At 33.5% G+C, this 72,089-nt stretch overlaps 2 protein-coding genes across 2 annotated transcripts; one reads left to right on the forward strand and one right to left on the reverse strand.

The window, feature by feature from the left end:
• Positions 1-24,903: 24,903 nt before the first annotated feature.
• Positions 24,904-28,943, forward strand: LOC127138284 (nudix hydrolase 2). Its single transcript, XM_051064699.1, has 9 exons — positions 24,904-24,985; positions 25,074-25,282; positions 27,035-27,100; positions 27,237-27,374; positions 27,701-27,778; positions 27,864-27,914; positions 28,053-28,087; positions 28,197-28,305; positions 28,426-28,943. The coding sequence occupies exons 2-9, from the start codon at positions 25,103-25,105 to the stop codon at positions 28,627-28,629; spliced, it is 861 nt and encodes a 286-aa protein (XP_050920656.1). The 5' UTR covers positions 24,904-24,985; positions 25,074-25,102; the 3' UTR covers positions 28,630-28,943.
• Positions 28,944-29,634: 691 nt separating this feature from the next.
• On the reverse strand, positions 29,635-30,287 carry LOC127138285 (nuclear transcription factor Y subunit B-3). The gene has a single exon (XM_051064700.1). The coding sequence runs from the start codon at positions 30,237-30,239 to the stop codon at positions 29,826-29,828; it is 414 nt and encodes a 137-aa protein (XP_050920657.1). The 5' UTR covers positions 30,240-30,287; the 3' UTR covers positions 29,635-29,825.
• Positions 30,288-72,089: the final 41,802 nt, after the last annotated feature.

Consider the following 72,089-nt stretch of genomic DNA (forward strand, 5'->3'; position numbering starts at 1 on the left):
TCGAAAATAAAAAAAATTGAAAATAAAATAGTAATTTATATTCTGAAATTATAAAAAATTTAAAAAAAAAAAAAATTCTGAAAATAAAAGTTTTTTTTATTCTGAAAATTTGAAAAAATAACCTTTTTGAAAATTAAAAAAATTATCAAAAAAAATTATTTAAAAAAATCTAATTTTTTTACTAGAAAAAATACAAAATATTTTTGATAAAAAATATCTTTTTTATTTAGAAGAAAATAAAGATTTTATTTGAAAAAATATCAAATATAATTTTTTTGAAAAAAAACATCCAAATATAATATTTTTCATGAAAAGAAAAAAAATTCTGAATTTTATTTTTAAAATAATTTTTTATGAAATTTAAAATATAAAATTGATTTATAATGTGATAAAACATAAAAACAGACAAATATAAAAATTTAACGCATCGTAAAATTTGGATACCAATAACAAAACCAAATTTTTATAATGGGTAACGGTTTATATTTGGATAATAAAATGGATACCCACATTTTTATTTTAGCATTTGATTTGGGTTTTTAAAAGTAGAACCATTTGGATACCAATTTGGTGATGGATAACCGGTTTTTTTGCACACCCCTAGCGACAGCTGATGATCGTGTTTTTCGGTCGAAATCATTTTGACCATAACTTTTGATCCGTAAGTCCAAATCGAGTGTTGTTCGAAGCGTTGGAAAGTTAACGTGAATTATTATCTGATGGAATTGTTGTTAGGGGCTGAATGGGTTATGATAATCTGAGTATTTAATTACATGGGCTATTGTATTATGATGAACTGTTTACATGATTTTGTTAAATGATTGATTAAGCATGATTATGGTTGTGGTTTTGTGCAAATGATGTTACTTGTTTTTATGTATATGATGTTGTTATGTTGATGATACTATGATAATGGTGTTAAGGTATTGATGACTTGTTGTTGTTTGTTGATATTATTGATGTAGTAAAATGAATTGATTGTTGCATGATGAATGATGTGATGCATAAATGATGATATGTGTGTGGAGATCCTTTTGGTGAACTTTGTTGTGTTAATGCATGTTATTTGAGAGTCATGCATCATGGTGTAATGACTTCGGTCCAGTTTTGGTGAGCCTCGATCCTATCATGATGGATCGGGTGCGAGTAGCTACTTCTTATTATGAGGGATTAATGAAGTGTTACCTATAGTGATGGTAACGCGTTTTGGTGAGTCTCGGTCCCATGGTGATGGATCGGGTGTGAGTAGCTAATTCCTATTATGATGGATTAGTGAAGTGTTACCTATGATGATGGTAACGAGTTTTGGTGAGCCTCGATCCCATGGTGATGGATCAGGTGCGAGTAGCTAATTCCTATTATGGGGGATTAGTGAAACGTTACCTATGGTGTTGGTAACGAGTTTTGGTAAGCCTTGATCTCATGGTGATGGATTGGGTGTGAGTAGCTAATTCCTACTATAGGGGATTAGTTAAGTGTTACCTATGGTGTTGGTAAAGAGTTTTGGTGAGCCTCGATCCCATGGTAATGGATCGAGTGCGAGTAGCTAATTCCTATTATAAGGGATTAGTGAAGCGTTACCTATTGTGATGGTAGAAATTTGGTATGCTTCGGTTCCAAGAGGGAACCTGATCCTATGGTGGGGATCGGGGAGCGAAATGAACTTGAGTGTTCATATTTGGTACCGCCTGCATGTTGAGTCGGTGTTGAGTACATTGCATAAGTGTTGCATTTTTATTGATTGTTGTTGATGTGTTGTTGGATGAGATGTTGTTACATATGGTGTTAGTTATAAACGAAAAGTTGTTGCATATGATGTTAATGATAATTGAGACGTTGTTGCATATGATGTTAATGATAATTGAGACGTTGTTGCATATGATGTTAATGATAATTGAGATGTGGTAGCGTATGATGTTAATGATAATTAAGATGTGGTTGCGTATGATATTGATGATAATTGAGATGTTGTCGTGTATGATATTGAAGATGAATTTAGTGTGAGAATGTGATATGTTTTTGTGCATGATTGTGTAAATGTTGTACTCTATTCTTCGTGTTATACCGTTTATTATTGAAATGAATTATCACCCCTTTTGTTTGAATCTTGCTTTTACATGGGCATTATGCAGATACTTAGGAGTAGTTTTGTTGCAGTAAGTGGCAAGTAGCTCTTGGAGTGGCTTCACATAGTTTGTAGTTTTATTTAGTAGGGTCTTGCTCTAGTTAATGTAACATCGGGCTGTGAATGTTTACTTTCACTTCTTTTGTTTTGTTGAAGTTGTAATTTATGTTTTATGAGATTTCAAAATTATGATGAGTTGAATTTATAACTCTTTTGTGTCGTTATTAAAGTTGGGGTTTTTGAGACTATACACCTTGAGTTCCAATTGTTATGTTAAATTGATTTGATAATAGTTATGTTGTGATGATACCCTAAGTGAAGGTGATCATGTGATGACGGGTTTATATGATATTTTGTAACCCGTGTTATAGAGCAGGATATGTTTTATGTGAGTGACACCCTTGTGGTTGTAAATTTATTTCAATTATGCTTTAAAGTTTTATGTGGGGTTTAGGGAGTTACAATACACGTCGAGGTACCATTGCATTCAAGCATCACCACTTAAGTCATTTCATAACCTAATTTATCTTACTAAGTCATTAATAGATTTCCTCCTAAGGTTTCCGCACTCATCATCTTAGGTTTTTAATCAGGTTATGCATACATGCACAAACATCACAACCACCAACATATAGCATGTATCATAATATGGTTCATAACATAAATGAGTAAAGGAAAGTACAATCATTTTTCAAAAGAGAAGACATGCAACCAAGTATCATTATCATATAAAGCTTTAAACAAGATTTTTAATGCATTTGACAACGTCTTATTCCGAGTTATAGAACTCAAGCTACGCCACTTTAACCAAAACAAGATTTTAGGTTAGGACCCTCTCAATCTCGTGTAATTCAGTCGATTAATATTAATCTAATGCACACATATCATGGCACAAGTTATAAGACTCATAGTATGCATTAGAACCACTAAACAAAGGTTTTTGTTTGCATAAAACAGGGGTGACAATCGATAAATTCTCAGGTGCAATCGATTGCACCAAGGCTCACAAACATTCTGTCAAGCGAAAAACAACATTTTTGGGCATGACAATCGATTGTCACAGGGGTGCAATCCATTTTCACTGCAACTTTTCTCAAAAATCACACATCTAAACATGCCTTCTTCCATCCTTAACAACACCAACCCATTCCTCTTCACACTCCAACACCAAAACGTGGTTTCAACATCAAGAACCAACAACAACAACCTCACACAATATCATGAGCCATGACTTTATGAACAAGAACATAATATCATCAAACATCATGGATTAACAACAACAACAATAACATAGAAGGAACATCATCATGTTATGATCAAACAACAACAACACAAAACATGATCATAATCATATACCAACCATTAATGTCACCATCAAACAAAAGATCATTAAACCCTAATTCCCTTTTTTCATGAATTTCTTCCCCCAAAGATAAGCTATCTAGAAACTCACCTTATTTGGAGAATATGATTTAGAAGATGAGATGAAGGTGATAATGATGATGATGAAGAAGACATGGTGATGAGCCTTCGTGGTCCTTCTTCTTCTTCTTCCCTTCTTTCTTCTTTCTCTCTTTTCCTTTCTCTTTTCCTCTTTTCCTTTCTTATCTTTCTCTTTCTTGCATTGAGTTAACCCAAAACCAATAATTCCTTACCTACAACCAATACTAATAACTTTTCTCTTATAAATCCTTCAACAATTGCAACAAGTACTATATGCTGCAAGGGTCTACACCTGATGCTTCTCTTCTCTTATCTATATATTGATATCCTTATCAACTTCACTTGAACTGGTAATATATGCTATAAGCATTTACACCTGATGCTTTACTTCTCTCGTATTACTCCAATAATATACTCACTTTGCACGAAGTTGTCTCACTTTTACTTCTTATTGACATAATCCATTCTAAGTTCTTCACAGGGTTCTGACTCACTCACGGGTTCTGCTGACACATGGTTTCTAACTAACTTGAGAAAATAGGACCGACAAGGGATTTTAAGTCATCGGCAAGATAATGCTTCCAAGGAACTCTATCCAACCTAGGATGTAACTGTGAGTTTCCATATTATCCATAAAGTCATACAACTCATTCACACATATGGAGATAATATTGCATTTCTTATCCAAAATCATTAATCTCAATTCTCTTGCTCAATATGTTGCAGTCTTAGCTCATGTTCATACTCCTATACAATCCGAGTTAAATGCTTAACTTTAGGAATATCTCATTCCCACTTTCTTCTGAAAGCATAACTCATGAATCTTGCAAATAAGGTAGAGTATCATTGTATACATCAAGTACCATTCTCATAGGGGTCTACATCCTAGGCCATTTATCTGAGCAAAATATACAATGTCATACAATGACTAACCATTTACGCCATACTAACACATGTGCAAGATACTGAATCGGCCTCCTCAAGATCACCACTCAAAATGTGTCTTCCATCTTCACTCCTTATTATAAGAATAAGTTTTGGTTCTGCATATGGTCTTTATTTTTCATGATAACAATCTATTGTTTCTTAGAGAACAATTTTCTACACTAATGGTTTTTATCTAGTGTGTAGATTTTGCTAACAGGTTCTGACTCTGAAGCATTAACATGTGACATCATCAGATTCTGGGATCAACACACTCTGACTCTGAAGAGATATAATTATTTTACAACATGCTTTCAAGTTCTAGAAAGCTCTTAGACAACTATTCTGATAAACGTTTATGCTAAATCTTCTGACTGTGACTCTGATTGAAGAGCCTCTGAAGGATTGTCAGCCTTCAAGATTTTGCGCTCAAGTTCTAAAGATTCTGAAGAAAAAGATCTGAAGACTCTAAAGACCAAGTTCTGAGGAACTGTGTCAAGACTCTAAAGACCAGGGTTCTGAAGATTTTGTTAACTAGTCTCTTTATCCTTTTAAGCACGTTTCAATATCATTTAATCAGAAGCCTCTAAAGATTAGAAGATAAGATCAAAAGGTTTTTCCCTCAGGAAAATAGTACACAGTACAAGATCATCCTTTCCTTCACTACCCTGATTTTATGGGGTAAGGACAATACTATTATACCATTTTGTCTTCTCTATACAAATAGTTACACAAAGAGATAACTTCAATTTTATATTCCAATTCTACCCTCCAACAGATTTTTTAACTTCCTATATAAAGAAGACTTGGGAGAATGGAAGAAGTTGCTAACGCTTATGCTATTGAACATACACACGCTCTCTACAAAATCATATTATTTATGTGTATAGTTTTTATAAACACACAAGAGTTGTTGCTCGTTATTGTTTGAAGATATTCATTGTATTTAACTTGTGTTAATCTGCTTTCTAAGAAGCATTCCTTGTAAACACACACTTGTAAATCTCAAAGTTTTTTGTGTGGTTTCCTTGAGTGAATATGTTTTAGTTTGATAGACTCAAGAAGACAAAGATGGTTTGTTTTTATGGTGTCTGTAATCAGTTATGATTGTAGTGAATTAAGTCTTTGCTGAGAAGGAAAAATCACCTTGGTTGTGTGGACTGAAGGTAGCTTCGTTAGCAGCGAATTAGTATAAAAATAACTTTGTTATTCATCTTGTTCATGTTATTGTTTTATTGAGCTGGTTTTGAAAAAACTTTTGTTTTTAGAAATCCCCTTTCTTGTGTTTCTTGCCACCTTCACTTATGGTTCTCATCAGCCAGAATAGTGATACACCCAAGACTTACTCACACTGAGTATGGTTCACTATATTGGTTCCCCAACATCTAACTCCCTTGATATCTCTACAGATGATCAACTATGCAATACGCCTTCAGAATTTCCAATTCCAAAACTATCAACTTTGCTTTTCATAAATTGCAACTCCTTTCTTAACTCACACATCTACCATGACATGCAAAACTAAAAGTCCACACTCACTTAGTTCCAACAAGGTGTGAACATCATATTTTATGATCAACCAATCCAAACACTACTTAATAAGATAAAAAATAACTCGACTTCCAATAATTCACTCTTACTCTTGCCAACCATATTATATGCATTCAATGTGAACCTTGACACTACCACATACTTATTGACTTGGATTCTCTTCCAAACTAACATCCATTAAACACTTCACCACACATAAGCCACTTATTTGAATGACTCGTAACCAATAACTCTTATCAACTATCTATAAGACCACCTGGTATAGTCCATTCCATGATTCACTTAGTCTTGTACTCAATCTTAGTTTGTCTTTCATTGGTTACCAGGGGCTCAAACTTCTCAAGACACAAGACTCACTACTTTAAATAATGAATGTGATACTCCACAACCATCCCAAAGAAAGATAGTTAATTTCATATACCTATGACCATAATGCTACTATCACATACTTCATAATACCAAGGTATAATTTTCTCCACTCCACTTCATACTGTATAAATCTTCGTATGTGAACAATCATCAACTACATGCCTTATCTTATCCTTAATGAATCTTGATGATCCCGTTGTGCTTTATCTAAAATGTACCCCATTACAACAGTTATTGCAACATTTACACTGCTTCCAAACTCCGCGTTCACTTCTCTTCTTAAGGTAATTCTCTCAACTCCAATTACAAAACCATTCTACTAGAATTCCTTGAATCCAAATTACTTTCTCTTTTCCTCAAGACATATCTCCTTCAACTAATCCCTCTAGGGCTTTTGTTGTTATATAATGCTTGTTCTATGTCTCTCTCTCATCCAAAATTCTTTCAGCTGATCCTTAAGCCACTCGACATTTCCATAATGTCTCCTTACTAACACTGAATCTCTAACGAACTATCCTGAACCCGATCTCCCTTCTAAGACTAGATATACTTGGTTTATCTTCTAACCTTCATTTGGTGGATACCTATTTCACTTGGAATAGGAAGTCATGTCCTCGAGTCTCTTCTTAGACTTCACCACTACCTTAGACCCTCAACAAAGTTGAATGTCCCTATCTATAGACCCCTCAACCACTTGGAAGGCACCCTTTTGAATATACTCCCTGAAGTACTATTATTCTTCCAAGATGCTCTAGTGACCTTAGAAGTTGAAACATCGATGCACTACCTCACTTCCGTACCTTATGGCATATATGCAACAAAACCGTCCTTTCTACTTCACTGTATGGAATTACTTACAATACTTATTCCATATCAGTGGGTAAATCTTGTTATAATAGTAGATTCACATATTTCTCAAAACTCTGACAATTTCATCCAATACAAATTCTCACTTCCCAACTCCTTTAGCATTACAGGATTGCTTGAACCATGCATGTCCCTATTCTACATTACCAGAATCACAACCCCTACTGAAACTTCAACTGAGCTAACTGGTTCTCCTTATTTTCTAACTCTTGGCTTAAGCCTACTCCCAAAGTACAAGCTCTATAAAACCTTCGGAGTCCTTGTGGACGCTCAACCATGATCCTACCTACCACACATGTGGAATTAGGTTGATCAGGCCCAATACAACATACAGAGATATTAAGAATCATGTTGGCTAGACACACATATGAGGAAAAAATAGATTGACTTATGATATTTCAAGGATAGGTCGAGAATCGACCTGCTCTGATACCAATTGTAATACCCCGTATAATATATATCTAGAATAAAATCATACAAGTGTTAATTCTTAGTACTGATCTAACATAAGTTCCCAATGGCAACATTATATACACATGTCCAAACTAAATATAAAACTATGGCCCATGTTATACAATAAAGCCTAAAATAAAATCTAATATCCATGAGCAATATCTTGATTACACATATTCCACAGCGGAAGATCACAATCTCCAAAATCCTTTGAAACATCAATGTACAACTCCTCTTGTATATAAAACCTCCAAACAACACCTGAAAAGTAATAACAATATTTGGGTGAGATAATAATCTCAGTGAGTTCCCCTATCTTATGGATCCTCTCATCTCTACAGGGTTTTCTAATCGATTCCTAACTCAAGTCTTCATCTTCGTTACTTATGTATCACTCATGTAACATAATCGAGACTTAAGCATCTAAGGGAGATTCGCAATGTATGGAAATATGTCACCCGAGTTCTCATAACTCAGTCAATCACTATTTGGAAGCCGCGAAACCTCAATCCCCGAATGGACCTACGTCTAGGACAGACTCGGTTCACACATGCTCGTATGATTCGAATTTCATGGTGGATATCGGTCCCTCTTTGAGACTCAAACCCAGTTCAAGCGACCGTTACTCGTAAGAGACTCTAACCCACTTGGAGTATCTTTCACCATATGAGACTCTAACCCACTTAGGTGTCCACCTTTCCCTTATATCTTCCATGGTTTGGACTCAAGCCCAATTGAGGCATAAATCATTAGTGTCACATTGTAAGACCCCAATTTTGACCCTAAGATCCCTCATGCAATTCCATCATAAGCATTAGCATTAAGATCATGTCTTGGCATCCTCCTTACCCCTCTTTCATTGGGTTTATTTTGGGAGAGATCACCAAGCACTTTGTGATTATACCATACTTATATTTTATCATTTCACTAACAAAATACCAAAAATATGTCTTTGCATTTATCTAACTCTTTTGTAGAAAGGACATGATTCCATTGATTCATCAAGTTCACATCTAGGGTTTGAGACCCTCATGAACAAGGATCACAACCAAGAATTGATTCAAGAATGGTTATGAACATCATATATGAGTCCCAATGTCCTCTACATATTATATTGATCAAGTTTTCTTCAAGAGTTTGAGGGTGATTTGCCTTGGAAACCCTAATTTGACTGGGTATCTTAAGTAACTTCTCCAACAAGCTATCTCACTAATTGATAAATTTTCTCAAGGAACACTTAAAAATTCATCATCTCATGCATATATTATCTACCATGAGCCAATAAAGTCAAGAGAATTGAAAGTTAGCAAGTTGGTTGATGGTGGTTGGCCAGATGGATTCATCTAATCAAAACTGGGTCTCCCTAGACCCTATCTCCTACAATTTTCACCATATTAAAATGATTCCAAGAGAAAACTTACTCTAAATGACATTTCAAATAACTTTCATGTTGATACCTAGAGCTAGTTTTTCTTGGAAAATCATTTTCTATGTTGAAACATTATAGGTCATTTTGTCTAAACCCTAATTTGAAAGTCAACTTCCCAAGGCCATAACTTGCTCAATTTTTATGAGAAGAAATATTTCCAAGTTGCACAATAAAATTCAGTGTTCCTACTTCAACTTTTATGTTTTGAATGGGGGCTAATTCAACTTTTTTGAGCATGTGATATGAGGTTACATTATAGGTCACTTTTGACCTATACCATTGAACAAGTAATTTTTCCAAACTTCAAAAATGCATAACTCTATCATTTCAAATCCAAATGACATGAAATTGGTGACCATTTTGAAGGTATGTGAAAGATCTAAAACTTTGATAAAGACACTTTTCTCATTTGAAGCTCATATAAAAAGTTAAGCAATGTGGAATATTGAGACATATGGCTTGACACTTAGAAATATTTTGATATGTCAAAAATTTCCAAACTTCCACCTCAAATTTCTCCAAGTTACAAACTCCAAATGGAAAAGTGTTGAACATGAAAGTTGTTCCTCTTAATCTCACCTTTCCAAAGAGCTCAAATTCATCCATTTTGGACAAGGAATGCATGGGCTGCGCATGGCATGAATATGGTCTCATCACTTGGCAAGGATCAAACTTCAAATCAAAATGCACACTTGCCTTGCAATCCAAACTAAATTCAGACTATCTAACATTCATTTGTGGACTTATGGCAATGATCTTATGAGCATATGCGTGCCCATGCACCCTTGCATCACCATTTTCCAAAATTGGAAAGTGATTTGAAGTGTGCAATTATCAACTGTTTTGGCTATAAATAGAGCTTCAATTGCTTAGAAATGAAAAACACATTCGTGCCAGTTTTGATCCCCCATTTCAAACCCTTACTTTGCAAAGGATAAGCCTGAGAAATTCTTTTGAATTTGAGGTTGAATTTCCACTGTTTTTGAAATTTAAATCTCCAAGAATCCATAGCCTTTCAAGCATCTAATCCTTCTTCTGCAAGCAAGTGGAGTGAGACCAAGCACAAGCAAGATCAAGATCAGTTGAATCCAGACCTCCATTGAAGGTATTTTCCAGAAATTTTGAACTCTTCGATTCTCTCAAATTCTTGCTCAATTCTATTGATTCTTTGGTTGTCTGAAGTCCTACCAATGTAGGCAAGACGATTGAGTTGCTTTAGGCCAAATCGAAGCAACTCAGTTCATGTACCTCAAATTTCAACTCCATGTATCTCTCAATATACTTGGAGTTAGAGTGAATTGAGGCCAGATTCGAGCTCAGTGTTATTTTTTCTTTAAAATCATGTCCTTGTTTTTAATTTTGGTGATGGTTGATGGTAGACCAGTCCGGTGAGGTCCACCGGAGAAGGTGACCGGAGCCCTGGCTCCGGCGATGCGTTGGCAAGACTCTGAACCACATGATCCATTCATTTTGTTTTAATCCTAGGCGTTGGTTTTGATTACCAAAGTTGCCACGCGCTGACTAAGGACTATGGTAGATAGCACGCTCCTGGCCACTTGATCTGCCACCTCAATTAATGAGGGAGATCAAGTGGTCCACGTATTTTTGATTTTCTGAATTTTCATTTTAATTGCATTATTTTCAACAATTCATATTAAATTCAATATTGATCCAAAAATATGGGACTTTCACCAAAAAATTTCAAATATTTTTCTCTTTCATATTCTGAATTAAAATTATTTTTTGGATCATTATTAATATTTTTCATGAATTAATTGATTTTGCATTTGTTTTTAATTGTTTAAAAATATTTTTAAATGTCCAAAAATTATGAAATTTTTTCTCCAAGGTCCTTTGATCTTGTTAGACCTATGATAAATCTCATGGCCATTTCTTTGGTGTTTTGATGAGATTTTAGGAATTGGACAAACCATATTTAATTTAAATGCACTATTTTAGTATTTTTAAATTGAATAAATGCCAAATGAATTTGTTGACCAATTGTGATGACTTTGTTTATGTTTGACTCTTATTGTTGGGCCTTGGTCAAGGTTGATTTGACTTTGTCAAATTAATATCATTGGATTTAGGGGATTGATGGAATGTACATTCCATCTCCCAAAATGAATGAATGATATTAATGTGGTAAAAGTCCTCCTTTGACCAATTTGTGATTTCATTCATCCCCCTCCCACTTCATCTTATTCCTCTTCTTCATTCATTCATTCCATTTGGCATATGACATCTCAAAGTCCTAATGCTAGTTGATTGAAAAATTGACATGAGTATGGATGAGATTAGGCCACACCTTTTGCATATTCTTTTTGTGTGTGGTATGTTTCATGAGCATAGTCCATTATACTATGTCTCTAACATGCATTAACACCAAAATTCTATTGCCCGACCTCAAATAGTTGTGACTTCTACATAAGTCCAATTACGATTGCTTAACATAGCGCTAAATTTGTGACGTAAAAAGCATAAGCATTCTAGTTAGTGAGATTGTAAGTCTCCCCTCTTTCATGGTGTTGTATGGAAACTTGGACTTCTTTCCTTCCTTTGGAAGATGTTTTGGTTCAAGGATCCAGGCTTGTGATAAGTGGGTTGAGTGTTCTCCAAAGAATGTCTTGAAATGAAAAGCAAAAGCAAAACAATACCTACTCTTAACCTACTAACTACTAACTTTTAATTTCAAGCCTTTACTTTAATGCAATTTACTTTTAGCACTTTATTTCATTTGCCATTGTTCATATCATTCTAATTGTTTATGATAATGCAATTTTCACTTTGTCCATTTGGACCATATTGTGTGATATATTTTGTTTGTGTATACTTTGCTTGTTTGTGTGGTCTTTGACCATTAATGTACATAATAATAACAAAAACCCTAAAAAACTTTTGAGTGGACTGTTGGCTTGATATTGGACAAATGGACTTAGAATCTAGGCAACCTTCCTATGCTATTGGACTTGGCCAATGCCAACTTATTGAAGAACCAAGTGCTTGCAATTTGAAATTCATCTGATACATCTTTGAAGACTTCTCTGAGTTCATCTGCAACATGATCATTGTGTAGCTGTTATTTTGAATCTGTGACTTGTGGAATTCATCTGTTGCATGGGTTATTTTGGAAGAAGATCATGGAATGGATAAGCTTGGATGAGGCAATCTTTATTTGATGCCTAGCTCTTCAAGATAATATAATTGTGCACTTATATGTTGCTTGATTCTAAAAGTCCAAGGGAATTCTGGGTTTCTATTGACATTCTTGTCTATTGGATTGCTACCCATTTGGTCAGATCTTTTCAACTCTAAACTTTTAATTTTGTACATAGGATAGTCTCTTCATCTTCTCCCCATTTCTTTAATTTCAAAATCTCTCCCTCCATTTTTCAAAATCTTCTTTGTGTGAACTACTTTTATTTTAAACTTTGACCACTTTTGCAAAAAGACAGAAACTTTGGCCTTATGCCATTGCATTTTCAAACTTCTTTTCTTAAAATAAAACTTGTGAATAAACTTAACTATACTTGACCTAAACTTTCAAAAAGCCAAAAAGAACTAACTCATTCAAACCATCTTTAGGCCTTTGTGCCTTTCAAACTTAATTTTTGTTAAAAGCAATGCATCCATTTTGAAATTTGTATCACAAACTACGAGGTTTTGATCCCTCATTTTTATGTTGGTACGTAGGCACAAGACCGAAGGTCTTGTCAAACACAAAAATATAATTAATGAATTCTTTTCTCACCCCCTACTCTATTTGTTTCTAAACATCACTTTGTACAAAATACATATGCACACAAAAAGGGCTCCCTAGGAGTACCTAGGATACTTTGGATGCTAACACCTTCCCTCTGTGTAACCAACCCACTTACCTGTGATCTCTGACTTTTATTAGTTTTTATTTGAAAACTTCTTACTCTTTGGGTTTTGTTCGTACTTTTTCCCTTTTCCCTTGGAAACAATAAAAGCGCGGTGGCAACTCTTGTTATTTGATCTCTAGCTTGTCAATAGCTTGATGATCATGAATTTTCCACTACAGAAATTAAGTGGCGACTCTGCTGGGGAGTAGTCTCCAGTGGGTTTAGCCTACTTTTTGTGTGAATATATTTGTATCTATGTGATGTTTGTATATATGTATGTGTGATATAATCTGCTTGTTGTGCTTGGTGATCTCTGAGTGGTGAGATAAGTTCTATCCCGAACTTGAGTGCAATTAAGATATGAGGATGGTATAGTCATGTTAGACTTGTGTGGAGTAGCCCTTAACAAGTTGGCTTGAGATCCATCCGCTTAGTGGAGACTCCTTTAGATTTGGAAATGTCACACAAGTATTTGTGGTTAGGTGTTACTATCTCTAATTGGGTCTGAGAAGTTGAGGACCTTAGAGCATTTAACCCATCTTGGCCTATTTAGGACGTAGTGCGGAAACTGTTCAAGTGTAGACTTGATAACAGTTGTTACGCGATACTACACTCAGACGAGTTTCTCTTGAGAATATTATGGGTCGATGAGTCAGTCATCTTAACCTGTAATATTCGATAGATGGAATTAAGACTCTAGGAACTTTTTAGAACATGATCTACATGTTTTTATCCTTATCTCACTCCTTTGGGATGAATCTTACCCAGACTCCATGCTCGTGACTTGCAACAAACCCTTGATTCTTGGTTGATCCAATCAAGTCTTGTCAATATCAATGGAACTTGGGTGTTGATAAGGTGTAAACCATAATCCACCAAAATGGATGATTGATCTTGACAATGACTTGATTCATCCCTTGACCTTTGTTTGCCTTGTGTGTGATCCCTTATTTGTGATTGTTGCATTCATGCATTCATGCGCATCATAACATTCATCACACAAAAATTTCAAGGAACTAAGGTATCATTTGCAAATATTTTTAGACCATGGATTATGGACGAAGGAACACTAAGAAGTACAGTTTCAGATGTCCCAAATTGAAAGAGTTAAGGAAGCTAGCATCTTTTGTATTAGATCCCTTGGACTTCAAACAACGTCATGGGAAACTTCTGTCCATCTTATCTGCTGATGTGGTTGAAGGAATCTTGAGTGTGCTAGTGCAGTTCTATGATCCTCTCTACCATTGTTTCACTTTCCCAAATTTTCAGCTTATGCCTACCTTGGAGGAGTATTCTCATCCTTTGGGGATACCTGTTTCTAGTAGAGTTCCTTTTAGTGGATTGGAGGAGATCCCTCGATCTAGTATTATTGCTGAAGCTCTTCACTTGAAGAAGTCTAAGATCGAGGCTCTTTGGGTGAATAAATGAGGGTTATTTGGGTTGCCATCTATTTTCCTCATCAAGGAAGCTACTACTTTTGCTCAAGCTGGTAGCATGGATGCTTTTGAAGCTATCTTTATGTTGCTCATCTATGGGTTAGCTTTGTTCCCTAACATTGACGGTTTTGTTGATGTTAACGCCGTTAGACTTTTCTTGATTGGGAATCCTGTGCCTACTTTGTTGGGTGATATATATTTCTCTTTGCATCTAAGAAATTCTAAGGATGGTGGAACTATTGCCTGTTGCATTCCTCTTCTGTACAAGTGGTTTATTTTGCACTTGCCTCAGATGCCTGCTTTTGTGGAGAACAAACAATGTCTAAGGTGGTCTCAGAGACTTATGTCTCTCACTAATGATGATATAGTTTGGTATGATCCGTCTTTAAGCAGTTTGGGGATTATTGATAGTTGTGGTGAATTCTCTAATGTGCCTCTCATTGGTACACAAGGAGGAATTAACTACAACCCTGCTTTGGCTCGTCGTCAACTTGGGTTCCCCTTGAGAGACAAACCTAATAACACTTTGTTAGAAGGTCTTTTCTATCAAGAGGGTAAAGATTCCCAACATTTGAAGCAGAAGATTGTGCATGCTTGGCATAATGTGCATAGGAAAGGAAGATCCAAGCTTGGTCCGTGCAATTGTGTAGCTTTGGAAGCATACACTCTTTGGTTGAATAAGAGAGCTTTGGAATTGAAGATGCCTTATCCTTGTGAAAGACCTATGTCTATGGTTGTGGTTGAGCCATTAACTCTCCCTAACCAAGATGTAGAGGAGTTGGAAGACGCGTTCGTCAAGATGAAGCAAGAGAAGGATATGTGGGAAGAGCATTTCCGTGCTTTGAGCAAGAAGCATGAAGAGTTGTAGTTGGAGTCTAAGGACAAATATGTACTTATCGAGCTACTTGAAGACCGAGTGACGAAGAGACAGAGAGAGCCAAAGGTTTCATCTTCTAGCATACCTCAGCCTTCTGTTTCTTGGAAGAAGATTATTGACCAACTTGTCCTCGAGAAGACTCAGATGAAGGCTTCTTTTGAGACCGAGATTCGTCGCATTCGAAGGAAGTACGCACCTTCAACCAGATCTTCTGACATTGTTGTTAGGGATCCTTAGGATGACTAGTCTCCTTTTCTCTTGTATCTTTTTATTTTGGTTTCTGAAATTGTACTCAGTGTAATCCTTCCAATTTATATAAATAAAAAGAGATTTTTGGTCATATCAAATTGTTGCAATTGCCATTTAAATATTATATATTTGCAAATGATATAGTAAGGTCCTTGAAAAATAAAAATAATCAGGCATTGCATTTCATGTATCATTTGCATAAGCAGGTTTTCGCCAGATGTCTGATTGGTGTTTCTTCTGTGCTGAAGCCAAGATAACTCACCGGTACAATACCCAAGCCAATCATCTAAAAATTATGGAACATTTGGAGCAAGAGAACAGAGAGCTAAAGGACAAGATCGCCCGCCTGACTGCCATGATGGAGTCAGTTCTTGCTGCTCAGAGTCAAGCTTCTCCAACACCTGCAACTCCTCCCGCGAGGACTGTTACTTCAGAGGTGACTACCTCTACCATGCCTATTGCTATCGCCCACTTCGCACCAAATATGCCTTCCGGATTCCCGTGAGGAATGCCGCCCAACTTTGTGCCAGAAGGCTTTGCGCCTACATTTGCTTCCATGCTGGCATCTAGCCCGGTCATGTCCGTGCCACCTCCCGTTGTGCACACTTTTCCTCGCGTAGAGGATACCATCTATCATTCCGAGCACTCTGAGGGTCCGGATGTGTATGAGAAGATGGATGAAATGAAAGATCAGTTTCTTGAGCTGCGCAAGGAATTGAAAATGCTGAGAGGTAAAGATCTGTTTGGGAAGAGTGCTGCCGAGTTGTGTTTGGTGCCCAATGTTAAAATCCCGGTGAAGTTCAAAGTGCATGAATTTGAAAAATATAAAGGGAACTCTTGTCCGCTCAGTCATCTTGTGATGTATGATCGCAAGATGTCAACTCAGACATATAATGATCAATTGCTTATTCACTACTTCCAAGATAGCCTGACTGGTGCTACACTCCGTTGGTACATGGGGTTGGATAGTGCAAGCATTCGCGCTTTCAACGACTTGGGAGAGGCTTTTGTGAAGCAATACAAGTACAATATGGTCATGGCACCGGATAGAGACCAGTTGAGGTTTATGTCTCAGAAGGACAAGGAGACATTCAAAGAGTACGCACAAAGATGGAGGGAGTTGGCCACCCAGATTACTCCTCCTTTGGAGGAGAAAGAGATGACAAAGATCTTCTTGAAAACCCTGAATTCATTTTATTATGATTACATGATCGCTAGTGCCCCCAGTGATTTTACCTAAATGGCAAACATGGGGATGAAACTTGAGGAAGGAGTCCGTGAAGGACGTTTGTCAAGAGATGAGGCGTCAACGAGCAAGAGATATGGTAGCAACTTCGGTAAGAAGAAGGATAGTGAAACTAATGTATTAATCAGTGGGAGGCAGAGGAGGCCTCAGATCAGAAGAAATCCACCACCCCATCAACATCATCATCATCAAGTGTCATCAGTAATTTCGGTATTTTCTAATCAGCAAGAAACACCAATTCAACAACAACAACGACATCAACGTCAACAACAACCGCAACAAAGAATGAACACCTTGCTCCAAGGACCGTTTCACCATACCCAACCACTATCGAATGAGTGCATCTCGCCAGCTTAACAATATGGTGCAATTTAAGTCACTGGTCTTTACCATATAATCGATGCAAAGCCGAATAGGAAGGAGGTAATATTTTTGAACCTCTATAAGCATTGCACATCAGTTCTATCCTTGAAACACTCCGCTATTTTTTTTCCCAATTTTCTCTTGAAACGTTAAACAACCTTCTACAATATCTCTTCCTCCTCAGGAGTCCATTGCCCCTTTTGTAGAACGCCTTGTAGGACGAGTAATCCTCCCATGCAACGCTGCTATAAGTGTTTGAGCACCATGAATTGTGGTGTGTTCAACTCATACTTTTCACGGTTCAATTTCAAATTTTTGTGTGTTTGGTGTACGGTTCAGCATCAATTTGATACAATAAGTTTTGCTCGGTTCATGTTTGATTCAATTTTCAGTTCAGATTCCTATTCTCTCTACTGTGATGTTGTCTTGTTGTTATTTGTCATTTTAGTTAATGTTCTATTTTGAATTGGTTAACATGCATGTCGTTCCATAACTCGCATACCAAGTGTTCGATGAATTGCTTCAACCAAGTTTTTCTTAATTTTTGACTTGTTTCAGTTTCGTTACAGATTCTTTTCACTCACTATTTTTGGATTTTGGACCAATTGTCTAGTTTGGTAATGATGTTTTGAATGATTCTAGTTTTGGTATTTTTGTAGCTTCAAGATGATTTTGGTCTGAGAAATTGGTTTAGGAATATTGTTTAGTAATGATTTTTTTGTCGGTTTCAGAGTCTAAGTGCGCATGACTTTTCTTGTTACGATTTTGAGGTCAAGTATTGGTATTGGCAAAATGCTGAATTTTCTATGGTTTATGTTTATGGCAAGGTTTGATTCTCACGGTAATCGTCCATTCAAGATGAAAAGAAAGGAAAATACATAAAGAAAACATACAAGAAGAAGGCAAGCGATCAATCAAGGATATAATGAAACAAGCAAGCAAGCATATAAGACACAAGCAAGCAAGCATTCATGGAATGATAAACAAAGTTTGAGGCTTACCGATCGGAGACCCTCTAATGGTTCTTCAACGGTGACGCAAATTCAATTACGGTAAGCAATTATTTGCGTTCACTTGTTAATTCTTAAGTTTCTTTTTTTTATATGATTCAATTCCTCTTCATCTCTTGTTCATCCCCTTTCTTTTCTTCCATTTGTTTTCTTGTTGTTGTTGATTATTTTGATGCTTGAATCATGAAAAACTATGATGTGAAGTGTGGCGAAGGTTTATTCTCAAGTTGATTGAAGCTTCAATGAGAAGCTTCAACAACCATGGATTTGAGCTCTAGTGAGGGAAGGTTGGAGAATGGAGAGTGAGGACTTGAGAGAAAGTGAATAATGAGTAGAATCAAGTGAAATAAAAAAGTGGAAAAAAAATCAAATGATGAGTGATTATATAACATTGGGTGAGAGATGTTTAGAGGTTGCGAATGAGTTAGAAGTTAGTTGGGGCTGTTTTGGGCACTTTGGACAACTTCCCAAAGTGGTTAGAAGTTAGTTTGTGGAATTTTAAGGTAGTTAGGATGGTTAAAGCATGAATGTATGTGACTTTTTATGTATGTTCATATGTTGAACTTTTAATGAATGTGAGGGAAATTGAATGAATTTACATAACATCACTTGAATACATGTTTGGATACTTACATGGTATGAATGAATGGCTTATAGAGGCATTTCAATTGATGTTTACGAATAGAATGATGTATTATATGAATGCTGTATTTTTTAATGCATATGATTTATGGGGTTTTACTTATTATAATAGAAATGAAATGAGAGTGATACATAATATGAAATTTGTATTTATGGTATATGCATAACATGCTGAATTTTTTACAAAGAATGCATACTAACTTATTTTTCCTTGTGTTTTTTTTGCAACATGGTACATGGTAATGGAACCTGAACAAGCATGATCAAGAATGGATTATGAATGAAGACTATTGAAGAGCTTGAAATTATTTTTATTCTTTTGTGTATGAAAATTACATAACATACTTGTAATACTATGAAGTGATGTAAAGTGAAGTCATGAAATGTAAAGACAAATTTTAGTGACTTTTGAACTTATGTATATGGATTGAAAGACCATGGATAAAAATGAAACTATGACTCAAAGTATATGTATGAAAATGAATTCCAATTATAGGGAATTTACCCATGAAGTCAAAAGTGACTTAGTGAATCACTTAGAAATTGAAAATGTATCGAAAAATCGAAAATGCAAGTTAGGTTGAATGACTTACAATACAGGTTATGCAAAAAATGCAAAATGCATGCTTGATGATTTAATTTAAGCATTCTGCTTCAAATATACAAAGTGATTTAAAACAAACCCATGCGGATGTTTGATTGAGATAGTCGATGACCCGATGCAACGATTATAATGCAAATGATGCGAATATCCGATGAATGAGCCAAATGCTATAAGTCAACCCCTTTGATTTATGTCTTACTTCAATGCAGATGAATGACAATGATGCAGATGATATTAATGATATATTTTCCTAAATTAACAGTTAATAGGAAAACCATGCATGTAGATGAAATTTATGCAGATGAACTTAACCACAAGCCAGATAACTTAAAAAATGTAGGGCAAATTTGAGGTAGTACACATGACGGTTTTTGAAACATCTTAAAATATTTGTTTCACAGTTTTGAAAATCAGCCACATAAGAAATTATTGGGTCGAGTCGCGGACTAGGTCGTTCTCTTTAAAACGTTTCACGACACTGTTCAAAATTATGCAAAACAATCGAATTACCGCACTTCTATGATTGATTTTCAAAATCGTGAAACAACAATTTCCTTATATAATGAAGTGATGTAACTAAGATATCTCACCCTAACAATGTAAGACTAAAGAATTTTTTTAACTAACACATAATGTGAAACTTAAGAAACATTTTCAAATTGATCTCCTTTTATTGAAATATTGGCATAATTTTCCAATAGATATTGTTAGATCAATTCCAACAAATTGTTCATGATATTTATTGTTATTGTTATGTTGTTTTGTTTGATTTTATTTTGAGATTAATTAATATGCACTGTCAGTGTAAAAAGTCTTACACTATCGATTCATCACCATCACCCGTTTGCATTACTTTATAGATTTTAAAAATAAAAGTCAAACTTGTCCCAATATCCAAAGGTAATTTACTGAACGTGTAAAAATTAAATTCTTTTATTTTTACGTTTTCTTTTAATTCTATTAAATTTGTCAAAGATGATTTACACTTATCTCCTTCATGGTTAACTATAAACGTAACATAATTAATATTTTTTAATTCTCATGATAAGGTGTGACAATATAAATAATATAAATAAAATAATGTAAAATTGTGTATAGTACATTGTGAATTGTATCTCTATTGAACTTTTAAAGGAATTTTTTTTAGAGGTAGTTTCACAAAAAATATTATTTTAATTATAAAAAGTGTTTAATTGGTATGCACCACTCTCATCCGGAATTCATCCATATTATGTTATTAATTTAAAAATTAAAGTGACGAAATATATTGATTGATAATATAAAATTATTTTATATTAATAATACATATTTTATTTTCTCATATAAAAAACACTAAAATATTATTTAAATATATTTAATGGGTTTCGGGCTTGATATATTTAACGAATTTGCATATTTAAAAGAATTATAAAAAAATCATAACATTAAATCTTATTTATTTTTATATTTCAAATGGTAAAAGTGAAAGAGAATGTTTTACAATTTATTAAAAATATTTAATAGAAACTATTATAATCATTTTATTTTTTCATCGTTTTTTATTTAGTTTCTTCTTTATTTCAGAGGATTAATTTTTGTTACACATTTTTACAAGTATTTGAATATGGAAAAAAAGTGTAAGGCTCTTAAAATTTATTTTTTCTAAATAGAAAATACGAAAATAGATGAAAAACAATAAAAAAGAAAATAATAGTCCCATTTAAATGCATTTAATTAATTATTTAATATTTTATTATTATTTTTTATTTATTAATATTATTAATTTAAAATTATTTACTTATAATACATAAATAGGTAAAATTTAAAATTTCTTTAATTATATATTTAATTTAATTTAAATAAAATAATATTTAATAAAGTTTTGCTAGATTCATGTTTGATTCGATTTTAAGTTTTGATTCCTCTCCCTCTCTACTGTGATGTTGTGTTGTTGTTATTTGTCATTTTAGTTGATATTCTGTTTTGAATTGGTTAACATGTATTTCGTTCAGTAACTCGCATACCAAGTGTTTGATAAATTACTTCAACCAAGTTTTGCTTTATTTTTGACTTGTTTCAGTTTCGTTACAAATTCTTTTCACTTACTATTTTTGGATTTTGGACCGGTTGTCTAGTTTGGTAATGCTTTCTTGAATGGTTCTAGTTTCGGTATTTTTGTAGCTTCAAGATGATTTTGGTTTGGGAATTTGGTTTAAGAATATTGTTTAGTAATGAATTTTTTTGTCGATTTCGAGTCTAAGTGCGAATTACTTTTCTTGTTATGATTTTGAGGTCAAGTTTTGGTATTGACAAGATGTTGAATTATCTATGGGTTATGTTCATGAAAAAGTTTAGATTCTCACGGTAATCATCCACTCAAAATGAAAAGCAAGAAAAATACATAAAACAAACATACAAGGAGAAAACAAGCGAACAATCAAGGATATAATCAAACAAGTAAGCAAGCAAACATTCATGGAATGATAAATAAAGTTTGAGGCTTACTGACCGGAGACCCTCCGGTTGTTCTTCAACGGTGACACAAATTCAATTACGGTAAGCGATTCTTTGCGTTCACTTGTTAATTCTTCCATTTCTTCTTTTTTGATACGATTCAATTCCTCTTCATCTCTTCTTCATCCTCTTTCTTTTCTTTCATTTGTTTTCTTGTTGTTGTTGAATCTTTTGATGCTTGAATCATGAAAAATTATGATGTGAAGTATGGCGAAGGTTTATGCTCAAGTTAATTGAAGCTTCAATGAGAAGCTTCAACAACCATGAATTTGAGCTCTAGTGAGGGAAGGTTGGAGAATGGAGAGCAAGAACTTGAGAGAAAGTGAAGAATTAGTAGAATCAAGTGGAATCAAAAAGTGAAAAAAATCAAATCCTTTAATGGATGAATGATGAGTGATTATATAGAGTTGGATGAAAGATGATTAGAGGTTGAGAATGTGTTAGAAATTAGTTGGGGCTGATTTGGGCACTATTGTCCAAAGTGGTTAGAAGTTAGTTTGTGGAAGTTTAAGGTAGTTAGGGTGGTTAAAACATGAATGTATGTTACTTTACATGTATGTTCATATGCTGAATTTTTAATGAATGTGAGGGAAATTGAATGAATTTACATGGCATCACTTGAATACATGTTTGGATACTTACATGATATGAATGAATGGCTTATGGAGGCATTTGAATTGATGTTTCTGAATGGAATGGTGTATTAAATGAATGCTGTATTTTTTAATGCATATGATTTATGGGGTTTTACTTATTATAATAGAAATGAAATGAGAGTGATACATAGTATGAAATTTGTATTTATGGTATATGCATAACATGCTGATTTTTTTTATAAAGAAGCATACTAACTTTTTTTTTTTTGTTTTTTTTTTTTTGCAACATGGTACATGGTAATTGAGTCTGAACAAACATGGTCAAAAATAAATTATTAATGAAGACTATTGAAGAATTTGAAATTATTTTTATTCTTTTGTGTATGAAAATTATGTAACATGCTTGTAATATTATAAAGTGATGTAAAGTAAAGTCATGTAAAGTAAAGTCATGTAAATGTAAAGACACTTTTTTAGTGACTTTTGAACTTTATGTATATGGATTGAAAGATCAGGGATAAAATGACTCAAAGTGTATGTATGGAAATGAATTCCAATTAATGTTTAGGAAATTTATCCATGAAGTTAAAAGTGACTTAGCGAATCACTTAGAAATTGAAAATGTATCGAAAAATAAAAATTGCATGTTAGGTTGAATGACTTACAATACAGGTTATGCAAAAAATGCGAAATGTGTGTTTGATGATTTAATGTAAACATTCTGATTCAAATACACAAAGTGATTCAAAATAAACCCATGCAAATGTTTGATTAAAAAGTCAATGACTCGATGCAACGATTATAATGCAAATGATGCAAATATATGATGAATGAGCCAAATGCTAGCAGTCAAACCCTTTGACTTCTGTCTTGCTTTAATGTAGATGAATGACAATGATGCATATGATATTAATGATAGATTTTCATAAATGAACAATTAATAGGAGAATCATGCATAGATGAAATTTATGCATTTGAACTTAACCACAAGTCAGGTAACTTAAAAAATGTAGGGCAAATTTGGGGTATTACAAATGATAGTTTTTGAAATGTCTCAAAATATTTATTTCACGGTTTTGAAAATCAACCACAAAAGAAATTATCGGATCGACTTGCAAACTATGTCGCTCTCTTTCAGATGTTTTATGACACTGTTCAAAATTATGCAAAGTATTCGAACTACCGTGCTTCTGATTTTCAAAACCGTGAAACAACAATTTCCTTATATAATAAAGTGAAATAGCTAAGAAATCTCACATAACTAATGTGAGACTAATGAATTTTATTAACTAACACACAATGCAAAACTTAAGGGACATTTTTAAATTTATTCTCTTTATATTAAAATATTAATATAATATTCCAATAGATATTATTAGATCAATTACTTCATATTGTTTCTAATATTTATTGTTATTATTATATTGTTTTTTCTGATTTTGTTTTTATGTTTTCTTTTAATTCTATTGATTTTGCCGAAGATGATATACACTTATGTCTTCCATGGTAAACTATAAACTTAACCTAATTAATCATTTTTTAATTCTCATGATAAGACGTAAAATTGTGTATAGTACATTGTGAATTGTATCTATTGAACTTTTAATGGAATTTTTTTAGAGGTAGTTTTACAAAAAAGATATTATTTTAGTTATAAAAAGAGTTTAATTGGTATGCAAAGTTGGATAGGAATTTATCAATCTATCATATTTTATTATTAATTTAAAAATTATAATATAATGTAATAAAATACATGATAGTTATTGATTAATAGTGTATAATTTTTATACTGTCATTATATATTTTGTTTTCTCTTATAAAAAATAATAAAATATTATTTAAATATAGGTAATGTGGTTTTGAGTTTGATACATTTAATCAAATTTACCTATTAAAGAAATTTAAAAAAAAATCATAGCATTAAATATTATTTCTTTTTATATTTTAAATGATAAAAATGAAAGAGAATGTTTTTTTTGAATGAAGGGTAGTATTTATAATTTATTAAAAATATTTAATAAAAACTACTATAATCATTTTATTTTTTCATCGGCTTTTTATTTAAATTCTTGTTTATTTCAGAGGATTAATTTTTGTTACACATTTTTACAAGTATTTGAATATGGAAAAAAAAGTGTAAGGCTCTTAAAATTTATTTATTTTAAATAGAAAATACGAAAATAGATGACAAACAATCAAAAAGAAAATAATAGTCCGTATTTAATTAATTATTTATTTTATTTAATAAAATAATATTTAAAATTATTTAAATTAAATTTTTCCTTTGTTAAGAAATATATTTTTATTTCATTTTATTATTTTTATTTTTTATATAGAATTAGTTTTGATTGATGATAAGGATGAGGGTAATTGTTATCCTTCCATTCCCAGAAAGTTTTCTGAGGACTTTATTTAGTCAACTCTTGCACACCGAAATTCCAAGTAAGAATTATTAATTAATACTATTATATTATTACTTTTATTTTTAGATTTTAATGTTAATTTGTTTTTTGTTTTCTGTGAATATTAGAGTTGTTGTGATTATCTCAATTTCCCTCAATGTCAGCGTCAACAGATTCATCTCTTACTGCACAACAAGATCAGCCTCAACAAATTCAACTGCTAGCATCAACAGATGATGATTACGATGGTGTTATCGTTGAAATCAGTGACCTTGTTATGGATTCTACAACCTTTTTATCCATTCTTCGACCTTCAATTTCAAACTGGAAACAGCAGGTTCTACTTCCTTTCATTCCTTGTTTCTTTTCAATTTCTTCATATTCATGGATGCAAGGTTAGGTTTTATATGTGTTGTGATCCAAATTATAGCTGCATAGGGTTGTAGAACAAGAACAGTGATTAGGTCATTTTGGTGATCATATTTTGATGCTTATCTTGTCTTGTAGTCAGTTCTGTTATCCTTAATCATTTTAACCGATACTTAACTGTAAAACTTAAGATTTTACGCACTGTAATATGGCATATGGATAAGTGGTTAGGTTGGGTTCAAGTTTGAATGTTTAATGAATGAGCTAAATACCGGCTATATAAGTGGATTGACTGAATGAAGCGGAATGGAATGGTATGAATTAAGGTTTCATTGTTTGGATTAATTAAAATCGGATGGAGCAGAGTGAAATGGGGTGGTATGGATTTCATTCCATTCCATCACTTACCATCATATTTCTTCCCCTCTGATTTGGGTGGAATGGAGAATTTGCCTTGCTCCATTCTAAAATACCCAAACAATGGAATGAAGATTCCACCCTGCTATACTCCGCCCATTTCCATTCCGCTCCGTTTATTTCTTGTGGTCCGACTTGGTGGGGGAGTGGAACTGGAAGCGGGATGCTACTATAGGTCTAGTTATATGATGTGGGAGAGATTGTTAGGTTTAAGGCAGGTTTTGGGTAAAGATGTGACGTCTTTGTCTCTTGTGGTCCGGCTTGGTGGAATCCTACTATGGATCATGTTATATGATGCATAAGAGATTGTTAGGTTTAAGTGAGTGGTTAAGATTCACATCGACTACGAATGAGCAAGACTTGTATTTGTGGGAGGAATTGTTGGGTTCAAGTGTGAGTGGTTAAGTCTCGCTCACACTTGATCCATACTAGATGTGATGTCTTCCTCTCTCGTGGTCTTGAAACATTGATCTATTGTTGGTCCCGGCGCTCCCCTGGACTCCCAAACAAGTTCATGTAATCCGTTAGACAATATTAGGCATTGTTTTTGCTATATTTTACAGCTGTCAAAGCAAGATAATTTGAGCTAATATATTGATTCTTTAAGTGATTTTACTGTCCTTTTTATAGCTTTTCTCTTTCCTTTTCATGGTAATATAATGTGATGCTCCTATTTTCTTAATTGTTGTATGCATGCATAAATGTAGTTTTAATAACTCAGGTTTCTTCTTTATTATTGATTCTACCACAATTTTTTTATGCATTCTCATTTGGTTTGGATGATAATTGAACAGTAATAGTATTGACTTTACATTAAGATTTCTGGTCTAACTTACATATAAACGATTCAATTTCCTGTTTATTTAGTTTCAGAAAAAGTAAAAACCAATTGTATTTGAGTTATTTAGAAAATTAAATGCATTTTTTAAAAGCTAACAAGCTTATAAGCTATAGCGACAAAATTTTGGGTCTTAAAAATGGATTGTTTATGGAATGAATGATTTTGATGCTTTATTCAGCTCAGTGTTATCAAATATCCGCAATGGCGGCGCTACGGCGGATATACATGGTGGTTATTGGACTTGCCGCAATGCTAAATATCAGCCGATATTGCTGGTTTTTCTGCCGTAATCCGCTATAACGGCGCTGCAAAGCATCCGGTATGGCGGGATTCTGACTCTCCGCCGTGGACAACACTGAGTCAGCTAGAATGTTTGTATTGTTCCTCATTACCTGTGTTGGAGATCTGGAAACTGTCACTATCTTTGTTTAGTTGAGTTATTGAATCAACATTGTCTTGTAGGGCAAGAAGGGCGTTTGGATAAAATTACCTATTCATCTGGCCAACCTTGTTGAAACTTTAATCAAGGTGAATTTATGGCTTACGCTTATTGATTCTTGAGAATTTTTGTAAGAGTTGAGGAAAAAAATGAATTTAAATCATGTCCTTGTGTACTAACTTTTTATTTTAATCATTATTACTTCTGTGTTACAATTGTATGCAGGAAGGTTTTTGGTATCACCATGCAGAACCAAAATATTTGATGCTTGTACATTGGATTGCAGACAGTGCCAACACAATTCCGGCGAATGCCACACACCGAGTTGGTGTTGGAGCGCTTGTGGTGAATGAAAAACGAGAGGTATTTACTCATTAATAATCATAACGCAGAGCAGTTACTTGATCAGGCTTCTGCACATATGGTTAGAAGCCTGTCACCAATATTGTTATAGAAACCATTCCTTTATCATGGGAATAGAATTTGCATATTTGACACTTAATTCTTATGCGCACTATATTTCGATTTTTCAAAAAGTTAAAAGGAAGGTTTATGGTTTAGGGAGGTGTGTGATCTGTTTTCAGTATTTTCTGTGATAATGAATAATGTGTCTCTCACCAAACATAATTCTTCAGGATTCAGATTTTCTGGTACTGTTGTCTCATTTCCTAGTTATTGTGGGATGTTAGGTTCTAGTGGTTCAAGAAAAAACTGGACATTTTCGGGGAACTGGATCCTGGAAATTCCCTACTGGAGTTGCTGATCAGGTAAATGTGTTGATTATCTTTTGCTAATCAATTTAAGAAGCTGTTTTCAGTTTATAATTTATATAGGCTCCTCATTCTGCCGCAGGGTGAAGAAATTTGGGAAGCAGCAGTTAGAGAGGTCAAAGAAGAAGCGGGAGTAAGTAATCTTTTTGTGGTACCTTACCTCGATTGAATACGGACTAGACATGAAATTAGCTATTTGATCAACCAAAAAAGAACCATTCTGGTTCTAACTTCTTAGCCTAATAGTTCCAAGTTCTTTCAATTTTCACAGGTAGACTCAGAATTCGTGGAAGTATTAGCTTTCAGGTATCATGTTTACGGATATTTCATTTCATTTTTATTTAATTTTTCTCGTGAGTTTACAATTTTGACAACCAAACATTTACATTTCTTTCTTCTTTCATCTGACTAACAGACAAAGTCACGCATCGTTCTTTGAGAAGTCAGACCTATTCTTTGTGTGCTTGTTGCGCCCTGTTTCTTCCGACATCAAAATCCAAGAAGTAGAGATAGAAGCTGGAAAGGTACGTCCACTTTCGCTAAATCTGTCCAATCTTAAGGATCATCAAACTGCCATAATTTCTCATTTTCTTTTCGTTTAAATAGATAGATATAGATTTGATATTAGTTATTTTGCGATGCAGTGGATGCCATTTGATGAATATGCAGCTCAACCATTTATGGAAAAGTATGAGCTTTTGAGGCAAATTAACGACATATACTTAGCAAAGATTGATGGACATTATTCTGGATTTACTCCTGTATCTACAAAATCGAACTTCTCTAACCAGAAAAATAGCTATCTTTACTTGAATGTTGGAGGCTTGAAGAGGTCTAATTCTTTATAAAGTATCAGACCAAGTTTACAAACTCAGTGACTTAACATTATTGTATTCATTGTCTCAACAATCTCTAAAAGCGCATTCTTTACTTTCTAACTATTCATGTTAGAAAGTCGAAAACCAGTTGAATTGTAACTATAATAACATCACTGTCATGTCACATATAAGAACAAGAATATGAAACATAGGTGGAGTCAATAAAAACAGTTTGGTAGCATGTACTAAACTATTGTTCTGTCTCTTCTGTACACCTGTAACTTTGTCCCACAATGTTTGTTTTATCCTACACTATCATTATATTCATTCCTTCATTTAAGCAAGGTCTTTGTTTCAAATTATTGTACATTATTACTTGAAATATTATATTGTACCCTCAATTAGTCACACATTCCAAAGTACTTATGAACAACATTATTTGAACAAGAGTTTCATTTTGTCAAGAACACTTTTGAAATAAAAATATTTAAATATAAATCATGTTAATGTGTTTTGTGCATGTATTATTGGATTATTGTTCTTGACAATGCATTACACTGACAGCATCCACTAGGGGTATAACATAAACCATTTCTTTGGAGTCAACTGTAATGAAAAGATATGCATTAGTTATAATGCTGTATCTTATCCATTTATATATTTTACTAGGAAATGTAGCCACTCAATTATTGTGACTCTTTTGTGGAGCAGTTACCAATTAGGGAAATTTAGCCACTCAATTTTAGGGTCTTTCAAGTCAAATTTTATGTTGAGTTTATGGAGAGTTCGATAGTCACTCTAAATCATATGAAGCTATACGAGTCATTTCTTTGATATATTCAATGTTTAGTTCATTCATTTATAGTTGATATGGTACTAATCAGTGACAGTAAAAAGAAGCAATTAAGCTTCGAAGTAACTCAAATGTTTTACCATTTTCTTCATTTGTTTGGATCAAAACAAAACTTTTACCAAACTTATTTCCTGCTCAATCACCAAAATTAATATGTATGAATATATATCTCAATCTCAACAACAAAAATACAAATCATCACTATAATATATATTTTCTGAGATATAATCACAACCACTATGAATAATGTGTATATTTCAATCTCAACAACAAAAATTCAAACAACAATAACAAACTGGTGTATAGTTCTATAAACCTCAATCAAACATTAAAAAAAAAACCTGAAATTATGTTTGAAATATTATTATCATCATCACCCTTGAAAGAATCGATGATCAGTATTACCACCTTGCTGCTCTTTACCAGCAATCATATTCATAGAAAAATTCTTGTCTCCTTCAATTTCCCTATACTTAAGAAGATAAACCTTAAGAGGTTCTGCATATTCTTCAAAACCAAGTGTAGTCATGGCCCAAACAAGATCATCACCGTTTATTGTTTTCCTCTTCTCTTTCTGACACTTCTCAGATGCTTCACCTGTTATGAAACTTATGAACTCTGATACACACTCTTGCATAGTTTCTTTTGCTTCCTTTGATATCTTTGCTTTCGATGGTAACGCTTTCTTCATGATCCTTCCAACGTTTGCTATGGGAAGGAGTCTTTCTTGTAGTAGTTCTTTGCTCCCTGATGCTTGACCACCTGACTCATCGTCTGATTCTGCCATGGCTACCTAGCTTTAATAACACTAATAAATAAATCAACATAAACCAAACTCAATGTCATATATATATATATATATATATATATATATATATATATATATATATATATATATATATATATATATATATATATATATATATATATATATATATATATATATATATATATATATATATATATATCCGTGGTTGACTTAATAATAAATAAAGAAAACAATGGTTAAGATTGATTATTGGTAAGTTACTATTTAAGTAATGTGTAAAAAATATATATATTCACTTCTACAAATATTAAATTTTATGAGAAAACTTTCACTCAATCAACCTAAATTTGAGGTATAAATCTTGGGTGAGCAATAATTCCAAAATTTTATAAAAATAAATATTATCTACTCCTTTGGATGAGACATGTAATTGAGAGGAAATGTAACAAGGCATCACGCCTTTAAACACATATTTTATATTTTTATTTTGAGTAATGCTAACTTGTGTCCTAAACGCACAGGTAAAAAACTCATAAATAGAAAATTCATATTGAAAGAAATAATAAAATCATTAATTATAAAATTTTATTAAATTTAAGACACAATTTCCAATAACTTTTTACTATATTTATCTCTTAGCATTATCCTTTTATTTTTATTAAGCTGACATCTTTCTTGTTATTTATTTACTTATTTATAATTTATTTATTCTTTTAATTGAGACTCCCAATCAAAGAAAATATCGGAAATATCAAGATTTAAAATTCATATTTTATTTTAAATTTTTTAAATTGGGGTCTTTGGCATTTTTATTATTATTATTTAGAATTTATCTATTTTTTTGGCTGAGACTTCAAACCGAGAAAAAATATCAACTATCTATTTCACAATACGTTTTTCTTTTTTCTTTTATTTTAAATTTATCTATTCTTTCGGTTGGATTTTTCAAACGAAGGGAAATCTCTTTTGCAAGTATTTTTCAGAACTAGATTCTAACTATTCATTTACTTTTCAACACTTATTTTATCTTCATTCTCCTGCAAAACTTAATGGTATTTTAAGAAAATATACAATAGGTGATTTTCATCTTCATCTTCTCGGTGTAAACACGTTAACATGTAAGCCCATATTCCATAATCGTTTTCGAAACTCATAGCTTCCAACACAAGTAAGTGTTCGAACATCAACTCTTTTAACACACGTATGTTTCCTCCCTTCGAAGGCCATAACACCATTGAAGTACCAATGTAGCTTGAAATGAAAGAAAAACAACCAAACATCAACAAAATTTATTCCATCATTGTCGTATCTTCTTCATCATGTACTGGGTACATAACATAACTCACTTTAACCATACACGTAACTTTGAAATGTTAGTTTTTGTTATGTGGATTGCTCATTGCTTATAGATTATGTTGAGGAAAATCATTTTTTATGTTATAGATTTAGTTATTCTGATTATGTTGATAAAAATGTAAATAGTTTTTTCTTTTTAGTGTTGATGTTGATAAAAGTCTATATGTACCATGAGTTAAGTAAAATAGATTTTTCATTTTTAGTATTGATGTTGACAAAAGTCCATATGTATCATGAGTTAAGTAAACTAGGTTTTTCTTTTTTAGTGTTGATTTTGTTGATGTTGTGTTAAGTAAAATGTTTATGATGTTATTCTTATGAAGTGTTGTTAGGAATGTGTTACGTAAAATTTATAATATGTACCATGAATTTCACATTTGGTGTCTTTGTTAAGGCTATTCTTAGGAAGTTCTCTTAGGTTTCTATGTTAATGTTGTGTTGAGTAAAATGATTATGAGGCTATAATTATGAAGTTCTCTTAGGAAATGTTGATGTTATGTTAAGTAAAAAATTTATGGTCGTCGTTGTTGTTATTGTTTAAATAGAGATGGGCGATTCAACCACCACCTATCCTACAAACACCAACTCTTCTACAACCACCACCACTACTACAACCACCTATACTAAGACTAAAAGTACAAGAAATTCTAGAGTGTCACGATTATGATCAAGTTGACAAAAGTCTGCAACACCAGTGTTAGGATGCCGATCTATTTTTATTTAAAAAGTGGGAAGCGTTATGCTGAAAATGCTATGAATTTTAAGAGTTATGCAACATTACTTGATAGAAGCAAAACGAGCATTTTGTTAGATGATTGAAGACAGGTTTATAGTAAATTTTTAAAAAAAAGTATATGGAGCGATATTAGAGTATTTATTTTAACTATCATGGTTTGTTTTACAAGTCTATATGACCATTTATTTGTTTGTTTAATACGAATACCAATTTTATTATGTAAATGTAGAGTGTTTTTATTATTGTAAAAAATGGTGGTAAATTGACAAAGATATGGATATCATATGCTGGTGAGCGTTGAATGGGCTTTAAGACACATCTGACAAGGGATTATAATAAAAATCCAAAGAGTGACTTAAAGCATCCACATGAGCCATATAGTTTTATTGATCAGATCATGTGGGAGAAGTTTGTCGAGTCTTGTAATAATCCTGAGTTCCTGGCTAAGAGTCAATAAGAAAAGGAGAATAGGAAAAAAAAATTCCTCATAGATTGTCTCGTGAAGGATATGATAACAAGAGATGAGAGATCCTTCTATAAGCCTAGATTGCAACCCATCTCCACCATCACACAATGAGAAATGGAAGAGATCACGTCAAAGACCAAAATGTGAGTTCATATCATATGCTACATGTGTAATTGCTGATAAGATTGTAAGTATATTCATTTTAAACGTTAATAATTGTAGTTAATTCAATTTGGTAATGAACTTTTATTTATGTTGTAAGATTCGTTGGTTCAAAACACCAATGTTGGCGCATTTGTTCCAAAACGACACCATGACATATTGGTAGAATCTATTGGAACAAAGGAGAATGGTATGTGTGTCTGTGGTGTCGAACGAGGCATCAACCTGATGTTATTTTTCAAATCATCGTCAAAGAGTGACAAAATATGCAAAAAACAGATTAAATAACTAGTTGATAAGAGGGTAGAGGAGAGGATGCGTGGGAAGATAGAGGAAACATTAAAAATGGAGTGGATGGCTATGTGGGAGAGTGTGACTCAAAAGGCAAGGGAGAGTATGACTTAGGAGGTGCGAGAGAGTGTGAATCAAAATGTGATTAAGGTAAATATTAGTTTGGTTTAGGAACTTTCCTTTTTTGTTTGTCTGACTAAAAATATTTGTTTGTGTATTGTTGTTGTTGTTGTTTGTGTTGTTAAAATTAGGCACTGTGTTGTTGTTGTTTGTGTTGTTAAAATTAGGCACTGTGTTGTTGTTGTTTTATGATGTAGAAATTGAAATTGGTGGGTGTACTCGCTCATCTAAATTTAAATCAATTAGACCTATATGAGAAAGTTGTTTTGGATGGTGCAAGTAGGAAAGGTTGTTGTTCAACCCCAACACAAGATTGACACTCCAATACTTCAACCAGATCCATTGCAAATATTGACAAGCTTGGAAGAGGAGATGAGAGACTATTGCAAGATACAATCACAACATGGACCAGATCAATTTTATCTAATTGAAAAGACTTGTATTTTGGATCTTATGTGGGGTATTAATTGACTTGACATAACTATACTACAATTATGGTGCTTGTAAGTACATCTTTAATGGTGATTACAAATTATATTCATTGTTCTCATATACTTTTAATGTCATTTCCAAATTTTACTTTTGTGTTAACGTTTAGGTACATGTGTCAGATTTGTGAAGAAATAAATTCACAAATGTGTGGTTTCTTGGAACCAAACTTATATTCAAAATAAGTTAATTCAAGAGAAAAAAAATTGTTACCTAGGAATAATTATCAATTCACAAGTACATTTGAATTTGTATTCTCTCTTATTTTATATTCAATTTTCACATATTTTAAATTATTCTGGATGTTTATGCAGTAGTCATTGACAACTAATAATCATCTCACCCAAGCAAAATAGCGTAATTATGTAATATTCGTTACACTATGATCTTGATTCAAGGATAAAAGATATATGTAACTCATAAGTGGTATTATTTGTAGTGATAAAATATTCACTTTACTTTTGAATAATTTTTATTTTTGTAACATGTAGAATGGTGAAAGGATACAATCTTATATGTCATGGTTTAAGAACTAAAAAAGAAAAAATTCATTTTCCCAAAAGTAAGTGATATAATTTGTCACATTCTTTAAAGTTTGTGTGTATCAATCACTATATAAAAATTATTTATATACGTGAAAACAACCAAATAAATATATATGTGAATATTATATTATAAAACATATGTTAGATATTGTCTCCGGGATATCAGAGATTCATGGGATAAGATATTTACTTTATCCATATGGATATAATTTATTTATGTTAGTTGTTAAGTTAATATTGTTTTTAAACTAATAAAAATTTGAAAATTACAACTTTACCACTCAATCCTAATAATTACACACACATTTTGTCCTCTTCTCTCTGGAACGTTACTTCCATTTCACACTCATTTTCAACTTCTTCTTCTCTTCTCGTCTCAATACTACACCATCCACTTGCCTTACATTATTATTTCACTATGCTGATGGTATGTTCTCCATCTTGAAACGATGCTTATATAGTCATGTTATATTATTTGGATGATAGTATACTGATATGACATTATGGTATGACTTTAATATTCAATTTCGTTTCTTTGCAGGTTAATAACCACAGCACTGTGTGCTTTTTATTTTGAGAGGGACCTTTATTTTATAAGTTATAAATTAGGTGAGAAATGTCCATGGACCCATTGAATATATCATCTAAAATGAATACTTTTCTTCTAAATGAAATATCATTCAACTGGATAAAAATATTAATAACACCATTATCATAAGATGTAGATTAGAAATTAGAAACATAACTTACACCGAAATTTATGCATGGTTTCACCAAGCAACAAGAGAGTTTCACTATATATCCTAGTCATTTGATGTTCAATTTTATATTTATTACAATATATATACCTTATTGTTTATTTTGGTGTCCACCCCAAATTTTTTAGTCTGCCTCCTCCACTAGTTATGGAGATTTAAAGTTAAATGATATTGTTGTTGTGTTATCCTAATTTAAATTTTGTTCAAATTATATGTATTTAACGAGGATAGACCATTCACACGAGAAGATATATATAATATACGTTCAAGTTAGGCCGGTTGCTTTCTAGATTATTATGATCATTTACACAAATTTCTTTTGGTTTGTTGCCTTGTTGTTGCGGAACTATGTGCTTGCAGTTTCAAACAAGTGATCAAAGCTAAGCAGGTCATGCCTATCATGGTTATGATGATAAAAACTCTTCCTAGATGACAACTTTTTAAGATGACTTGATTCAAAGACAAGCAAATATTTCAAGCGGTCAAAGATACACAAGAAAGTTTGATCAAGCTCTTCTTAGAATAAAACCAAAGATTTAGGGTTTAATGATCACCTTTGATATCCTCTGATGATGGCATCCAAAATGGAGGAATCTTAATCCTCATCTCCAATAAGACTCAAGCAAGTGCTTATATAATTTATGCATTCGGCAAAATCTAGAAGCTTCAGAGTATAAAAGAGAGGAAGTGTGAAAGCTTGTCTGATCGTGTCGGAGTGATCAGTGTTTTGTAAAAAGCGAGGGAATTTTTGTAAAGTAATGTGAGTAAATCACACACTCACTAAAAACATTTTAAAGCCTCTATTTCTAAAAAAAATAACAAAAAATGCTTTAAAGCCTAGCCGGATGATTTGTAAATTGTCATAATGATTAGGACATGTTTTTAAAATTGTTCAATCGATTGGAGCATATTTCCATTCGATTGGATAAGGGAAAATTGTGGCCATAATCGATTGTGATAATGTATTAATTAAGGGTAACGACTCTCTATTAAATATATTCGAAATGGGAAATTATAATCGATTATTTAGGGCATTCAATTGATTGGGATAAGAAGCCAATTGACTGGGCCATTAATTTTTCTCGTGGGTCTTTTTATTTTTCATAAAAGCCTTTGGCCTATAAATAGGGGTCTCTCCCTTCACTTTTTCACATACAGAAACGTGAGATATCTCACTCTCCTTACTCCCTCTCTAAAAATATTTTTTAACTTTCTCTCACATTAATTTAGTCAATCACTTTGAGAAAGTCCTTGTGTTTAAGTGAGAAACTTATCATGGAAAGGGTAAATTTGTAAATTATCCAAGAGATATTTTCGTTTGAGTGAATATTGATTCTTAGGAAGTATTTATTTGGGTTTGAAGCTAAACTGCTAAAATCTTTGTTTGGGGGATATAATATTAGGTTGTCGTTTGGTTCGTGAGCTAAGCCACTTAAGGAAAAGCTCTCTGTATGGGTTCTTGAAGATAACCAATGAAAAATTTCTTTTTGGTTATTGATCTCAACATGTTGTAAAGGATCTACTTGGTATGATATCATACTGGTGTAAAATCTCACGAACTAGTTGCAATTGTTTTACCATTCGTTGGGGTTGAAGTTTCTTATCAACCGGAGATCCTAGTTTATTTTTCGTCTCCTATAGAATTGAATTACTTACTTTATCTTTTAGAGTAATACTTTCTTCCCAATTAGAAAAATAATATCACTATCAATTAGCTTGAAAGACATCAGAATCAAAGGCTAGCTCATCTACGATAGTTTGAGTGTTTACTTAATCTGATACTTCCCGAGCTTTTCTTTTGCCTGTGCGGAGTCCTTAGTGCTTCATTTCTTTGGTCCCAAGAATATTTAAGCTAGAAAAGCGTAGCTCTCATAATTTATTTGGACCATTGCTCTATTTTTTAGTCATATCAGCTTTGATTTGACTTTTCTTGTCTGTCGAGTTAGTAGTCGATCTAGTAAGATTCTTGTATGATATGTAACCCATTCTCTTAGGCTTCCCTTCAGGCCTAGTAGTAATTCTTATTTCTACTCCATCAAGATGGTTGGTGCTAGCCTGAGTAAAACCTCAATTTATTTTAGAGAATAGCCAGTTAAAAACTCTGCATTGGTTTGCGATAAGTCCGTATAAAATATCGGTTTACCTTTGGGACTAACCGCTTGAAGCTTTGTTCTTTTTTTGAATGAAGACTAATCGCTTCAATCCATTGTCCACTATTTGGTTTGAAGTAAAACTAAAACTCAATTTTTCCTTATTTAAAGGGGTTCGTGAGCTTAACCTACTAAAACCTCATAAGCATTATTGGATACTCTCGAGTTGGAAGAAGAGTAGATCACTTCATTTATACTGAACCTCTATAAATCCTGATGTCATTTATTTTCCTTTATCTCTTTACTTTCCTCATATTTTATTTATCTTGTTTTTCAGTTGCAATATTCAAACGTTTTCTTGAAAATGTTTTTGAATTCTAATTTATAAAAAAAAAATTATTTTAAACTGTTGTTTTTCAAACCCCACAACTCAACTCATTATTTTGTGGGGATTCACATGTTCAACAAGTGGAATCAGAGCCTAACTCATGTTTAAGGACTAATCCTCTCAGGAGGAGGATGACTTCCAACACCATTTCTAATAAGAGATATTTCCTAAACAAACCTCCACCGTTTAATGGTAATAGGTTTGAACTATGGAAAGTAAGATTTAAAATTTTAACTCAAAGACTTAATTTTGAATTGTGGGAAAAATAATCAATGGTTTGTTTATCGCTACTCACCATATAAATGGAGAAGTAATAGATAAATTTGATTTCCTTTGGACCATAGAAGAAAAGAGAAAGTTAGAGATTGATTTCAAAACTAAGAATTTTTTAGTTATGTCTTTAGATGATAGTCAACAACTTTATGTTTATAATTGTAAATTCGCCAAGGAAATGTGGGATAATTTTGGGATGATATATGGAGTTTCTCCCAGTGTTGAACAAGAGCAAAAAAACACGTGAGGCGGAGAAGGTGAATGCTTCACTCATAAGTGTTTCTCTAAATTTAAAAATATTAGAAATAGTATTTGAACATTCGTCACTAACAAATATCTAAGAGTTAAGAATCGGAGTCTGAAAATCTGATCCAATCCTTAATCACGATACATGAGTGTTTATAACTTTCTAGAAAAATCAAATAAGGAAGAAATTGTAGAGAAGTTATACGAAATAGTTCAATTACTTAAAGATGAAGGCATAAGATCAAAACTTGAAGAATCCTCAGCAACTTCATCAAACTCCTATAAGATAACCCATGTGGTTTCCTTTGAAAGAAAAGTCCCAGTAGTTGAACAATCTTCGCAAAATTCAACATCAAATGAAGGAAACTCATCTGTAAGGGGATGTGAAGAAGAATAAGAAGTATCATATGGTGGAATCTTCGAAAGAAGAAGAGAAAATAAAGCCTTTGTAAATGATGAAGAGTCAACCCCAGGAAAAACCTTCAAATAATCTTCTTTTAACAAAGAGGATGAAGTCTGATTGAAAGCATCTCACGAAGATGTGAGTGCAACTTTCCACTAGATGTATTTATATGATGACAAAACTAGGATACTTTAGCGTTTATGTATATTGGACAATATCCTCTAAGTATAAATGTGCATCTTAGCATTAGGAAGCATAACAACATGTTGGAAAATGTTTAGAAAAGGTTTCATGCATCAAAAACTAATTTTTATATGAAAACAGACTATGTGTCGACACAAACGTGCTATAGGTTGACACATAGAAGAATTTTTCTCTACATGTCGACACATATGAGTTTCATGTAGATACATGTAACTAATTTTAAAAGTCTGTAATTTTTTATTGATGTGTCGTCTCTACAAGTCGACACATGCATCGTATGTGCCGACATATGACTTACATAGATCGACACATACATTAAAAACCTTGAAATTTTGCATTTTGCTTCATACTTGCACACATATATTGTTACACATTATCTAATCGGGTATCTTATATGTAATTATAGATTACATGGAATTTTCCATAAATTATCGTGCTTTCATATTTTTGCCAATTTTTCATTAAATAGATTGATGAACGAATAGAAAAAACAAACAAACACAACATATGTTGTCCTGAATAAATAGGACTGCAATAACGTAAGACACATATATAGATAGCTATAGATGAAGTTAGATCTATGAATGTTTAATAAATCTAAGTCTTTATATGCACTGCAATCCTCCAATTCTAAAATAAAGGGTCAAAATATCTCGTTTCTTTGTGAATTCTCATTCTTTTTTGAACACTTGAAATGATAAAGGGCTAAAAAAATGGTATTTTTTTCTGATATTTTTTTTTATATCTTTCTCTCATGGAGCCGAGCAAATCATGTATTTATTTTTTAGATATAAATCGAATTGGAATATGGAATATCATACCATACTAATAGTATAAATAGAATTCTTTTTTTTAGATTGTTAAAAATACCCCGACCTGAAGTCTACGTGAAAGTTATCCATTTGTTTCCATTGATATTACAAGTTCAATTATATTTGTTTGTTTTGTTGCAAGTTATAATTTGAGTATCTAATTTCCTCTTTTTATAATAGGTATTTCATAGACGTAGTTAGGTAAAATTTCATGTGATTCAGTCAAGTAAAAAGAACATAAATTTCATTATTGCTAAATCTATTCATGTGATTCGATGAAGAATGACAGCAAATAATGAGATATTTTCTATATATAAAAAAGGGGAAATAAAAGAAGCTTGGGGTTGGGAATGAATGAATGTCTAGACTACACGGGTTGAATCAAATACAATTTAAAGGATTTTGTAGATTCATTGATTGGGGCTTAACATAAGAACTTTTGAAGTTTCCAAAAACTGAAGATACAGATCAAGAAATTGAATTTCAGTTATTTGTGGAAACATATCAAATGGTAGAACCCTCAATAAAATAAAAAGATGTTGTATATGAATCACTTACATATTCCTCTGAATTATATATATCCGCAGGATTAATTTGGAAAAACAGTCGGGATATCCAATAACAAATTATTCTTATTGGAAACATTCCAATAAAGAATTCCCTGTGAACTTTTATAGTAAATGGAATATAAATAATTGTAATCAATCAAATATTACAAAGCCCCGGTATCTATTATCAGTTAGAACTGGACCATAATGGAATTTTAGTCTATACTGGCACAATAATATCAGATTGGGGAGGAAGATTAGAGTTAGAAATTGATAGAAAATCAAGGATATGGGCTCGTGTAAGTAGGAATTTAAGAGAAATTATTGAGAACATTTTTTACCCCAAAGTTTTCTTGTCTTTCCTCAATGAAAATGAGGGGAAAAATAGGGTCAAAAGAAAATGCCATTTTGGAGTTTTATCGACAATTTACTTGTGTAGGCGGAGATCCCATAGGAAATCCAAGTTATAATAGATGTGAAAGAAACTAACGAAAAGGATATTACTGTTTATCTTTCTCAGAATGAGAAAAAAGAGACGACTTCCAACAACATAAATATTGACAAAAAGAAACTACTCGCCCCGTTGGAAAAATCTCTTGTAACGACTCTTTTTGATTATCAGAGATGGAGTAGGCATTTGCGATATATACAAAATGATCACTTTGACAGGGTTGTTAAAGATGAAAATTCACAATTTTTCTTTCAAACATGCGAAAGTGATGGAAAAAACAAATATCTTTCACATATCTACCTCATTTATCTACTTTTCAGAAAATCATGGAAAAATGGATCTCTTCAGAAGAGATAAAACATCCTATAATGATAACGAATTGTTTAATTATTGGAGCTCCATTAATAAACAAAAAAAATCAACTATGCAATGAATTATTTCAAAGGGACAAATTTCTAAATAGGAAATATAAGAAAATTAATCTTGTGGATGTATTTGAAACTCGAATTCGATTGTTGGATGATACGTAGAAAAGAAAATACTTACCTAAAATATATGATCATTTCTTGAATGGACGCGTTCATGAAGAAAGCCAAAAAAACATTTCACCCTTTATTATAAATGAAACTGACACAACAAACTTTATTTTGGTAAATAAGATTCATTGTCTTCTTATTTCTATTAATAGTAATTCTCCAGAATTTGAACAGAAAATATATCAATTTGATAGAAATAGTAATTCTCCAGAATTTGAACAGAAAATAGATCAATTTGATAGAAAATTATTATTAACTGAATTTTTTTTATTACGTTAATCAGTAAATTTTCGGAAAAATCAATATCAAGTTTTCATTTTGACGGACTTCAGTTATTTCCAAAACATGAACAAGTAAAAATCTATTCCGAAGAAAAAAAACAAAAACAAACTTCTTATTCGACACAATTCAGACTAATCATATCAATCATACAATTTTCAATATAACTTTATCTAGTGAAATAAACGAAATAAGTAAAGAAGTTCCTGAAGGTAGAGAAAAACAAGAAAAGGGGGTTTAAATTGTTTTCACGTGAATTAAAAGATTTTTACAACAACACACACCCATAAGTAATAATAACAACACTGACGATTTATCCTGGTTCACTTGAAACTCAAAGCTACTCCAGTCCATCCGACCAAGGTGATTTGTCCTTCAACAAGGACTTAATCCACCAATCTCAACAGATTGCAAAATTTGTCTAAGGGTTCAACAACCTCTTATCCCTCTCAAGTCTACAGACCTAAACAAGTCACTTGAGGAATCAAAAGAAATTACAAGAATTACAAAGTGTTTCGTTAGATGCTTCTAGATAAGCAGTATAGACACAATTTAAGAACAGTGAAAGATAATCACACAATATTGAGCAACAACTCTTGTATGGAAACTATTTCTTGCAATAATAATGGTGAAGAAGTAATATTGTATGCAGTGAGTTGTTCTTCATAAGAGTGGTGAGAGAGTTGTATGATAATTATTGTATCAAGGTTGTCTAAGAGGCCCTTACATAGCACTTGAGATAATACCGTTAGGGGGAAATCAATAAATATTTTGTGCCAGTTGTGGGAGACAAACATAGTAAATTTCTTGTCCTTTCCATAGCAGACTCGGAGCATAATCAAATGTTTCCTTAAAAGGATTATACTGCAATTTGAATGCTTCCAACTTAAGTTTCTGATCATGTAACATCTGATGGCGCGTTTCTGAGCATGTGTCAGAGTAAGGTTAGCATGATCAGAGTCTTCAGAGTTGGAGCCTTCAGATATCTCTTGCAGAGTCTTCAGATAGAGTTCTTAAAATCAGATCACTAGAGCTTGAACTTCAGAATCAGATTCTTTAGGTGATTGCTTCTCAGATGCATTTTTTTCAGAGTCAGATGTGATTTCTCTTTGTGTTGGGTCAACACTTCTGGAATAATTTAGATGCCAGATATTCGTTTCTTAATAATCATAAGGTGACTTATCAGAGTCATTTTAACTTAGAATCCTGCATACTTTAAGAAAATTGTTAGGGTACCAAATTGTTTCGTTGTTTGTTATCATCAAAACTTAGAGATATATTGCAGAATCAAAATCTTGTTCTAACAATCTCCCATTTTTTTATGATGAAAAAACTTAGGATTTTGATGAAACAATAAGTACTTTCAGAGATACTAAACTGAAAATGATTAGAGTCAGATAGAAAAGTGACCCCCCCTGAGATTAGCAATCTCCCCCTAAGTCTGATATTAAAAAAAAGTTTTAAATATGTTTAGTATCAGATATGGGTTTCTGGGTAGAGACTTTCTTACCAGATCATCTTAGGTTGCTTGACTTGATTTAGTAGTTTCTCAGATAAAAATTCTTGTTTCCCTTGATTCAGATAGGTCCTGAGAATTGACTTAGAACTATGCAATAATTTATTGTTAGATTTAGATAAAAAAGATTCATCAAAAGGCTTCTATCTAATTCTCCCCCCTTTTGTTAGACTCAAAAAGTAATCAAGCCATAAATTCATTGATTAGAAGAAAAACTTCAGAGAGTACAGTGAGAAAAGAGCAGAAACTAAGCCTTAGAACTAAAAACACTTAGAAAAAATTACAGAGAAATCCTAAAGTGTCTAAGGTTTAGGTGGAGGAGGCATCCTCTGAAGTAGCTCAGCTAGCAGGTTCTGAATGTTGGTGTTAACCTGGTCTTGTTTGTCCAGTCTGGCTCTGACCAATTGTTGTTCCTTCTGTAACTCTTCTAGAGTTTTGATGACCAGAGGGGCAAGATCAACTGTTGATGACTCTCCCTGAGTCAGAGAAACCTCAACAACTTTCTCAGAAGCATCCTTCTAAGCAGTTTCTACAACCATTGTTGCTTCTGCTTCTCGCTCATCTTTCTCTTTGGCAACAACTTCTGCAACTGCTTTCTCAGCAGCCTCATTGGCATCTTTCTCAACTTCTTCCCTTTCATCCTTTTCATATGCTTCCTTCACTAACCTTGCTTCTATCCTTTCCCCAACACTTCTGATGAAGTCATTTCTGACTTGTTCATAGAGGCCCTTCATCTTAAAGATCTCAGAGTTCATCCATCTGATGAATCTGTTCTAGTTAGTCCTTACTTCAAAAGGATTCTCACTAGTGTTGGATTCTCCAAAGAGCTTCTTGAACCTAGAAGCTAAACTTTTCGAGAATTTGGCTAATGCCTCATCAAAGGTGGGGAGGGTGAGTTTAGGTTCAGAGGGTTCAGGAATTGGTTGATCTGCTGGTACATAAGGAGTTATTTCTGAATCAGTTGTGGCTTGAAACTCTTTAAGGTTTGGGGAGGCTGGGTCGGGATAATCTAAACTAGAGTGTTCAGAGTCTGAGGTGAGGTCATAGTAAGGAGGGGAGTTGTGGGTGGTGGATAAGGTTGGTGATAAGGGTTTGTTGAACAAGAGGGCTTCAGAGTGTGGGATGGAGGTTATTTGGAGGTTGAAGAGAGGTAATGGAAGAGAAGGTGGGATGGTTCTGAGAGGGATTGGGTCAAAAGGTTGTGGGTTCTGAATGGGTTTAGTTAGATGGGTTTGGTTCAGAAGTAATTGGTATGGATGGTGTTGGTTCAGATGAGGTAGGGAGTGAGGTTGTTTGTTATTGAGATTTGGATTTTTCTATGAGAGCGTTAATATGCGTGGTAGGTGGAGTGGAGGATGTTGTAACTGTGGTTGAGATTGTTGGAGGTGGTAGAGGGAATGATGAGGCAAGTTTCCTAGAGTCGGAGGAGTTCAGATCTTCTGAGATAGAGATCTTACCAGAAGGTGTTGAAGAAGAGGTCAGAGGCACTGACTTCTTCTTGGTCGCTGAAGTCTCTCCCAGCTTGAGAATCTTCTTCTTCATAACAACCGTCTTCTGAGAAGGTTCCCTCTTTCTCTTCAAGAAGTTTGTAGGATGATTTAGGAGCCAATCTATGATGAAGCCAGAGATTCCGTAGCCTTGAGCTTCTAGAGCTTGCAGATAACATGCTATAACTTCTGGAGGATCAATCTTGGTGAAGAGGTGCATCTTATTCGCCTTCTCTCTTTTGTCCTTCAGTTCCTCCCAGGAGGTGTTTCTGGTGGGTTTGATAAGGACCTTGTCAATCAGTCCCATACTCTTCAGATTCCTCCCATTTAGGGGCTTTCTAACGTCCACTGTGACGTCTTCCATCAGATTCAGATGAATGAGATGATCCACCAGACCACTCTCAATCAGAACATCTGTAATCAACCTGCCCGAAGGGATGTAGTTCCTTGGCTTCATGTTGTTCCTGGTATCTCTAACAGAATCTCTTACGTATTTGAAGAGAAGAGATGGTAGGTTGAGCTTCAAACCCTTGTGCAGACAGTAGAGGATGCACTTCTGATCTGTGTTGATATAGTCAGAAGAGCTGGATGGTGGACGACGGTGGATGTATTCCAGAATTATCTTGAGCCACAACCTCAGATTCTTGTGGAGCTCTTGATTCTTAGAGGATTTTCTCCCTTCATGGTTCTGGGAAAATATGGTGGGGATGATTTCCTGGGACATGTACTTAGCCCTATGATTGATGTTGTAAATTCTTCTGCCCCTGACCTTCTCCATGTTCAGAAGTGCAGTAATATACTTTTCAGTTATTACTATCTTGTTACCCAGAACATGAGAGACGATGTAATGATCGTCGCAATCAGTAAATCTCCAGAATTCTTTCACCATATTTGTGTAGATAGGGCCATAGAGACGGTTGAAGTAGGTGAGCCAACCCTGATTCTTCAATTTTGGTGTTAGATCCATACCATTATCTTTGAGGTTTTCAAATTCCACTAGTTACTCACAAAGAACTTCCAGTTGTCCAAATGGTGTTGATAGATTGATGTGGGCTGTATGATCAAGAACATGAGGTTCTTGATAAGAGGTTTTTGTTTGAAGAGCAGTAGTTGAGGGGACTTGTTGTGGGGATTCAACCGGTTGTTCTGGGGCATTCATCTCTTGAGAGAACTCGAAGACTTGTTGTTCTTGAGCATTCATGATGAAGTTGTAGAGAAAAAGATGAACATAAGTTTTAGAGAAAAGTTGGAGGTTTAGGTTTGTGTAGGTAGTCAAGAGTGAAAGTGTGAAAGTGGGAGTCATGGGAGTATATAAACAAAATTAATTATTAAAAAAATGGTAACTTGAGAAGGAACACAAAATTAATTGTTGTTAAAATCGAGTTTTGACAATCATGGGAAAAATTAAATGTAGTTAATGATGAGATTCTAATCTCAATATTTGCACACTGCTCGAGGGGACCTCAACAGTTTGGCCATTGAGTTCTGAGCTAGACAGGTGTCTATAAGAAACAGAGCCATGCATTTAAGAGGCCACGTGTTGATGTATTCGGAGTCAAGAATACCAAAATGTTTCTGACTAGAGATGTTTCTGATAAAGATATCTTCTAACTTGTAGAAGTGTCAGAATCATAATCAGATAAACATCATATGCTTGAGTCAGAGTCTAATTTTACATTAGAAATGAGAAGCACGGGTTCAAAGTCATTCTGGGCAATCTCTCATATTTAAAATTTTCAGAATAAAGAGAAATCTATCTTCAGTTAAGGGTTTTATAAATATATTAGCCCATTGATATTTTGTATCTATAAATTTTAAAGCAATTGTCCCTTTCTAAACATAATCCCTAATAAAGTGGTGTTTAATTTCTATGTGCTTCGCTCTAGAATGTAAAATTGGATTCTTACTTAAGCAAATAGCAGCAGTATTGTCACAAAAGATAGGAAGTTACTCTCATAGATCTTTAAGTCCTCAAGTTGATTCTTCATCCAGAGCATCTGAGTGCTGCAAAGTGAAGCTGAAATATATTTTGCTTCTGCAGTTGACAGTGCAATGGTTGATTGTCTTTTGCTTGCCCATGAGATGAGGTTTCCTCTCAGAAACTGACAGTTCCCATATGTGCTTTTGCATTCTAACCTATCTCCAGCATAATCTGCATCAAAATACCTAGAAAGCCTATACTCTGATGTTTTCTTATACGTCAATCTAAGATTAGGTGTTCCTTTCAGATACCTAAGGATTCTCTTAAAAATAGTTAATAGAGATTCCCTTGGATATGACTAAAATCTAGCATACAGACATACGTTGAATAATATATCAAAACGAGAAGCAATCAGATAAAGGAGAGAGCCTATCATACTACGATAGAGTTTTTGACAAACCTTTTGACTTACCTCTTCCTTCTCCAGAATGCAAGTAGGATGCATGGGAGTCTTGGCTGGCTTGCTTTCTGACATGTCAAATTTCTTCAGAAGATCTTTTATGTATTTGCTTTAATAGACATACGTGGCTTCTGATGTTTGATTTATTTGTATGCTCAGAAAGAACTTTAGTTCTTGCATTAAGCTCATCTCGAATTATGCCTGCATTAACTCAGAAAATTCTTGGCACATAGAGGGGTTAGCCGAACCAAATATTATATCATCAACATGAATCTGACAAATCATAAGACCGTTTCTGATGTTTTTACAAAAGAGAATGGAGTCCACTTTGCCTTTGATAAAATCATTTTTCAGAAGAAATGAACTAAGTCTTTCATACCAAGATTTGGGAGCTTATTTCAGACCGTAAAGAGATTTCTTAAGTTTGAAAACATGTTCTGGAAGTTTTTAATTTTCAAAGCCAGGAGGTTGATGGACATACACTTCTTCAGAAATGTAACCATTCAGAAACGCACTTTTGACGTCCATTTGATATAATTTAATGGAATAATTTACAACAAAAGATACAAGGAGACGAATAAATTCTAACCTTGCGACTGGAGCAAAGGTTTCATTATAGTCAATTCCTTCTTGTTGACTATAACCTTGTGCCATCAGCCGTGCTTTGTTCCTGGTGACATCACCCTTTTCATTTAGCTTGTTTCTGTAAACCCATTTAGTTCCAATCACATGGGTTCCCTTGGGTCTTAGTACAAGATTTCAAACGTCATTTCTGGAAAATTGATCAAGTTCTTCTTTTGTTGCCAGAATCCATTCTTTATCTTGAAGAGCTTCTTCACATGATGTTGGCACTACCATAGATACTAGTCCCATAAGTGTTTCTTCAAAAACTTTGAATGTTGATCTTGTTCTAACAGGTTCATCCTTGTTTCCCAGAATTAATTCTTCATAAACATTCTGCCTATTTCTTTGTATTTTATGATTGGTTGTGTGTTCAGGTGCTTTTGAAGTTCCTCTTTCTTCTTCTTCAGAGACATTGGTCTTTTCGTCAGAGCCTACAAGTGTGATCTCCAGATCTGCAAATTTCTCAACTAGCTTTCACTTTTCAGAGTCAAGCTTATCATCAAATCTGACATGAATTGATTCCTCCACAATTTATGTTTATGTATTGAATACTTGATATCCTTTAGAACGTTTTGAGTATTCCAACATAATACACGTTTGTGCCTTAGAGTCAAACTTGTTCAAATTGTCTTTAATGTTCAAAATAAAACAAGAGCATCGAAAAGGATGAAAATAAGCAATGTTGGGTTTTTTTCCCTTGCATAGTTCATAAAGAGTCTTCTCTAGAATAGGCCTGATGGAGATTCTATTATGAATGTAACATATTGTATTCACAACTTCTGCCCATAAGTGCTTAGCCACATTAGTTTCATTGATCATGGTTCTGGCCATTTCTTGAAGAGTTATATTCTTCCTTTCTACAACTCCATTTTGTTATGGAGTTCTAGAACAGGAGAAATCATGGGATATTCCATTAGAATCAAAAAGTTCTTCAAAAAGTTTTTTTCCAAATTCGCCACCATGATCACTTCTGACTCTGATAATCTTAGAGTCATATTCATTTTGCACTTTTGAGCAGAAACTGGTGAACACAGAATGTGACTCATTCTTGTGCCTTAAGAATTTCACCCATGTCCAATGACTGTAGTCATCAACAATGAAAAGTCCATACTTCTTACCATTGATTGATGCTCTCTTAATAGGTCCAAAGAGATCAAAGTGTAGAAGTTCTAGAGGTCTGGAAGTGGAAACAACATTTTTGGTTTTGAAAGTGATTTTAGAAAATTTTCCTTTCTGACAAGTTTCACAAAGGGCATCTGAAGAAAACTTCAGCTTAGGCAGGCATCTGACTAACTCAAGCTTATTTAGCTGAGAAATCCTCCTCAAGCTAATGTGTCCCAAGCTTCTATGCCACACTCATTGCTCTTCATTAACAGACATCAAGCATTTCACATTTTGGTTTTTCAATTCTGAAAGTTTTATTTTATAAATGTTGTTCTTCCGTTTTACAGTAAAAAGGATTGTGCCATTTTTTTTATTGACAGCCTTGCACATTTTTTGATTAAAGATAATATCATAACCGTTATCACTTAATTGACTTATGGATAACAAATTATGCATTAATCCCTCAACATAAAGAACATCAGATATAGAGGGAAGATATTCGTTACCAATTGTTCCAGATCCTTTGATTCTTCCTTTCTGATTTCATCCAAAGCCTACGAAACCAACATCTTTAAGTTTCAGGTCTTGGAACATATGCTTTCTTCCAGTCATGTGTCGTGAGCATCCAGTGTCCAGGTACCATGATTGGTGTTTTAACTCTGCTGCATAAGATATCAACAACATACACTATTTTATCTTTTGGTACCCATAATCTTTTGGGTCCTTTAGGATTAGTTCTCCCAGATTTTCTGAAAACTTTGGGTTTTTTAGCATTACTGAACTTTTGTGTCTGTGCCGGTGTATAATGGTAAGAAAAAGGAGATTTTGGTTTGTTTTCTATAGAAGGTTTCTGATCATCGTCATCAGAGTCATAACCAAATCCTCTTTTTCTATTATGACTTACACCATAGATCATAGAAGCCATTCTGCTTCTATCAATTTTGTTGTTCAGAAATTTCTGAAATGCTTTATCATATTTGTGTATGATAGTGTAAGAAGTAGGTGGAGCTTTGGAAAGAGTTTCCTCAAGTTTTGAACATTTCTTAGTTGAAAAATCCTTTTCTCTTTCAAGAATAAAATTATTTTCTTTGAGTTCAGAAACTTCTTTCTCAAGCTTGTCACACTCTTTAACAATTTCTTCATGAGCCTTTTTCAGGTTCTTGAATTTCTGTCGAAGCTTCTGATACAAGCTCAGAGATTCTGACAAACAGGATTCAAGATCAGAATGAGAAAAGTCAGAGAATACCTCTTCAGAGTCAGACTCTATTTCAGATGAACTTCCAGAGGTAGTGGCCATGAATGCTACATTTGCTTGCTCCTCTTCAGAATCAGATTCTGGAGCTTCAGAATCAGATTCTGGAGCTTCAGATTCAGAGTCGTCCCATGTTGCCATGACTCCTTTCTTCTTTGCTTTGAATGAGTTCTTATTGGAGCTTTATTTTCTGGAGTATCCTTCTTTAGCTTTGGACAGTCATTTATGTAGTGGCCAGGCTCTTTGCATTCAGAACATGCTACTTCCTTGTTGGGTCTGCCTCTAGAGGTTGAATTTGGACGGTCTCTCTTCTATCTGGGCCTTCTGAAGTTATTTTGTCTCTTTCTCTATAGTTGTTTAATTCTTCTAGAAAGAAGAGATAATTCTTCTTCATCATCAGAATCTTCATTCTTAGAGTCATTAGCTTCTTCCTCTCCTTCTTGAAGGGCTTTGTTCCTTTATGGCTTTCTTCTTTCTGGTCTTGACTTTAGAGCAAAAAATTTGATTTTCTTCTTAGGTTCATCTTCTTCTAGCTCTATTTCATGACTTCTGAGAGAGCTGATAAGTTCTTCAAGACTTATATTGTTCAGGTCCTTGGATAACTTCAGAGCATTAACCCACTTGGGAAGACTTCTGATTATCTTCTTGGCGTGATCTGCTATAATATATCCTTTTTCCAAAACCTTGAGTCCTACAATCAAGGTTTGGAACCTTGAGAACATCACTTCAACAACTTCATCATCTTCCATTCTGAAGGCTTCGTACTTCTGGATTAAGGCCGGAGCCTTAGTCTCTTTAACTTGGTTGTTGCCTTCGTGCATCATTTTTAAGGAGTCAAAAATATCTTTAGTTGTTTCCCTGTTGGTTATCTTCTCGTACTCATTGTAGGAAATAGCGTTTAACAGAATGGTTCTAGCTTTATGGTGATTCTTGAAATCACGCTTTTGATCGTTGCTCATTCTACTTCTTGGAATAGGAATACCAATTGCAAAGATGGGTAGCCCATAACCATTTGTAACCATATCCCAGATATCAACATCGTAGCCTAAGAAGAAACTCTCAATTATGTCCTTCAAGGAGTCAACTTTTTCTCTATCAAAAACTGAAGGTTTTGCATTGTAGCTATCTCTTTCATTTGTGTTGGCCATAAAGTTTTTCTCACCCTGGGTCTATCTACACAGTTAAGTGTTTGATTCAAAAATCAATAATAAAGTCGAAGCTCTGATACCAATTAAAGGTAGAGAAAAACAAGAAAGGGGGTTTGAATTGTTTTCACAGGAATTAAAAGATTTTTGCAACAACACACACACACACACAATTAATAATAACAACACAAACAATTTATCCTGGTTCGCTTGAAATTCAAAGCTACTCCAGTCCACCCGGCTAAGGTGATTTCGCCTTCAACAAGGATTTAATCCACTAATCTCGATAGATTACAAAATTTGTCTAAGGGTTTAACAACCTCTTAGCTCTCTCAAGTCTACAGACTTAAACAAGTCACCTGAGGAATCAAAAGCAATTACAAGAATTACAAAGTGTTTCATTATATGCTTATAAATAAGCAGTATAGACATAATTTAAGAATAGTGAAAGATAACCACACAATATTGAGCAACAACTGTTGTATGGAAACTATTTCTTACAACAATAATGGCGAAGAAGTAATATTGTATGCAGTGAGTTGTTCTTCGTAAAGTGGTGAGAGAGTTGTATGAAAATTGTTGTATCAAGGTTGTCTAAGAGGCCCTTATATAGCACTTGAGATAGTACCATTGGGGGAAAATCAATAAAGATTTTATGCCAGCTGTGGGAGACAAACGTAGTAAATTTCTTGTCATATCCATAGCAGACTCAGAGCATAATAAAATGTTTCCTTTAAAGGATTATACTGCAATTTGAATGCTTACAACTTAAGTTTCTGATCAGATGACATTTGATGGCGTGTTTCTGAGCATGTGTCAGAGTGAGGTGAGCATGATCAGAGTCTTCAGAGTTAGTCTTCAGATATCTCTTGCAAAGTCTTCAGATAGAGTTCTTAGAATCAGATCATCAGAGCTTGAACTTTAGAATCATATTCTTTAGGTGATTGCTTCTCAGATGCATTTTGTTTAGAGTCAGATGTGATTTCTCTTTGTGCTGGGTCAGTACTTTTGGACTAATTTAGATGCCAGATATTCGTTTCTTAGTAATCAGAAGGTGACTTATCAGAGTTATTTTAACTTAGAATCCTGCATACTTTAAGAAAACTGTTAGGGTACCAAATTGTTCCATTCTTTGTTATCATCAAAACTCAGAGATATATTGCAGAATCAAAATCTTATTTTAATAGTTTCTCGATGGGAATACTAATTAATCGACGACGTGGAGGTATTGATGGACGATATCTTATACACAAAGGAGCCTCATATTTGTTGCCGAAAAGTTAACCGTCAAATTATTTGTAATTGTTTAACACTGCATACTAAAAATAATGAGGATGGGGATGCTATTATTAAATGTACAATAGACCCAACTACATAATTTTGTATCCCTTATTATCCACGCGAAACAGATTATGATCGAGAGCTTATCAGAGGATCTGTGCACACTCAAAGGCCTAAAATAGCAATTTTGAAATTCTTTCAAGCAAATGTCCATTCCCTCGTTTTTATAGACAACTACACGTTTGATGCTCTTTTCGATGATATCTCCCAATATTTGAAAGAATATTTTAGGAAACTTGGTACTGATAATTCAGAATTTTTGCAGTATCAGAAAGTGCAAGAAGAGAGACAGAAAGAGGACGAGAAAGACGAGGCTGCAAATAGACTTGAAAAAATCGAAGAATCATGGGAGAGCATTCTGTATGGACTAATAATCAGAAGTTTTGTAATATTATTCCAATCAATGTTTAGAAAATATATTTTATTACCTTCATTGATAATCACTAAAACTATAATTCGTATCTTATCATTTCAAAATCCGGAATGGTCAGAAGATTTTAGGGATTTGAGAAAAAAATACATGTTAAATGCACCTATCAGGGTGTTCCAACATGTAACAACTCATTCTCAGGCAACTGGTTCTAGGGCGATCTTCAGATAAGGATCTTACACCTTTTTGTTATGAAACCTTGACACAAGAAATCTAAGGTACGATCTACTGAAAAAAGACATACATTGAAAAAAGCGTACTTAAAACAAACTTCTTTGAAAAAAAGTTCTAGTTTTTAACAGGTTATGGAACACTTGTCGAATCGTACACTGATGATTATGTCCCAAACCCTTTTTTCATATTGGGTCCCATTTTAAATCAAATAACAAAACAATTGAAAAAAAATTGAAAAATCGTTTTCGAAAATTTGATAATAAAAAAGAAAGAAAAAAAGGGTTTCCAATCTTGTTAGAAGAATTAAAAGAAAAAGAAAACAAATTGAGTGAAATCCAAAAATATTCACCAATTAATCCAATGATTGAGAAATCGGCCGATATAATTCAATCTATTAATTGGACAAATTCAGAAAAAAGGATAAAAGATCTTAATGTTAAAACAAAGACCATCTTAAAACAAATAGAAAAAATGACAGAAGAAAAAAACGAGGGGGTTATAACTGATGTTAAAATATTAGAATTAAAAAAAATAGTTTCCAAATCCTACAAAGAAGAAACGTTCGATAAATCCGTAAATCCTATTGTTTATTTAAAATTTTCATGAAAAGATTATACATACATATCCTTACTACTAACTATGTAGAATGTTTCCTTACTTCGAGTCTTGTACAAGGTTATCTTAATTATATTAAATTTATTCGTTATTTATATTAACAAATAAAATTATAAAGAAATCCATTTACAATGAAAAAATGAACAAAGAGTTGATAAAACAAATCAAAGTATAATTCCATTTATGTCGACTATAGACAAACCTTGGAATATTATGAATATGAATTCAGAGAATTCTTGTGATGTATCTTCTTTGTCACAAGTCTATGTGTTGTTTAAATTATCACAAAGCCAAGTTAGTAGTGGATATAAGTTAAGATCTATTTTTGAATATCATGGAAGAACTTTTTTTCTGAAGAATGAAATAAAGGATTATTTTTTTAGAATACAAGGAGGAAGAATAAATTCAAAATTAAGACATAAGAACCGTCTCGATTCTATAATGAATCAATGGAAAAATTGGTTAAAGGTTCATTATCAATATGCTTTACATCAAAGGGCATGGTTGAGATTAGTACCATAAAAGTGGAGGAATAGAATCCATGAACAACGAGTGGCTCAAAATAAAGATTTAGTTGAATATGGTTCATCTCAAAAAAACCCTATTAATTAACAACAAGTAGACTTATTAGAATTAGAAATCGAAGAACAAGTGGACTTATTCAAAATTTTAAAAAATTAAAAAAACAATATGGATATGACCTTTTCTCCTATCAATATATAAATTATACAGATAAGAAAAAATCATATATTTATGGATATAAATCACCCTCTTATAACACACGTAAAAATATCAAAGAATTATTTGATAAATGGGCGATAACTTTATCCAAAATTATATAGGAGAAGATGGTATAGATATGGAAAAAAATATGGATAAAAAATATTTTCATTGGATGAGAAAAAGAAAAAAGAATTTCATAACGAATCAGAAATTATTGACCCCTAGATTTGTTTTTTTTCTTCAAAAGTAAGTGCATATAAGAAGAATCCTTGGACCTTACCAACAGATTTGTTTTTTATGTTGTTTTATGGAAACAACATCATTACTGATGAAATCTCGTTAGAGTTAGAAAAGAAAGAATACGCGAGTAAAGAAGATCTAAATTTATATCTCTCAAAGTATTATTCGGCCCGTCCCCGTCGTTGTTCTAATATAATGAAGTACATGACGGATCTAGTTGGAGAACATAATTTCTTACTAAAGAAATATCTGGGTTCTTATGTGCACTATGTGTGTTCCGTCACAAACAAAATATTTCAGAATTTAAACATACAATGTTGCTTGGTTGAGTTGAAAAAGCTAAGACAAATTTCTATATTCTTCATGCATGCATCATTTCTAGTAACTTTCTAGAGTAAAACTACACGAAATTGGGATTTCAAAGAGTTCTGATCATCTTCAACCTACATTATATGCATACACACAAATAAACTACACATAATCATTCTTTGTTTGGGTGCCATCTAGAATTAGGGTTTATAACGTCCAATTTAGGTTGTTGAATTGTAAATTGGGTTGAGATCTTTGAGGGTTTCAAATAAGAAAAGTAAGGTGGGGTTTTCCTTCAAGATCAATTTAGGATTTGAAGGTTTTGGATAAGATTATGCAATGGATATAAATTACCCTCTTATAACACACGTAAAAATATCAAAGAATTATTTGATAAATGGGAGATAACTTTATCCAAAATTATATAGGAGAAGATGGTATAGATATGGAAAAAAATATGGATAAAAAATATTTTCATTGGATGAGAAAAAGAAAAAAGAATTCCATAACGAATCAGAAATTATTGACCCTAGATTTGTTTTTTTTCTTCAAAAGTAAGTGCATATAAGAAGAATCCTTGGACCTTACCAACATATTTGTTTTTTATGTTGTTTTATGGAAACAACAACATTATTGATGAAATCCCGTTAGAGTTAGAAAAGAAAGAATACGCGAGTAAAGAAGATATAAATTTGAAGGTTTATGAAGAATAGAAGGTTCTTACAAAGGATTAGCGTGGGACAATGGATCATATTATTAAATCTTGGGTTACAATAATTCCCAATTTGGATCCGATCGAGTGAAGACTTTGAAGAACAAGATTTTCTTATAAAGGAGTAGCGTGGGACGGTGGATCAAATTGGTATTTTTAGGTTCCTTGATCAAGCTCAAATCAAGGGAAGAGAAAGTGTCAGAATCAACATCAAACTTAGGGTTTATAGGGTTTGATTGTGACATTTCTCTTGTATACTACTTTTGTAAAGTAAGGTTAATTTCATTATCTTAATTCGAGTCCGAATTGAGGACAGGTGTATCCATAGTGAGGCCGATTGGGGAACTGCCTAAACAAATCCTTATATACTCTCTCTCTCTCTCTCTCTCTATATATATATATATATATATATATATATATATATATATATATATATATATATATATATATATCTTTTATATATTTCATTTGCAAATTGTTGAATTCATCGATTGTGCGATCAATGCGTTTGGATAAAAAATTTGATAACCTTTTGAAAAAGGTTTTGTTGAGTTGATCACAATCAATTAGATTATGGTTGGATTTGAAGATCAACAAAATCATTCAAATTTCCAAACAATATTGATTGCACACAAGGTGTTTGATAATTTGTCTAAATAGTATTTTTGTGTGTTTTATCATTGGGAATAGTCTCTACTTTTATAATTGCATTAAATTGATTGTGGTTGATAGTTTATTGATCAAATTTGTGTTCATTATCATACCTTGATTGTAATTACACATATTCAAGCTTTTTGATATCAGTTCGGTTAGATGATTCGGTCTGGGTTACTTCCGCTCGCCATATATTTTTCTAAACAGTTTTTTGTTAAAGTTTTTAACTTGTGATATATTCACCCCCTATAGATCGAATCCTATCGTCTAACAGAAGAAGATGGTCATGAGGTAACAAAGTTATCATACTATCAGTTGTTTAAATTAAGTGCTAAGTTAATTGAAGAAAATGATAAGATTAAAAATCATAACTTAGACCTTAAGGACTATCTTGTGTTTCTAGATAGGAGTAATGAAACGCTTAAGTATGAAATAGATAATATTAGAAACTCAACTGGAACATGTGAGACTTGTGCCTAGATGAAAAAGGAAGTGACAGATTATAATGAAACACTAAGTAAATTTACTAAGGGGAAAGAAAACATTGACTTTATTCTATCAAGTCAAAGGAATTCTTTAAATAAAACAAGATTAAGGTTTAAATCTGATAAGTCACATAGTAAAGGATTAAATAGGAAGAAAGTGAATCAACTTGTTTATAAATGCCTTCATTGTAATATATTTGGCCATCTAAAGCCTTTTTGTTTTTATATATTGAAAATGTCTAAAGGTAGTAACCCCATACCTTCTAGAACCATTGATGCACCAGAACCCAAGAAAATTTAGGTACCAAAGGTGAAACCCTAGTATATTTTGCAAGGATGCTTTTTAGTTGTTATGAAGCCTTAGCGCATACTAAATAAAATTGTGCAAATCAAAAAGTATACTCTCGAGTACACGATAGTGTTTGAATTAAAGTATATGATCAATGGATGTTTGTTGATAGCAATAATCATGATCAAAGAAAGTCTTTAAATGAGTGTGGTATCACATCTCTCATATATGATGATTTATTAACCTTTTAGCATGTTTAGAAGATAAGTCTACGTTGGACATATCTATCTTGTTGTTTAACAAAATCTCTTATTCAACGATCTGTAGAGAATGACATGCCACATTATATTAGAATTCACTCGAAATGGGAGGTTTTATCAAGGTTACTTGATAATCATGGTAGTACATTATCTTAAGGGTTGAATGATCGTAAAACTCCGATTAATCCCTTAAAATAACACGTATAAATTTTTGCTGATCATTTAATATATTTTTTTAACCAATCAAATGAGATTTTTAGTGTTTTTATAGAAAGAGGTACAAATAAGCTAGCCATGTTTGCAAAAAATAAGAAAGCCAAAGAAAAATCCAACACAAGACCCAAAAAGCACCAAGAAGGTTACTTGTAAAATCCCGATCAATTTGGGGCCATAATCTAATCAATTGGATCACCTTGGCACTTCAAATTTCAAATCAAATCTGATAGAAACTTCGCGTCCAAGTCAAACAAATCCACACATTAATGAAAATTGATCAAGATCGTTGAAAATTTGATGACCCAATCAATTGGATACTTAACCAAATCAATTGGACAATCACTTTTTGGAAGATTTGGTTATGGTTTTTATTGTGCATAATCCTAATTGATTTTGTGCATGTTTTACACGCCTAAAGTTGTTAGAAGCTCTGCTACAAATGGTAACCCTTTTTCATTCCTTTGCATCTCATATTTTATTATTGTTTTATTGTATGAGTCTCTCTATTCCATAAGTATCATCATGGCCTCATCAAAACTCCCTCAAGAAGAGTTTTCGTGAAGGGCAATCTAGAAAGAACTCAAGAAAGAAGTATCATAACCAACTGAAAAGTGATTCAACCATCCTTCATGGAGGAAAGCTTCACCAGGAGCTATAAATCATATATCCAGATATGTCAAGGATTGCTAAGAGAATTATTCACAAAGGTGCCTGATATAATTTTTCCAAACCTTGTGAAAGAACTCTACTCAAATATAATTATTGTTGGAACATATATAAGATTAACCATAAAAAGAGTTAAAATAGACATCCATAAAGATCAATTTGCAAGGATGTTTGAGATTCCCATCCAAGGGGTAATCTACACCTAGGAAGCACCGATAGAATTTAAAACATTCAAGCACTCCATTCCATCAGCTTTTTCATTATGAATCATATGAAAGATTGGAAACTTCCCATCAATGCAAGCTTTTTAAAACCAAAAGTTTAGGTTATTCACTACCTCCTCACAAGTATCCTCTTCCCAAGGAATATCAACCTCAACTTTGTCATCAAGAATGATTTCGTCCCTTTTTGGCTTATAACCGAAAAGTTTCAAACTAATCACTAAACTTCTGGGTGCCTTTGAAGTTGATACTATAGGGGGAGCAATGGATTCATCCAACAACAAGATCAATTACTCCTCACTCAGGAAGATGAAGATTCACATCCAACATGGATAATTAAGACACGACTTGATAGATGAATAAGAAGACATAGAAGAATTAGATAACATAATAATAAACAGTATCGTGGAGATGTGTCTGAAGAATGGTCTGGACATGAAAAATATAGCCAAAGATGTTGCAGAGATCAAGAAAAACATCTCAAGGAATAATGATACTCATTGCAGAGAATAGTCTCACTTATATTTTAGTATATAAGTGTGTTTGCTTTCCTATTTTTGCATTGTTTCAATTCCTGAATTTTTCCCGCTTTATGCACTTTAAATTTGAGTATAATCTGAATCAATGAGTGTGCATTTTTTACTTTCTAAAATGCTTGTGTGATAATGTGCTTGCATATTTAAAATTTTCCCGTCTTGCATCTTTTATACTCTTTTTAATTATGGCAAAAGGGGAAGTATACTCTCAGGGGGAGTATAGTATATTATCTACTCATTTGAAGGGGAGTTTAAACACTCAATTGTTATCTATTTATTATTTCTTTTACCACCTCATTGAGATATGCATTATCCTCATAAAAAAAGGGGAGAATGTGGAATTATGTTCTTGCAAGTTAAATTAAGAATCGGCCAAACCTAAGCAAGTCGTGCCTATCATGGTTTTGATAATGAAAACTCTTCCTTTATAACAACTTGTGAAGAAGACTTGACTCATATACAAGCAAGTATTTCTAGCGGTCAAAGATGTACAAGAAAGTTTGTTCAAGCTCTTTCTCCAAATAAAGCCGATGAGTTAGGGTTTAATGATCATCTTTGATATCCTTTAATGATGGCATCCAATTTGAAGAAATCTCAAGCCTCGTCTCCAAGATGACTCAAGCTAGTGCTTATATGTTTTATGTATTCGGAAAAGTATAGAATCTTTAGAGTATGAAAGAGAGGAAGTGTGAAAGCCTACACGATCGTGTCTGAGTGATCAGTGTTTTGTAAAAACACAAGGGAATTTTCGTAAAGTATCATGGCTAAATCAGACACTCAGTAAAACCATTTTTAAAGCCTCTTTTTCTCAAAGAAAATAACCCAAAAAAATTTGTATCCTAGCCGGATGAATGAGAAACTTTTAGAAAGATTAGAACATACTTTTTAAATTGTCTAATCAATTGGCGCATATTCCCAATCGATTGTATAAGGTAAATTTGTGCCCATAATCGATTGTGACAGTGTCTTAATGAAGGGTAACGACTCTTTATCAAGTGTTTCTAAAAGGGATACTTATAATCGATTTTTTAGGCCATCCAATTGATTGGGATAAGGATCAAATATATTAAGACGTCAATTTTCCCCATGGATCTTTTCCTTTTTCTTACCAAACTTCAGCCTATAAATAGAGGTCTCAGCTTCACGTTTAACACCCAAAACACTAGTTATCTTACTCTCTCTCTCTCTCTCTAAAAAAATTATACTTTCTCTCACATTGATTAAGCGATAGTACTTTGAGAAAGTCCTTGTGTTTAGATAAGGAAACTTGTTTTGGAAAAGGATAATTTTGTAAATTCACCAAAAGCTATTTTCTCTTGAGTTAATATCTCTTATTAGGAAATGTTTATTTTGGTTTGAAGCTAAACTCGTTAAAAGCTTTATTTGAAGGATTTAGTATTAAGTCGTCGTTTGGTTTGTGAGTTAAGCCACTTATGGAAATCTCTATTTTTGAGTTCTTGTAGATAACCAGTGAAAAATATTTTCTTCAGTTCTTGAGTTGGTCCTAGTGTAAAGGCTCTACTTGGTTTGAGATCAACCTGGTGTATAACCTCGGTTCGATTCATGGTTAGCCCATGTAAAACCCCAGTTTGATTCAGAGGATAGCCAATTTAAAACTCCACATTAGTTCGAAATAGTTTTGTATGAAATCTATGTTTATATTGGGGACTAACCGCTCAATGCTTTGTTCGTGTTTGGAAGGAAGACTAGTTACTTCAGCCCATTGTTCAGAAGTAAACCCGAAACTTCATTTTTCCTTGTATAAGCAGGTTCGTGAGATTAAACTACTAAAATCTCATAAGAATTATTGGATACTCTCAAGATCAAGTCTTGGGGATAGGAGTGGGTCACTTTATTTAGAATGAATCTCTATAAATTCTGTTGTAATCTCTTTTCCCTTATCTCTTTATTTTCCATATATTTTCTTTATTTTGTTTTTCTGCTGCAACATTCAAACGTCTTCTTGAAAATGATTTTGAAATCTGATTTAGACAGTAATTTTGTTTTTAACTATCATTTTTCAAACCCCCGGAATTCATCCACTCTTGTGTGTGGAGTCACATGTTCAGCAATTGTAACCTAGACTAGTATGATGTAAATGCATGTGTGTCATTTTGGGTTTGTTGTAAACAATGTATTTTTGAATATATAAAATTCTTTTGGTTTGTTGCCTTGTTGAAAACAAATGTATATAGGTTATGTTACAAAATGTGTATATAGTTTTCTATCTAAACAAAATACAAGTCAAAATAAAAATTATGTAATATTTAAAAAATTATATTTAAAAAAAATGCTCCCTCCCCGTTGAAAAGGCAAACCAAGTAAGTACCTACCATTCAGAAGTAGACCAAATCAGATTCGTGGAGTTAAAGACTGTGTGATTGAGATCACATCATGGTCTGTCTATAGTTATCTAAAGAGATTGTTGTCTAATTTGGGTGTTGGATCCTAAAACCTTATTTTTACTCGTGGTTGAGGCTCAGTTACACTACTTTTCTAACAATAAATATTGTACCCATGACTCTTACTTGACTATGTGATTGCTTGTAATTACACTACCATTTTTCATGGAGCCCCAACCATTTTTCATATTCATATCCTCTTTGATCAATTTTTTTAAAATTTCAAGACTCTTTTCATTCAAATTCGTGTATAATAAATATTATTTTGAAATAGAAGGTAAATTGGAAACAAGATGCCCTGCTACCTCTTTTTAGATGGCAAATTGAATTCTCTTAAAAATTACAACCATTGACCTAAGAGATGCAACATTGTTATTCATGAGTCTTTGAACTCTCTATAAAATATTCACTACCTCTATCTAGTGATGGGAAACTAAAAGTGTCAAAGACAAATGATATGAAAACATATTGATTGTCTAAACACACTTTCTCATGTTTGACCACTTTACTTGAAGCGACTTTGAGGGATTTTATTTTCATAGTAAAACCTCTAGTACTCAGTTCCACAAGTGAATAAACCCCAATCAAGTCCACACATGCATGTTTACTTCCTACCCAACCATATATCATAACACATGTTGGCTTAAGTGTCGATTTCCCATCCTATGAGTTAATCAAGAAATTTACAGGTGCCTCTTTCTACAAAAATACTTCAGCCCACTGAAATATATCAAATAAGAAATATCCAACAAGGTTATTTCTGTATTTGAAGCTTAGAAGCTCCTTAAAATGAACCGCGTGTTCTCCAAATGTATCCAAGCATATCTTGCGACAAACTGGGAAAACTTCATCAATAGGAAATAAGGGAATCATAAGGTGATATCTAAGGATTTTATGGTACTCTATCAATGACATGTGTTAGCCTATCCCATTAATAGGAAGGACAAGGATAAAATCTTGAGTCCTTTACTGTTATGTACAAACCCAATCCCACAACTCTAATGGGTAGAGAAGTCACCTTCCATTGAAGCTCCCTGAAGAAAGGGCCTCCACCAACCACGATGTCTTTAAATTCCCTTCATAACTCTTTATCAAACTAAATAGCTTCTTCCTTTAAATGATTATTTGTGGTAGGAGATTCATTAACTTAATATCCCTAACAACTCTCTTCATAGACAACTGAAATTATGTTCCTTAGGGGACAAATGTCGAACACGATGTCCTAGACAACTGGTTTGACAAGTTAAACTAGATACACCATAATAACAAGTACTAGATGATGAAGCAGAAAAGCAGTAAATAACAAGATAGTTGTTACCTAGTTCGGTGAAACCACACCTACCTCTAGGGGGTTGAGTCCACAACTTAAGAATGGAAATTCACTATTAGTATTTTAGTATAATTAGTCTTACAAACAACAACAAATCATATGTTCTTCAATGCCTCTTCCTAACAATTCCCAATGACTTTCTATTTAGGGATCCCCTTAAACATGAGAACCTACTCACTTTCTTCTCAATCAAAAAACCTGTTATTAGAGATTACAACTTAATAATCAATGTTCAATACTACCACTCAACAAGACAAACCTTATATGCTAAGTTACTGAAATATAGAGGTGTATATGAATATGTTGAATATAAAACTCGACTAGACAAACCTTCTACGCCAAGTTACTCAAACATGAATGTGTACATACAACAATAACAAGGACTTGAAATAAACCCTAACACTCTAAAATATTCAATGTATTGCTTGGCTTCCAATGTAGGTTTTGAGCTCCTTATATAGCATAATAATTCTGGGCTTTTCTTCATGGATTTGAGATTTAATTTTGTCCATAATTAATGCATAATTTGTTGGATATTATATATTCCATAAATATCTCCAACAAGATATGATTTGTTTAAATTTAAATCTTCATTTAAATATGAATCAATCTTCGTCCAATTGTCAAACAAATCACCTAATCATGTTGCTAAGTCAATTAGCATTAAAATAGAACTGAATCTTCTCAAAAGATTCATTCAAAACGCAACAACCTGGTGCATGTTAAGCAAGGCTCAAATGTCGTTCTGACATGTTAGAGCATCACACCTAACATGTGTCTTTTATACAGCTTAAGCAAGCTAGACCAATCTTGAACACTTTGACACTTCTCCATGTTGTTGTTTTGATAAATGAATCCAATCTAAAGGGATAATCCAATATTAACTACCACAACCCCTTCATAATGACTAACATCTCCTCCAAGCAACTTTACCCCCAACACTGGCCTCCCAATGTACGAAGAGAACAACACCCCTCAAAGTCTACTACCATCACATAAAGGCCAAAATATCTCAGTCTTACGAATATTCAATTTGAGGCCCAATCATGCACCCTTATACCAAATTACGAAAATGTATTTAGTCACGTCCTTTGAATCCCATTTGATGGTCTCGTCATCAAGATACCATGCATGAAGAAGAAGTTTACAATTGTATCTAATATGATGAATGAGTGGGTGTAACACAAGAGAAAAAACGAGTGGCCCTAACAGATCACCTTGTTGCATTTCATTGGATAACATAATATGTCCACCCCCAAGATACAACCTCGATACCTAACCATAAAGAAACTCAACCCACAAAGAAATAAAGGGACATCTCACCCAAACCTCATACGGAATAGGTAATCGGTCTATCATGTTGAAATCATTCATGAAATTTACCATGGGCATAACCAAATAACCATATCCATGTCACTTGCTAAACACCATTTTTGAATTGTGCAAAATGGGATCAACACCACCCAATACCCTGACCCCAAATTGGATGTCATTAAAATAACATATTCATTAGATTTTGGTTAAGATTTAATGGTGTAGTTAACTTTGAATTGATACCAAATTTAGAAATAACATGCACGATTAAGCCCTTTTAATCCCTTTATACTTTGATGCATGATTAGTCTTGGGAATTATTTTAATTAGATCTCATTAGAACTTAGTTCTTTTGCATCCATTCTTGATTACACTTTTATATGCATGAATCATTGGTTGTGAATGTTGCTTGATTTTCTTCTTGCCACTTGAATGATTTTTTTGTGGATGGTTAATGATTGATGGTTGCATGCTTGTATGAATTTTTCAATTATTGCATGGTTGATGATTTACCCCCCTATTATGAGTAAAATGTACCATACTCTCATGAACATGTAATAGTGTAGGATTTACCTTTCTTTACCGCTTTCCTTTGCATGTTAATAAACACGATAAAACCAAAACGATAAAAATAAAATTTTCAAAAGACAAAAACACATTTGATCCAACGTCAAGTGCTTTTCCAAATCAAAATCAATTGAGCTCAACACGAGTGATTGATCCAATGTCAAGTATCTCTTCCATTTCACTCATACAATTCTCACACTTTTATATTCCAATTCCAAACACTTGATCTAACGTCAAGTCATTTTCAAAATATTTTCACAATAAACTGGATGAAAAAGGACGGGGTGTACGTACTTGTACGCACCATTTCTCAAGTACTTGGGTTGTCGGTTGTACCTATCTTGTAACCTAACGCTTGTCTTCCATTCAAAACACTTAATAATAAAACGAGTTTAATTCGGTCCTCTTAGGGTGAAAAAAAGTGATTAGAATGCAAATGTTCGCTCGGATCCTGAGTATTCTAATTGTCGGTCATACTTAGCTTGTGGTTAGATGCTTGTCTCCCTCTAAGCATCAATTATTAAACTCACCTCAATAATTTCATAAGAAAAAAACTCTTTGGACAAAAAAGAGAGGTCACGATGAATTCTCCTTTCACCTCTTAAGTACTCGGATTGTCAATCGTACTTAGCTTGTGAGTTTATACTTGTCACCTACTCTAAAATCAATCACAACCAATCAAATTCAATTTTTCGCCTTAGGGCGTTCAAACCTTTTCACAAAGGACATGTTATTTTTGTTCTACCGTAATACGAACGATGCTTAAGCCTCCCATGCGTGAGTGTACAAGTAACATTTAATTGCTAGAATATGATCCAAGAGCATCCATTCTACCATAAACAAACAAACACTTAAGTCTCCTATGCGCGAGCATACAAGCAATGTTTAACTACTAAAACACAAACATTAACATCATCCACTAAAAACAACCAACACATCCGTATTTTCTACCACGAACTACGAAGCTCTTATTTCCTTATTGCATTAAGAGGATACATAGGCACAAGGGTCTGAATCCTTGGCGAGCACACTAATTTGAAACTCTTTTTCTCCTTGAGCAATTGGAAGTAACTTTCAGATGACTACACCCATATGCGTATAAAACAAGCAAAATGGTTCCCGTTGTATACAACATATGTGAGGGGTGATAATACCTTCCCCTTGCATAATCGACTCTCTAATCCACTCTTGGTTGTGAGGACCATCTTTTAGGGGTTTTATTGATATTTTACTTTTCCTTTGGAATAAAATAAAGTTCGGTGGCGACTCTGTATTTTTCGCGGCGCGATAATAACCAGCTAGATATGCGTGGGAAGTGTTGGAGGATCCAAGCCTGAAAATGGAATAAATGAATCATTACTAATGGCATTTCAAAAGTGTTATGAAAATGACGCACAAACACTAAAAGACGAAGAACTATTACCGCCAACATAGTGATGCTTCCTGCACCTATTTGGTCTTCCATATACATCATTCAGATAACTCGGGGTACAAGTAGACCAAACAAGCCCCCCCCCCCCCCCCCCACACACACACACAAATTTTACTCATGGATCCGCTCGAAGTCATTGAAGTATCGCAGGTTGATGACATCCACATAAGTGGCACTCTTGTCCATAAAAATGACAGTGCCAACTAAATACAATATCTATTCTCTCATAATGTATGCTCTATGTTGTGTAAATTGCTCGTCATCACTAGAAACCTACTATTCTCTTAGTAACTCATTTCTATACACCTTCTCCAGAAATCAAAATCTAGCATGAGACCCTATGGTGGTTTCAAACTCCTTTATGGCATCCTCTAGGTAAACTCTCAGATAGTAAACCATCATCCCAATGCATCATCTCTGTTAATCTTCCCATATCTAAAATTTTACCCCTAATCAGAAGATACAGCTGACACGAGACATCATTCAATGTTATAGACGTCGCACCATGTGAAAGATGAAATGATGACATCTTCATGTGCCATCTATCTACAAATTCAGACAACATACCATGTTTAATCATAAAATAATTGGTCTTGCACAAGTCTCTCATCCCAGATAGACGCATAATATCTTAAAACCAATGCTCATTAGGCTGCTGCAGGCCAGTAATCTTCCTCCCGTGGTTGATAAATTTTTAGAGCATTACGGTCCTACAAAAAAATATATCATCGTCAGAAACTTTTAATATTATAACAAACATGATTCAAAATCAATGAATCCAATTAAAATTTACCGTTTTGTCTCAGACATGTTTGGTAGTATGGTCCAATTAAAGAGGCAACAATGACAAGTCTGATGGGCCTACTCCAAACCCCTCAGGTGTCTCTTATGCCTGGGGTGCCTCTACTGCCTCTTGTGCATGGGGTGCCTCAGGTACCTCTATTAGCTCACGTTCCTCAGGTACCTCTAGTGCCCGAGTTACCTCCAATGACTCGGGTACCTCTGTTGCCTCAGGTGCCTGAATAGGTGAAACCTATCACCTACTAGAAGATGGAGGCAGGGATGCATGAGTAAGTGACACCCGTATCCTACAAGAAGAAAAAGGCGGAGATACATGAGCCCTAGAAGCTGACGCATCCGCATCAACCGGGATAGAGGTAATAGGATTCTACGATGGTTAACTACTTTCCCTCTAAAACGATGCATGTTATGCAATTCTGTCGTGCCTCAATCAGTCTTTCCTATCATCCATAATTTATGTAAGTAAATCACATAAGCATTACATTTATACATATGAAACACAACGAGTTCAATAAAAAATTGCCAAAAAATGCACTGAAAAACTCCGGAGATGCATCTCCGGTTTCTAGGAATCAAAATGTTAGAAAATTCTGGAGATGCATCTCTGAAATTTTCTGCAACTCACATCAGCGTCAATGGCGGGAATGCAGTCTCATAAAACAACAAAAATGATGCATTGATCAATAAAACTACCTATCAACCATGTTTCTCATTTACCTAACATGTATAAACTACATATTTATTACCTAATCAACAATTTCTACAAATTCCTATAGAACTCAAAAAGAAAATAGAAAAAAGAAAAAGCTTACAAGCTTTCAAGTTGGTTGAAGGATTTTGAGAGAATGAGAGCTCTTTAATGGAATTGATGTTGATGAAAGAAGCTTTGAAGTTGGTTGAATGATTTTGAGAGAATGTGAGTTCTTTGATGAACTTCATATTGACGGAAGAAGCTTTGAAGTTGGTTGAATGATTTTGAGAAAAAATGAATTGAAAGAGTTTGAGAAACTTGTGAGTGTTTTTTTAGAAATGAGGAAGGAGAAAGGATTCTGACGCGTTTTTTAACAAACAGCGTCCGGAGACGCATCTCCGTAAATTATATGGAAGTGTATTTCCGTAATTATTTTTATATATCTTTTGGGTCTTATTCAAAAATATATTGAGTTAAAGTGCGTCCAAAAGTATATCTCCAAAATCTAGAAGTATTATTATATTTTCACGAATATATTAGTGATCCATAAGGTGCATTAAGTATTCCTTGTATTTTTCACCATAAGAAATGTTTTGAAATTAATGCATATAATATTAATTTGAGAGGATAATTTAAAAAATAATAATTGATTCAACCTTAAAAGATGAAAATAACTTTTATTTAAAAAAAATCTAAAATAATAGATAAAGATTGAGTAGAAAGTGGGAAAAAATTATGATTATGTTTATAAAATACACAAATACTCCAAGTCAAAATAAAATGTGAAGGAGAGAATATTTGATTAGTTTCTACATTGTGTGCATATATATCATCTTCATAACAATCATAAGCTAATCAAAGACTTTTCACTTGGTCCATTGGCAACTGCATAACAAATAACTCAACAGCCTAATGAAGCTAAACTCCATAAATTTTATGATCACTCACATCTATATAGAGGCAGCCATTATACATATAGTAAGCTTGTAAATATTGGATTATCATTACTTGAATTCACTTGGTGGAACAACACACTTACAAACATTGGGCTGTGAGTCATGTTGGACAGGTATTTGATTTGGGTGGGCCTTCCATCAAATAATCCATAATTAATTATTAATCAAATCACACGCCACTATAATATTCCCACTAATTGGATGGCCATGATGATGTCAAACCATGATTCGTCAAACCATCATCAGTGTTCCAATCAAGAAATGCCACCTTCCAAACACTTTTCAATTTAAAGAGTAGTGCTCATTGAAGATGGAATACCCACATTCATTAGTCATCGCTTAAGGAATGACTCATGAGTTAGCCAAGATGATATTAAAAGTGTGATTTATGATTAATCAGAAGAAAAAAAAAACCTTTTTACCATAAGTTATCATGGATAATAGTTTGATTGATTAATTGAATGTATAGAATAACTTACAAAGCATGTGCATTTACATAGAAAATTATATTATTATTACTCATCATTAAATTATGGCTACTAAAACGTATCTCATTCAGATATTTTACGTTGATGCGTGAGTGTTCATTTTATTTTTGAATATATAGTAGCAAACGCTTGACTTGTGTTCTTGTGTTTTCTCTGCATGTTTGGTTGTCTATATCTCTTATGAATAGTTTTCTTAGGTTATGGTTCAGAATCTATGTCATCTTCTATTAGCATTGCTATTAACACAGACCATGATCATAAAGCCAGTTAGTTATACAATATTAGTTTGGTTTGATGGAGTTTTGACGACAACAATATGTTTATGTAGACTTTAAAATAATTCAATGGATTCATATTCGGTTGTGTTTACATTGTTGGTACACAGGATGAAGAAGATGGAGATGGAAGAAGAGAGAGAAGAGAGAATAACAAACTTCCATTAATCTATTAAAATTGTTACAGCAAAATAATCGCACACACACCGTTGTACACTGGCTGCGTTTACAGCTATTGACAGTTACACTAGTTTATATACACAAACAATAATGTCACGTAGACAACATGCTAAAATACTCTTGAAGCTAGCGGAAATATACTCGAACGCATCGCACGCTTGAAGATACAACAAAGTCGTCATCGAACTTTATTTATCTCAAAAGAGAGAAGGAGAAATATCGATAAAACCCAAGGGAAAAGAGAAACAGGTAAGGAAGTCAGTTATGCAAGGGGAATGTATTAGCATCGCTCACATTCATGATACTCCACGGGAACCGTTTTGATTGCTCTTTGCTTGGATGAGTGTTATTATCTTTGTGTGCCTGCAAAACAGAAAATGGGTTAGAAAAAGAGTGCTCGATGAGGATTGGGACCCTCATGTCTACGTATCCTCATAGTCAAATGAGAAAGTCAGAGCCTCGTAGTTCATGGAACCAGAGAAAGAAAGGGGGAAAATAAGAAAAGTGCTCGTCAAGGATTCACATCCTCATGCCTACGTATCCTCATAGTGCAATAAGGAAGTTAGAGCTTTATAGTTTAGAGAACTAATATTGAAAGAAAGATATGATCGGGCGGTGGTGTTTAAACCAGAAAAGGCTAGAAATTGACTGAAACAGTGTTTAAACCAAAGGAAAATGATTGTGATGTTTAAACCAGAGGTTAAAAAAAGGGTGGTGTTTAAACCAAAGGAGTCATGTTTAAACCAAAGGTCGGATAACGAGCTCTAGAGAATAAGATTCGAGATGGATATCTCGCCCATCCTAGTTATCGCCATCATTCAAAACTTTCAATGCGGTTCTTTCAAACCTTTTTTCAATCAATCTTCAAAACACCTAAAAATATCAAACCATTTTGCAAATAAGATGGAAATGGAATGTGATGGATACCACGAGCTCCTAAGGCTAGGATTCGAGATGGATATCTCGCTCATCCAAGTTCTCGCCATTATTCAAAATACATTCAACCAATCAAACTCTTTTTTCGTTGTCATGCAATTGATCCTCAAACCCTTCTTGTAAAATAAAGGTACTTTGTCCTAAGACGACGCAAAAATAATATTTCGTCCACTTGAACTTGTGAGTAAGCTTGTGACGTTGCCCACGAACGTTGATTTGTAAATCCATTCGGTTGTGATGCAAACATTCCCTTCTCCACTTGTTTTGGGTAGCCAACAATATTTTCCGTTGATTGACACAAAGTATCTTTCGCTAAAATCGACCAACAAAAAAATATTTTTCTACCCAGAACTACGTAAGCCATGTGTTTTTTATTACACCCGAAGATACGTAGGAGCAGGATTTTTAAATCTTGTAAGGCACATTAATAAAAAATTCAAAAATATTTCTCTTTTATTTCGATACTATTCTTCTTTCCCCTTTTATTAATTCAAGAAGCCTAACATTTCTAAGCTAACACTAATGCGCACAACTAACCAAATGGTTCCCGTTAAGTACAACTAACGTGATGGGTGCTAATACATTCCCTTTTCATAATCGACTCCCGAACCCTGATTTGATTGCGACGATCATAATCATTGTTGTTCTTTCTTGGGTTTTATCGATATTTCCTTTTTCCTTTTTAGGAATAAATAAAGTTTGGTGGTGACTCTGTTCAGTCCATCTTACGAGCGTGTAACAGCGTTTCGCAAAGTCGTGTTCTCATTTTTTTGAGGTACGGCACTACCGTATCCCATATATCAACAGTGTCACCTAGAAAGAATCTTTACATTCTATATTTCCAATAGTCAAATCTATCTCCATTAAAAACTGGAGATACCCTAACAAACCTGATTTCAGACACCACAGATAAATCGTCCTTGTCTTCTTGAGTCTATCTGACTAAAACCTAGTCACTCAAGGAAAACTGTAACACCCCGATAAAAATAAGATAATTATTTAATTTAAGTTAATATTATATTTATTAATTTAATTAAATAATTGGAATTATTGGATTATTATTATTATTATTATTGGAATAATAATATAAATTGGAAAATATATATATAAGTTGGAAATAAGGAAAAGAATCCCATTTGGTAAAAAGAGTTTTACGTGAAACAGAGAAGCGGCTGAAAAGTGGAAAGTGGAGAAAGGGCAAAGAGGAAGAGCCAGGGCAAAGGTTGGAGAAGAGAAAAGCTTGGAGCTCAAAGATTTACCGGATTAATCAGGTAAGGGGGGTTTATCGTCGTTTAATGGGTATTATGGATTAGCATGTAATGGGTAGTGATAAACCGTTGAATTGACCCTAATTGGGATTGTGAATGCTGAAAATTATATTGGATAAACTGTGTTAAAAACTGTAATTGAATCGATAGTCGTGTGAGTCGTAATTTGCTGGACGTATAGCTTGTTACGGAATTGGAATCGGAGGTCCGGAAGTCCTCCAACGGCGGAAAATGTGGAGAATTCTGCATTCTGCCCTGTGTTAGCGCAGGAACAGCTTTCTGTCTTGCGTTAACCGGTTAACCCAGGGTGTTAACCGGTTAACACTGTGTTGTATTGTGTAAAATTGCTGTTTTGGCTACGTTAACCGGTTAACCCAGGGTGTTAACCGGTTAACACTGTTGTGATTGCTGAGATATTGCTGTTTGTGCTGCGTTAACCGGTTAACCCAGGGTGTTAACCGGTTAACACTGTTAAGTTTTGGGCAGGAAGCGTGTTTGTGCTGCGTTAACCGGTTAACCCAGGGCGTTAACCGGTTAACACTGTTGCAGAGTGGAAAATTGGTGTTTTAAATGTTGTGTACTTAATTGATGGTTGCCATATGTTGGCGGATGATGTAATAGGGATTAGTTCCTGTTGTTTTGAGTAGTAAGGGTATTAGTAGAGTGTGCTAATACTGTGATTAATTATTTGACAT

The sequence above is a fragment of the Lathyrus oleraceus genome, chromosome 4 (genome assembly GCF_024323335.1).
Source record: "Lathyrus oleraceus cultivar Zhongwan6 chromosome 4, CAAS_Psat_ZW6_1.0, whole genome shotgun sequence".
Lineage (NCBI taxonomy): Eukaryota > Viridiplantae > Streptophyta > Magnoliopsida > Fabales > Fabaceae > Lathyrus > Lathyrus oleraceus.

Coding starts and splice junctions, on each gene's coding strand:
- LOC127138284 (XM_051064699.1), top strand. CDS start 25,103: ATGTCAGCGTCAACAGATTCATCTCTTACTGCACAACAAGATCAGCCT. Junction 27,101..27,236: donor TTGTTGAAACTTTAATCAAG/GTGAATTTATGG, acceptor AATTGTATGCAG/GAAGGTTTTTGGTATCACCA. Junction 27,915..28,052: donor AGGTCAAAGAAGAAGCGGGA/GTAAGTAATCTT, acceptor CAATTTTCACAG/GTAGACTCAGAATTCGTGGA.
- LOC127138285 (XM_051064700.1), bottom strand. CDS start 30,239: ATGGCAGAATCAGACGATGAGTCAGGTGGTCAAGCATCAGGGAGCAAA.